The 72,089-nt window shown below is 33.5% G+C and overlaps 2 protein-coding genes and 1 pseudogene across 4 annotated transcripts; 1 reads left to right on the forward strand and 2 right to left on the reverse strand.

Annotated features, from left to right (window-relative positions):
- Nucleotides 1-22,381: 22,381 nt before the first annotated feature.
- On the reverse strand, nucleotides 22,382-27,449 carry LOC105785599 (NADH dehydrogenase [ubiquinone] 1 beta subcomplex subunit 7-like; annotated as a pseudogene).
- Nucleotides 27,450-28,511: 1,062 nt separating this feature from the next.
- LOC105785598 (short-chain dehydrogenase reductase ATA1) lies at nucleotides 28,512-29,471 on the forward strand. Its single transcript, XM_052634863.1, has 2 exons — nucleotides 28,512-28,564; nucleotides 28,679-29,471. Exons 1-2 carry the CDS (start codon nucleotides 28,512-28,514, stop codon nucleotides 29,469-29,471), a joined length of 846 nt encoding a protein of 281 aa, XP_052490823.1.
- A 206-nt stretch (nucleotides 29,472-29,677) lies between these two features.
- Nucleotides 29,678-33,615, reverse strand: LOC105785596 (protein NRT1/ PTR FAMILY 8.3). 3 transcript variants are annotated; one of them, XM_012611707.2, is made up of 6 exons: nucleotides 33,478-33,615; nucleotides 33,266-33,345; nucleotides 32,967-33,072; nucleotides 32,649-32,866; nucleotides 31,565-32,121; nucleotides 29,678-30,707 (listed from the first exon to the last, which is right to left on the reverse strand). In XM_012611707.2, the coding sequence occupies exons 2-6, from the start codon at nucleotides 33,314-33,316 to the stop codon at nucleotides 29,885-29,887; spliced, it is 1,755 nt and encodes a 584-aa protein (XP_012467161.1). In that variant the 5' UTR covers nucleotides 33,317-33,345; nucleotides 33,478-33,615; the 3' UTR covers nucleotides 29,678-29,884. The 3 variants fall into 3 exon arrangements, with proteins under 3 accessions (XP_012467161.1, XP_012467162.1, XP_052489201.1); XM_012611708.2 differs by having other exon boundaries at nucleotides 33,266-33,329; nucleotides 33,478-33,576; XM_052633241.1 differs by lacking the exon at nucleotides 33,478-33,615 and having other exon boundaries at nucleotides 33,266-33,433.
- Between the last annotated feature and the right edge of the window lie 38,474 nt (nucleotides 33,616-72,089).

Raw genomic sequence — 72,089 nt, forward strand, 5'->3', positions numbered from 1 at the left:
CCTCCATACATAGCATAAACAACTCAGGTCCTACAAATACTCAGACCAGCCATAATTATGAATACGCCAAGTTCTGTATACTGATAAGCTACTATGGCAGATTCGCTCTTTAGAAACACTACTGATGACTCTTTCAGGAAATACCCCTAAGGCAATTTCAAATTTCACCTCAAGGCTATCCAAACAGGGATATCTTCAAACTTACCCAGATCCCTACCAAAATCTCAACTAGAAGAAAAGTCTCAAAGTTTACCGAAATCTCGCCACAAAGGCGGTTAACCAGATTTCACCTCGAGGGCGTTACAGAATACCCCACGAAGGACCCATAGAATAGATCTTATCGTATTGATTTTTCCAGAAAGTGTCATGGCCATGGACATTTTATAGATTTATTTCATGATCTATCAGTCTTGTTAGCATTATAGCTATCCCACCAGAGGCTAAACAATAAATCTCCATTTTCACAATAATCTGCCTGTCCGGTTAGCAATTTATATGTCTTACCAGAAGCAACACAAACGAATGCATTACTCATTTGACATAGAACATACTTACCTAGATTTCATTCACACTCCTAACAAATTCACACTCTCCAATACCTAATTTCACATGTATACATGCCACATATCATCTTATTCATGTAGCACATCATGTATCTCATTTGTAAACATGCAGAAGCTTTACAATACTTCACACACACATGCCCTCACCAATTATCTTAGAAAAAATCAACATACGAATAACCACTGTAAATTAACATTAGAGGTGATCATGGGTTGGGCTACCTAGCCCGGCCCGACGGCCTGCTCAAAAAATGGGAGGGTTCGGGTAAAAATATAGGCTCGAAATATGGGTTTGGGAAAAAATAAAGCCCGTTTAGAAAACGGGTTAGGCCTCGAGTAAAACTTTTTTGGCCCGAGCCCGACCCGAATTATATATTAAATATTTATTTTTATTTTTAATCAAATATACTTTTTTATTTTTAATATGCTATTTTCTTTTTAAAATATGTTATTTTTGTGTTGTAAAATTTAATATGGGGCTGGGCCGGGCCGGGCCGGGCGCGGGCATAGCAATTTTCTTTTAGGCTGGGCTTGGACAAATTTTTAGGCCCATATTTTGGGTCGAGTTGGGCTCAAGCCTAAAAAACGTGCCTAAAATTTTATCTGGGTCGGGCCCATACATGAGTCATGATAAAGACTCACATTTATTTCAGCTCGGAGTTCTTCTAGTAGTCCTACCTGAACTAGCAACAACTACTTAAAATATCATGGAACTTCTATTAAAACTCCATTTACAGAAAGTTACCCACATATCCATTTCACGTAACCCCTATGCAGGGCCTCTCACTCACACTTTACTGTTCTTACACCTTATAACATCCTTATTCTTCAAAAATCTCAACATACAGAGTTATAGAACTTACCAGGAGATTGAAAAAAATCACTATTCAAACCAAAAATCTTAGCTTCCAGTCCTAAAGAAGAAGAAAAGAATGACCATCTGAAATGTTCCCTTTCTACTATTTATGATATTGTTTGACCAGTCAAATCCATTTAGTTTACTCTTAACCAATATCATTCTAGGATTTACTTGAATAGTTTTCGAGTAAATCGAGTGTACCGTACCCCTGGCATAACTCATATGTAGCGTGGTCTTAAAGACACTTTAATACCTTATAGCTTTCTCATATACTTAGTAAGCGCTTTAATACTCAGCCAAAAATCTAACGCGTACTCTTCATTTGTCATACTCTTTCTTCAATTGAAGAATATCTTGAGATGAAATCCTTAGATACTTCCACAGGCGGTTATCTTATGCGCCAAACTAGTTAGCTAGAAGTCTGTCAAATGGCGAACTATGCTACCATTATGCACCAAAACATGTAACATGCATGCCTAGTTACCTTTTTCCTCAGATCCATCGATGTTGGGGTGTGACACATTTATGGCGAGTCAGGGGGCAGAAAGCATACAATGACCTAAAAAATCAAGTGATTTATCTGAGGGTAATGTAGCCAAGGAGGAATAGAAAGAAGACAAAGTAAGAGAGGAGGACGATGATGAGGCTAAAGAAGATGACGACTTCAAGCCCTATCATGATTATATATAAGATGTGTTTGAGCTTGCACAACCATCCACGGGGGCCCTTGTCATTCGTAAACTGAGCGATCGACTCAAACTGTCTTACAAAAGGTCGATCGTCAAGGGAAAAGTCAAAGGAATAACAAGATCGAGTGAGAGTCCTGGGGATGCTCAAGGGCAAAGTTAAAACAGGTAACATCATGCCTAGTTACCCTTTTGCTCGGATTCGCTGATGTTGGGGTGTGACACATTTATGGCGAGTCAGGGGGCAGAAAGCATACAATGGCCTGACAAATTGAGTGATTCATCTGAGGACAACGTATCCTAGGAGGAATAGAAAGAATATGAAGCAGGAGAGGAGGATGATGACGAGGCTACGAAGGATGACAACTTTGAGCCCTATCACGATGATCTATAAGATGTGTTCGTGCTCGTACAACCATCCACGGGGGCCTCCATCATCCGTAAACTGAGCGACCGACTCAGATTATCTTACAAAAGGTCGATCGTCAAGGGAAAAGTCAAAGAAATAGCAAGATCGAGTGAGAGTCCCAGGGATGCTCAGGATTAGTTACATGTTTTCACATTTTTTATTTTTATTTGTGCATCATGTAAACTATATAAACTACATTACTTTTGGACTTGTTTTTGTTGTTTTTATCTTTCGTATTTTGTTTGTTTGTGTGTTTTCGGTTTGTGTTTGTTTTATGTGCAACAAATTACCCTGAAAGACTACATGGCAATTGTGAGCTTTGACGAGGAGGTGGACACCCAAGCTAGCCTGACGCTCATTTTAGGGAAGTCTGGTAACCTTCTATCCTTTTTCAGGCACACATTGAAAACAATGTGTAGTCTAAGTGTGGGGGGATACACATGGTGCTTGGACTATAATTAGGCAATAAGACATTAGTAGTAAATATTGAATAGTATGTTGAATTGCCAAGCTTGTAAATTTGAATGACATTAGATAACTTGATACTCTTAATTTTAGACTAATTAGTTCACATAGTTAATTTGTATAATATATTAGAAGCCTTAAACAAAAATGTATAAAGTATTTTGGATGAATGAAGTGTATGGATCCTTGTAGATAAATAATTTGAATTGTTAATTGTTCATTAGAATAGATGTATGCTTAATAGAATTTGTGTTTTGTGAATAATTCGAGAAAGACCTTAAGCATTTTTTGAACTACCTAGGCCTAAATGCATACCTTTTGCTATGTACCTTTAGTTCCCACATTGTTGAGCCTTAAGTACCCTTTCCTTGTAACATTAATATCAAAGCCTTGAGCCTAAACGAATCTAGTACTCAATCCTTCTCTATCCCAATCTTCAAAATGCACTATATAATGGACGTCAGGCCATGGACATTGAGGGTTAGATAGAGACATCATGGTGGCTTAGTGTGTGAAAAAGAAAATGAAGAGATTATGAGATATAGTATGTGTAATAACAGATTTTGCCCGGGTACAAATAACAGGCCACAAGGCCCAAAACCCGAAATACAGCAATGGGGCCCAAAGCTCAGAGGCCCAAAACTGATTCAGGAAACCCTAGGGTTTCCAGGGGGCAACAGCGCTGCAAGCCAAGCCTCGCCCCGAATCTCCGTGATCTTCACCTGCAAACACAAGAAAGGAAAGAAAATCAAATCAAATCACATCCAAATAAGGCAGATTCCTTGTTTCTTTCTTTGATTTATTTTCATTCGACTATAAAAGGACATCAAAGACATTGTATTGAGGATTGAAAAAAAAAGTCAATAGAAAAAGAAACACAATTATTTTACAGCAAAAACACAGTTAGTTTAATACCAGAAGAGAAATCGTTCCAAGGTTGATATTTTTTATTTTTTATTTTTTAATCTACTATTTTTTATATTTTAAGAAAATAAATAGAAAGAAAAGAAAGAAACGACCTGTATTCAAAGCCCGACCGCCGCTGATGGCCGAGGAAGTCGTCACCGAGGATTGACGACCGAAAACTGAAAGGTTTCTCGTAATTTTGGGCCTTCTCTGTTAATATTTTGGCAATTTCGGGGCTAGATTAGGGTTTAAGGGGTTTAAGAGGGTCGGATCTGATATTTTTGGCTTTCTGGCCATCGCATGCGGTGGCGCCGGCACCGGAGATCGGCGGCCGGCGTGGTGGCAGATGACCGGACCTCTGGCTGGACGAATTGAAAGGGGAGAAGGCTTCTGAAAGTTTTTTTGTTTTTTTTTAAATGGGGTTTCAAATGATTTTTTTTGGAAAATTGGGGGTATTTATAGGGCACCAAAACGGTGTCGTTTTGGAGAGCCCCCAGATGCCCAAAACGGCGTCGTTTTGGGGAGACCGACCCAGCTCCGACCCGACCCGGCCTAGGATCCGCGTGTTTTTTTAGCGGAGGGGAAAATTACACTTTCAGCCCCTCCGCTTTTTGATGTTTTCTGCAATTAAAATTTTATTTTATTAATTTACCCGTTAATTTATTGTTATTTTCAATTTCATCCTAAGGTGAACGACGTCGTTTAGAGGAGAAGGGAAAATTTCCCTTCCAGCTCCTCTGCATTGTTTGCGCGTTCAATCTAGTCCTCCAGACTTTATTTATTTACGGATTTACCCTCGAATTTTACTTATGATTCAATTTAGTCTTTTTCTTATATATTTCTCTTAAAATCAATATTTCAATATATATTTTTTATAATTTTTATAAGTAATTATCATTATTTTACACATATAGGTTTTTAGGTATTTATACCCTTTTTTTTAAAAAAAACCAATATTTTTCGTATATTTTGTGTACAGGTTTAATTTATTTAATTAATTTAATTAATTTTGATATTATTTTAATTATTTTTTAACTTATATATTTTTAACTGTATATTTTTTGTTATTTATCATTTGCTTATTAATTTATGTTTGCATATTTTTATCTTGCTTTTTTGATATCTTATGCATGTCATTATTTTGTATTCATTTGTTTATATTATTTCTATGCTATTATTGTATTTGTTATCATTGTTATTACGACATTTTCTCATATAAAATAATGTTATATCATTTTTTTACTCAAACTTAAAAATAGAAATTTTTTAAAATTGAGATAATGTTCGTATTTAGGATTTTCAAGGAAATTGAGCCCTAACGTATTGGGTTCCGATTTTCTTCGTTAAATCTAACAATCGAGCATTTCTCTTTAATCAAAAAATAAGAGCTCATTATTGGGAATTCAACACGTTGTGTCCTAACGTATTGGATGTGACGTATTGATTTCTCGAAATGAAGATTTTTTCTAAAAAATAATAAAGGAAATATTCCGAGTTTGGGATTTTAAAGGAATTGTGCCCTAACGTATTGGGCCACGATTTCTTAAATCTTGGATAAATGGATATTCTTTTAATTTTTTTTCATTATACGAGTATTCTGACCTAATTCATTTTGGAGGAAATTAGAATGTTGTGCCCTAATGCATTGGGTGTGGCATTCTTCTTCTTTGAAATGAGAAGGGTCTTAATACGTAACGTTTTAAGTTTTTAAAGATTATATTTTTAAAATTTTCGACCTTAAGACACTAATTAATTAATTAGGTACCAATTTTGGGCGTTACAAGGGTGCTAATCCTTCCTCGTACGTAACTGACTCTCGGACCCCTTTTTCTAAAATTCATAGACCAAAATCATTTTAGGTGATCCAATCACACCTTAATAAAAGATTGGTGGCGACTCCCGAATTTTCGTTTTTTAGAGTCGATAACCTAAAAAAATTTTGTTTTTCAAAAAATGGTTTCGACAGCTTGGCGACTCCACTGGGGATATTTTTTTAAAAAAAAGAGAGTCGAGCCACAAAGTTGATTAATTTTTGTCTTATGGTCGAGAAAATATTTTTAAAAAACTCATGACATCCTTTTGCATTCATTATCTTCTTGTTTAAATATTGTTTGCATTCTACATTTCATGAGTTGAACATTTTTACCCTTTTAAGTGGGAGTGAGAAGCTATGCCTTCGTGAGGTTTTCACCTCCGTATAGGATAGTGGATCGCTTTCGGGATACATCGGTACCTATGCCTTCGTGAGATTTTCATCTCTGTATAGTCACAGGGAAAATGTGTCCCCCTGAACCAAACTTGATCTATATGAGCCTATAATGGGTGAGGATCAAGGAATCTGCTGGTTTGGGTACCATTACTTTAGAGTCAAACCGCATATAATGAGCCCTAGAAGCTTGCCTTAGGTAGAATTACACTAAACCCTAGTAGATGACCTAATAGACGTTTTACTATTCCTTGATTATATGCTTGTATTGGATACTGACTCTTGTGTTTTGTTTTGTTTGCATGACATGGAATTTCATTTCATCATAAAAGGCGTTAGTTCAGATTTGGTTGCTAGATAGAAAGCTTAACATGGAAAAAGAGTTTCTTGATAAAGTGGAGGATAATGCGGCTGTCCGAACTTGGTCTGAAACAACGCAGCAAGAAAAGGGTGATAGCCTGGCCGATGGGTATGTATCAGAATTATGGGATTTTACTCACATCAGTGTGGCTCAAAACAATTTGCAGGAGTTGAAAGAAATTTGGAATCAGTAGAATAATGAGGTTAGGCAGTTATTCTACGACAATTATGGGGACTTGCCTTATTTGCTTAATGTGAAGATAGATAAACATTTTTTTCGAGCCCTCGCCCAGTTTTGGAATCCTGCTTACAGTTGCTTCACGTTTGGGAATGTTGATTTGGTACCTACGATAGAGGAATATGTGGCTTTACTCCGATGTTCAAAGTTTCAAGTGGATAGGGTCTACTCGAGAGCGTTGAATGTGCCAACCTTTTCAAAGAAGCTGATAGGAATAACAGGGATGAGTGAGCAGTGGGTCGTTGCACGAGTTAAGCAAAAGGGGGACAGCAAGTGCATTCCTTGGAGGAGCTTGAAGGATGCAATTCTCACCCACCCAGACGTAAGAAAGAGGTTAGATATCTTTGCCTTAAGTATATATGGCTTGGTTATCTTCCCTAAAGCCTTGGGGATTGTGGATGAAGCAGTCATTGATTTATTTGATCGGCTTGATAAGAAGGTTACACCGATTCCAGTAATTTTGGCAGAAACCTTCAGGTCATTGAGTGCATGCCAAAAGACGGGTGAGGGTAGATTTATCGGATGTGCGCAGCTTTTACTCGTATGGTTTCACAGTCACTTTTGGAAGGTGGATAAAGTTTCGTATCGGGTCTTGTCTGAAAATTATTCACCACTAAAAGAGATAGTTGCGAAGCCGAGGAGGGATGATATTTCGGAAGAAAAATGAATGGCAATTCTTCGAAACCTTCAAGAGGAAGACGTTGAGTGGAGAGCTCCTTGGTTACTTCCAGATGAGATCCTATATAGATGTGGTAATTTCTATTGGGTACCTTTATTGGGTATTTGGGGAGCTGTCGGATATGCCCCATTATTGGTGCTAAGGCAATATAGGTCAAGGCAGTTTATACCTACGACACAAGGGATAGCTGATTGTGAATTTTCTTACAAAGATGAGGGTTATAGAAAGAAGATTCAAGAAATATCCAATGCGTGGAGACAGACTCGCCGAATAAAAAGGTTGGCCGTGGGGCCAATGACAACTCTTGAGTATTATGGATGGTGGGCTAGGAGGATTAATGATAACACACCTAAGTTAAATCATGAGGACGGTCAGTCAATAGAAGAGCATTTGCGAGTCATCCCTTCGGAATTAGAAATTGTAAGACGAGATTTTGAGAGGAAGAACGTAGATTTGGAGAAAAGGATAGAGCAAATGGAGGTGAAAAATACGAACTTCAGATTGGACATAGATGTTCAGAAACTTGAGAATGAGAAGTTGAAGAAAAAGAAAAACAAAGCTGATGAGGAACTGGGCAGTCTAAAGACGGACTATAAAAAGTTGCGTTTGTCAATAAGAACTGTTGGGTTAGGAAAGACGTCAGAACAGTGGCAAGCAGAAATCCAAGAAGAAAAGGACAAGGTCGATAGGTGGGAACAGAGATTTCAAGAGATGCAAAGGCGAAATGAGACTTTAGAAAAGAGTTTGTCAGAAAGCCAGAAGGAAAAGGGCGAATTAAAGGATAGAGTGATTGTGTTGGAAAGATCTCTTCGTCAATATCGAAGCCGAAACTCTATGATAGAGTTAAAAGCAAGCTTAAGCAAGATTGACGAAATGAAGAAAAGAATCGAAGAGCTAGAAACGGTACTGCAAAATTGTGAGATCCAGATCAAGCACTTGAAAGTAAACGAAAGTCATAATAATGAACAACTCCACCACTTTCAGAGTCAAGTTAGGAGCAGAGATCATCTTATAGAGGAAGCCGTAGTCCAGATTCGAGAAGTAGCTGATTACGTACAGACTTTAGCAGTACAGGCCGACATGCTAAGTATGAAGTATGAATTAGAATCGGATCGGGTGCAAGAATTAGCTTTGTTACTTAGGAAGATTAGAGTTCTGGGTACTAGGGCAAAGTCTTATTTGTAATTCGCTTTATGTAAAGAAATTTGCTTTCTAGTAAGGTTTTCTTATATGGAATTGAATCAAAATTGACGTCCTTTTTGCATTCATGCATTGCATTACTTCACATGCATTTAAAAACATTAAATGATTCTAATTAATTCAAATCACTCCTCAGCTAATCTGGAAACCAACCAATCAACCGAACACCGTTACGGTACTCGATCGAAAACTAGAGACATGGACCAAAGGCTAGAACAGTTCCAGAAGGAAATGCAAGAGCAAATGAATGAGCAACTAGAGAAAATTCAACAAAAGATGATGGATAAAATATTGGAATCTCAGGGGAGTATGATGGCTAAGTTGACTCAGTTATTGGCTGGAGGAGTTGACAAAGGGAAGGGCTTGGTGCTCAACACTGAAGAAGGAGACAACGAGGGACCTGTGTATTCCTCAGGACTTACTTCTCAACAAGCGGGGATATATCCGCGCAAATCTTCCGTCACTATCAAGCTTCAAGACGATACTGAAACACCAATAAACTTCCAAGCTAGAGACAATCTTGCTAATCCTGTTATTCCAGACTTCGACGAGACAATCGAGAAAATGAATGATGAATTGCCGAAACAGCTCGAGGAAAAGTATAAATGGCTGGAAGAAAAACTTAGAGCAATAGAAGGTACTGAGAGCTACCATGGGATTGATGCTAGAGAATTGAGCTTGGTTCCAGGTCTGGTACTTCCTCACAAGTTCAAAATGCCAGAGTTCGAGAAATACAATGAGACTAGTAGCCCTGAAGCTCATATTACTATGTTCTGCAGGAGGATGACTGATATGTTAATATTGACCAGTTGCTGATACATTGCTTCCAGGATAGCCTCGCAGGGGCTGCATCCAAATGGTACAATCAACGATATCTAAATGCTTTGGAAACCCTCATTTTAAAATTATCTATGATGTCACAACATCCATCCCATGGGAATCGCAATATCTACATCATGAGGGGACAAAAAATGGCACAAAAGGGTAGTCTTGGCCCAACTGAAACACCAATCATTAAAGGTCCGTTCAAGGGTATTTTGGGCACAAAATTGAGTCAGAGATAACTGCTTAAATTAGCCAAAATTTAGTTGATACAAGGAAGGCCACATTAGAGTAGTGTTACCTTAGGGTTTCTTTTCTTTTTCTCTTAGTTTTTCTTCCTCTTCTTCTAGGGTTTCTTAGTTCCATCTTTGTACCTATATATTTATATTTTCCTATAACTTTTCTTTTTATTCTTAGTGTTCTTATAGTTAGTTAAGTTAGTTAATATTGTAGCTTAGGTTTATTTACACTTTCAGTCCCTATACCTTCTTGTAATGACATTTTTAATTTTAGTTAATGTATTTCAGTTTCTCCTAAGTTTAATATGTTAAAGCTTGTTCATTTTATGTTTCTTGCTTTAGATTTTTATGTTGTATGCTACTCTTTACATTTCCTTTAAGTTTTATTGTATAAAAGCCTAAACTTTTACATTTTTCTTAAGGTTTTCTTTAATGGCTTTCAAGTTATGCACTTTTATGTTCATTAGCTTTCTTTTTAACATGAGTAACTAAACATTTAAGGGTTTTAGTTCATGAAGATGTGGTGAGTTGATTGTTGGATGAGGGACCAAATCGTAATAAATTGGACTAATTTGAATGAACCTAAAAACTTAGGATTGACGACCCTAAGGGAAGATTTAGGCAAGTGAGACCGAGAGGAGATCTTGTTGAGCATTGATTCATTAGTCCTAGATTAACCAATGAGATCGAAAGATAAACTGAATTAATTTGTCTAAGTTGGTAAAATTGAGACCGAGAGGTAATATGACACCATTTTAGGAGTTTAAGCGATTTGGATCCCCTATTCGAAGATGAGTGAACGACATTAAGATCAATCAACCACCGTTTGTTGTCTATTTGTTAATTTCATAATTCTGCATGTTTTGTAATTTAGTCCTTAGTAGTTAGATCGTAGATTAGTTTAATTCTTTTTTACTATATGATTTTCTGTAATATAATTTTCAGCAATTAGTTTATTAGACTCTTTATTTTACATGCTCGTAAGTAGAAATTATTCAATCTCTAACTCTCTTAGGTTCGATCCTAAGAGCACTTCTATACCTCGTTGTACAAATATATTACACTTGACCTATCTCACTTGCAGCCACTGAACTTAGTATTTTATTCAATCATTTGCTTGTCTTCAACTGTTATTTGAAATCTCCTCCGCCACGTTCACAAAGCGTGAGGCGGAGTGCGATCAATGGGCCACAGATCGTCCCGCTTAAAACTCAATCTCCTAGACAGAACTTTACTCGTGTAATTTAACAAAACATTAGAATTTAGGGAACAAAGAGAAGTTGTTTTTCTCTTGTTGTGTTCTATGAAAATTGAGGAGAATGACCTCCTATTTATACAATTTTTGTAGGGAAAATGGTAAAATAGCGTGTTATTTTCCAAAAATAGGAAAGCATTTTCCTTTACTGAAATTATTCTGAAAATATTTTCTGCAACAATCAGAGGATTTTCCACAACTGAAAATATTCTGAAAATATTTTTTTTTTTTGCATTACCAACATTCCCTCACTTATGCAAAAGAATTGGAAATTTTTATAAACATGAGAAAAGGTAAAACGTGAGAAGAGAAATAGCAAAATGAGTCACTTAAGAACTAATGTATTGTGGATTTGAACTAGTACATAGTAAAATAAGTGATTCTTCTCTTTAACAAGTGAATGAATCTTAAACTTGTTAGGATAGGGGTTAACTCATGACACACAATTAAGCTCAAAAGCAATTGATGTTTCATGATAGATTAACAAGTTTTAGCCAATACACCTCAGAATGCTGGTAAATGCTCTAGAAATATTGTTCAATGTCTTTCATAGAAGGTGGCTAGTTCTTTACACTTTCGTTGGTGATTTCGTTAAGTCTATCTCAATATAGACCTGCCAAGTAAGGACTATGAAATCATTAAGAGCATTTTATTAAGCTCATCCTCCCAAATTTAAGTTCGGTGAATTCATCAAGTCTGTCTCAATAGGACCACCTAAACTCTGGGATATGAACTCATTAAAAGTAATAAACTAAACCTCGTTTGTCAGAGAATTCATCAAGTTCGTCTCAATAGGACCATTCAAATCCTATAATATGAATTCATTAAGAGTGAGAACTCAACCTTATACATGTACATCGTTCGTCATAGAGATAGGTAGAATGTACACTAAGAGTCTTTCCATGGTTTCGTTTGACCACATTAAACTTAGAGAACTAAGTTGGGTATCCACCATGAATTCCTCAACCACTGACTTTAAGACCTATCCCCCTCGAAGAATCAAGAACCATTTTCCTACTTAACCTTTTGGTTAATGAATCAGCTAGGTTCCTTTCAGACCTCAGGCACTCCAAAGCAAGTACTCCATTCTCCCATGAAGAAATTTTTGCAAGTAGATTCCTAAACCATTCGACCTCTTGCACGACTCATTCAAGAGTTATAAACCTTGATTCCATCATAGAGCAAGTAATACACGTTTGTTTAGCAAACTTGCAATAAATAATTGCTCCACCCAAAGTGAAGACATACCCACTTGTAAAGCTAACTTGATCAGTTAACCTATTTATATCGTAGCACCCTCTAGGACTGCATGGTATCCCAAAAATTTCAATGTCTCAAGTCATTGTACTTTAATTTCACTCAGATAATTTGGGTAAAGTTCAACCTTGATAACTAGCATAATTGCGGACCATTACACTCCCCCACTTACTATGTTGATGCCCTCATCGACATGAAGCCACACTTTTAGTAACCTTATCGTATCAAGTTGACATTTCAATCTCAAGTTCATCTTGGGCCTTCAAGGTCTAAGGTTATGATCCATTCAACACGCATCAGACATAGACTCGAACTTGATCTCATCTCAATCGTTGGTGTAGTCTTGCCTATTCCCATTCCTACACTAAACACTCAGGTTCAATGCCAGAACACATAATCATCATGTTACAACATTGAGGAACCCTTAATGGTATGATTTTTTGTCGACTGAATATTACCATGTCTTTGATAATAATAAAAACATCCTCTTGAGTGTGGCACCAACCGCACTCTTGCGGCATCTCGTTAGATGTGTCCCTCTGGATATGGTTTATGCCCACCATCCCTTGCAACACAAACACAAAATTTCTCAACTTAGGCCTTCTCAGCCCCTCCATAGTCACCCCATTGGGTGTGGCCATCTTGGCCAACCACAACACATGTGGCACCACCAAACTAGGTCGAGTTCAATCTCAATTTTAAACTTTAATGTTCATTCACGCAAACTCATAGGTTGTTTGAACAAGACATCCCCCACTAGTTCTCTTGTTCTAGCTCTCAAACTCGATAATCCTTCAGTTTACTTTGGTTGAAAACTCGGTGACACTTGGAGTAGCTCCACAAATCTCATGTATTAGTAGCTTATCATGGATAAGAGTATCGTAAGCCCTATCCCAAACACAAGTATCCAACGGTCTACTCATGCTCCTCTAACCAACTCAAACTCAAGGGTCTTTGGACTCATTCAAACTCAAGAGACCTCCAACCAACACAAACTTAAGGGTCCTTTCAATCCCATCTTGATTGCAATGACCCACTAGCTAACACAGATGGAGCTTGCACGTACTCCAACGCTACTTAGGCACACTCTTGCATTACTCAGTTGCCCTCAAACTGATTACCTGTAAGAGCCTTTATTGGTTCTAGCATCGAGAAACAAAAATGATTCTCATGTTTAAACAGTAGTATAATTTACTTCTAAATTGTTGGCAATATACTACTGCAAAACAAAGTCGTTAGCGTTCACAGAAAACCAAAGTGAGTGTAAATAAATAAAGCAATCACTGTGCCATGAAAGAACCACTACCTTAGAAGCAAATTAGTCCTGATCGATGTAAATTTGTAGTTCAGGTTTTAAGCGGGTGTGGTAAACTTAAGCGAATACGGGTTTTAAGCCAATACACCCAAACTAGCCAGCATCTCGAGGTGCATTGGCTAAAACTTGTTAATCTATCGCGAAACATCAATTGGTTCTGAGATTAGTTGTTTGTCATGAGTTAACCCCTATCTTAACAAGTTCAAGATTCATTCACTTGTTAAAGAGAAGAATCACTCATTTCACTATGTAGTAGTTCAAATCCACAAGATACTAGTGTTTAAGCGGCTAATTTCACTATTGCTCTTTTCACGTTTTACTTTTTTCTCATATTTACAAAAATTACAGAGGATTTTCCTCAATCGAAAATATTCTGAAAATATTTTTGCAACAGTCAGATGATTTTCTGCAACTGAAAATATTCTAAAAATATTTTTTTGCATTACCAACACAAATATGTCTGGACTGTGTTTTCTTTTATTGGTTGAGATCTTTATTAGCCCATCTTTGATATCCAAACTTCACTTAACAAGAGATCTTGGAGATTTTTTTGAATTAGATCAAAGTAATCATCATCCTTTTAACTTATGCATTGGATCGATTTATGCCATTAAATGAAGGATATCCAGTTGATTTAGGTCCTACCTTATTATGTTTAGAAGATATTATTTGTGTTGTTTATCTTATTTAGAGAGATAATTGATTGTAACAGATTTATTATGTTAGCAAATCTCATTCTCTTATATATTGTAAGAATTTATATGGGTTTTGTACTGATTGAGTGAACTTTATTTTGTTCAGTGAGGAACGTTTTTGTGAGTGCATTATTTTGTATTAATCAATTGTGTAACTTGGTTAAAGTCCTATTTAGAGGGAAGATGTTTAGATCTTAGATACAAAAGTGAGAAGTCTAAACTAGTGAGTGTTAGAGCTTGGAAACACTTGTACGACGTGCTAAGATAGTGAATATACTCTTTGGGCAAGGCCTTGTAGATGTAGGAAAATCGTATTGCATAAACATCTATTGTGTTATTTACTTTTTTGCACTTTTCATTACTTGTGCCTAAAGCAATTGGAATTGGTTTTAACACTACTTCTGGCACTACTCGAATTTGCCTTTAGATGTGAATTTGGACTCAACAATCCAGTTGACATGGGTTCAAACTGTGTGACCCCATCCCCACACCCAATATTGTATAAAGAAACCATTAATCAATATGGTATTTTTTAGGTACATGGGTTAACTTTATACGGACAACTAATAAAATAGTGACTCGAGTCTTAAAATTAAAATATATATATAATTTTTTTAAGATTTTTTTTATTTCACTTGTGTAATGAATTTGGATAAATGAATATCCAGATTTAGATGCCGTTGGATGTCCATTCATTCAGATTTATTTTGGAAGTGTATTTTAATCATTATATATTTTATTATTTAAAAATAATATGAAATTATGATTTTTTTAAAAATCCCAAGTGTTTTTAGAATTTCTTTTTAAATTTTATAGTTTTAATATATATATATATATATATATAAATCTAAAAGATAAATTTTAATGGATTGTGTGTATGAAACACTAATCCTATGATTTGACTTAATATATTGATGCCTAAATATTTATTCTAATAATTAATCCGAAAACCAAAAAAAATGGGAAAACGTTAATCACCATTGCATGAACAAAACGACATCTCAATCCCCAAAAAGAAAAGTAACACAATTAGTCAAACTTGTACCTAATTGGAGGTAGCAGAAGTCAATATTGGTGGGAACCCTTCTTCAATCATTGTTCATTCCCCAGGCTTAGGTTAAACCAAAAATATATAATAATATGCAAATATATTCTTTTTTTAGGGATGGTTAATGTATCATTCATACTAATATTATACTATTATACTATATAAGCAACAATCTCATTTATTATTTTTAATAAAGTAATGAATATACTGATGTTTTCCCAACATTCCAACGCACCATGCACATTATATAATATAAAAGAACAATATACAGTCAAAACTAAATTCTAAATTCTAAATTCTGAACTATTATGCGTGAAATAACAATATTTCTGAGTCGACAAGTAGGATTGAAAATAGGCTCTAAAAGAATTGCATAAGTTAAGGGTCAAAACATAAGAAATTAGAGTGGAGAGAGTTGGTCAAACTAATTACTTGCCCCTTTTTCCCTTCCCTTCTTAATTCTCCAAAAGTTATCACTAATTTTTAGTGGAACACAAACTACAATGACAAGGTTGAGACCTTGAGAACTTTGAATTTTTAAGTTTTACCCATGTAAACTATGTGTAGTTGAATTAACTATTATATTGAACTATAAGTTGTAGTCTATTGGTTGGGTGTTCGTTTTCTCCAAAAAATAATTTGGGTTCAAATAATAATTGTACAAAAAAATTCTTCTATTCAATGGTTGCGATGATTGATTATAATGAAAGACATTGATATACTTGTAAGTTATAACTTACAAAAAAAAGAAAAAAAGAATTTATTGTATGTAATGACTAATGTAAATCAAAGAATATAATCATTTAGAAAAGGGACTAAACATGAATCACCTAAAAGGAAAAGGGTAAGATATTAGCATATGTAAAAAGTGAGAGAATTCCCATGGTCACTTTCAAAGGAATATTAAAAAGATTTAGGTAACCTTGAGTCGAGGTAGAAATAGAAATATTGGAGGGGTTGGCTTTGCTTTTAGCAATGTAGATGACCCATCTTTTTGACAAAAATGGGGATTATAGCTAGTGAATGTCAAACCTTAGTAGCGTAGCAGGTCATATTATTTATAAAAGCTCACGTGGGTAAGATATCCAATGCCTTTATACAATAAATAATATATAAAAAGAAAAGTGAGTGAAGAAATCCATTTCGCACAACTTCCTCAAATGGCGGTGCTGTAGGCACCAAAGGGGAAAAAAATTGCCGCCTTCGTCTACTTTTATGTGTTGGTCGTTGGTCCTCAATGTATTATTGTTCGGTTTTTCAAATAATTCCAAGCTTTTATTCACCCGTAATTTGAATGTTTCCTTAATAATGCATAAATTTTTATATTATCGCTCCGTCAGATGTTAACTTGAATTTTGTTTTCTCCTATTTCATATTAAAGTTCATTTCACCTATTTACAGTGTATGTTGAATGTTATAATTAACTAATTTCAAGCATAATTAATCATTATAAACATTCAGACCCATTTTAAATTAACTAACCCACATATACTTTTTACTGTATGAGACTCGAATATGACTTCAACTTCACTTATTTATACCGTCATTCTTCTTTATAACAATTCAATTTGTCTCTCAAGATTTTGATTGTTCTAACCACATTTGAAGTCCAAATCATATTTGACCCCTTTTTTTAAGAATTTTGAATAAAGATATAATATATTATTATTATTATTATTATTAGTTAGTGGAATTTAAATAATATCTTTAATAAAATTTAGCAATATAATTTCATTTATTAAAGATTATTTTAATAATAAAATATGTTAATAGTTTTTACTAAAATTTCAACATATTACTTAAACAATATCTTAAATGAAAATTTTTTATTTCTCTTAACAATAGAACTAATTTCATTAAAATTTGAGAGAAGAAACCAATAAGTGTTCATCGTAGTGGTAAGACACATTGCACTCCTAAAAAGAGAACTTTAGATTCAAACCTTGGAGATAACATGAACCTCAAAAAGTTTAGTATTTATGTATTGTAAAATGGACATAGAAGATATCTTAATTCTACCAAAACAAAAATTGAGAGAATGTGTTGTTATAAATAGGGGTGAGCGTCCGACTGAATCAAGTTGAATTGAGTGAAAACATTGAGTTAATTGAGTTGACGAGTCACATTTTATCATCCCAAGTTGAGTGAAATGAAATTCGAGTTAAGTCTAATTAAGTGAAATTATTCGAGTTAAATGAAAAAATTAAACATGTTATTTGAGTTATTCGAATTGTAAAATTCAACTCAACTCGAAGTTGAAACTCGAATAATTTATTCGAGTTGACTTGAAAAAACCGAATAACTTAATTCGATTAACTCGAAATTTGAAAATTTTATCGATTTTTTTTAGTCGAATCCAGTTTTGTTCACCCTTAGTTATAAATAACTAATTTGGTAAAAAGTGTACTTTATAACTTATCACTATTGTTATTATAGATAGAAAACTATTATTGATAGTAAAAATAAATATAAAAATTGATTCTACAACAAAATTAATAGTTAAAAAGAATAGGCATAATAAAAAATTTAGCCTTCAACATTTACATTTTTGTCAATTTGGTATTTATTCTTTTTTTAGCTAAACTTGGCCCTTAATCTTTTAAAAAAGGGTCAAATCGATTTTTTAATGGGAATATTGACTATAATATTAGTTTTTAACGTTGTTGGCATGGCGACTCACATGACAATCCACGTGCACATTATGTTTACATATTTGTTTTATATTCACATTAACAAATAATTCAAAAGGTATAAAAATAAAAAATAAATCAAATTTAAAATTAAATGATATAAAAAGTTTATAAAAATCCAAAAAAGATTAGCACAAAATACACGCAAATTGTCATGCAGGTGAAGCCGAAAATATTTTTTGGAGGAAATTAAATTGTATATTTTACGACAGAAAAATATAATTTTACCATTTTAATAGCCTATAGTTTTATAATTTTAAAGGATTAAATAAAATGTTTATCGTTTTGGGAGCCAAAGTGCAATTTTATCATTACTAATTTAAAATTTTATAAATTATAAAAGGGCTTAAATGAAAAATTTTTCATTTTAAGGGATCGACTAAATTATCTCTTTCTAAAAATTAAGAGTGAAATATATAAACGTAATTATACCTAAAAGATATTATTATAGAGGGCTATGCTTAATTTATTGTTGTTAATAGTAAATTAGGTGTTGTATTTAATGGTGTTGGACAAGTGTGAAGTAGACAAAGGTTTTTAATAGAGGTAAAGCTGGATTGCATGACATATTTGTTAAAAGGGTTCTAGTTTTTGCCATACAGCTTCTCATCATCCTTCCCTTTTAAACTTTATCACATTCTTAAATGGAAAAAAACGATAACACATTGAGATGTAAGTGATGGAAGGCCTAAAATATGGAATCCGCATATGCATTGTATTATCCATAAATTATATTCATTAAAAATATAATTTTTGTATCTAACACTGTTGAAATGAGATCAGGTTAGGAATTAATCAATATATCAATTTTGGAAATAAAAACTACCTATCTCTATGGTTTCATTAAACCAATTCTTTTTGAAAAATCTCATTAGAACTACCCAACCCATAAATAGGAGGATAATGTACTTCAGCATACTCGAACCCACGTCTTTCTGCATTAGCAACAATGTCCATGTCAATTGAGCTAAGACTCAATCGCAATTCTTATATAATTCTTGAATGTGATTACATAACTATAATATATTTTTTGAAGTTTATAATTACTATATTATAACAAAATGAAGGTTAAAATATGTTATTACTCCATATACTTTTATAAGATTTGAGATTTAGTCCTTGAATCATCTTTTTTTAATTTAAAATTTCAATATCGTTAGTAATTTCTATTGAAATCATCAACTTAACATGTTTATTTTCATCAATCATAAACACATACCAAATTGATAAATTTAATAGAAAAATACTTAATAATTTTAATGATTAGACTAAAAATTTAAATAGATAATAGATTTTAACTTTTAAAATAGATTATAATGAAAAGAGCAAAAGATATTTATAGAATATGGTACTAGTCATTTGTAATTAAAAAGGAAAAGAAAATTCAACTACCATGATAAATGTGTGAAGAAATCAAGGGAAAGGAAAAAAGATAATTATTGTAGCTAGGTGTTTGGTAAATTTCAAGTAAAAGCTTGCAATTTAACAACTTTGGTCATCAAACATTAATTACTTGTACCTCTTATCCAAAAAAGTGGCTATTTTGAACATTATTATTAACTCCCTTCACATATGAATTCTTAGTTTCGATCATAATAAGAACACGAAGAAGTTGTTTCATCACCAAAAAAAAAAAAACCAAACCCCAGTAATAGGATCCTCATTTATAATCACAGAAACACTTTAGAAAGACACCCACAATATGAGAAACACTCACCTACACAATTCTGGACCACCTTGATTTTACTTTTTCTTATAACATTTTTAATCTTTTAATTTTGTTCTCATTATTATTTTAGTTAAATTTAGTCAATTTTCTTTTATTTCAAGTTAAAATTGTTATGAATTTAGCCAAAGTAGTCTAAACCGTTGAGAATTTAGTGCTTGGGATTATTAAAAACTTGTTTTAATTTTTAGATATTTATGTTAAACTGTAGGTAAAAGTATTACGGAGTTAGATTGTATTTTGTTTCTTCTACTCAAAAAATAGGCAAATTGGTCCCTGCACGTTAGATCAAAGAGCAAATTGATCATTCTATTAAAAGATTACATTTATTTTCACAGTTAAAAATTGGTTCTTGTACGTTAGCATGAAGTGCACATGGCACATCATATGTAATTGTTTGATTATTGCGTCAACTATGCTAGTTTTTAACAAAATGACCAGTTTGCTCTTTAATCTAAGTGCATGGATCAATTTGCATTTTTTTAGTAGAAAAAGCTAAAAACAATTTAACTCTTAATACAAGATCTCTACGTATAATATGATTTTTATCAAACTAATAATGATAAATAGGTATGTAGATTAGGTTATTTTATGAATAATGTTTTGGAATATATATACACATATTCCCAAATGGTGTGGGGAACATATGATGATTGAAGAAGAGAGGGGCCATATCTTTTGACTTTCCATCCATGAAGACTGGAATTGGTTTAATTAAATAATAATTAAGACAAGGAAAGATTTAATTTCTCGCCTCCATTCATGCACGTAACCAGCCGTAAAAGCCACCCCAGACAACACACAAACAGACAAAAGTGATTAACTTTGTTGCAAGTTATCAAAGTAGTAGGTTTTTGAAGCTTCCACATTATTCCTCCAAACCTAAAAGCTTCCAAATCAAAACAAATTATTATCACTTTTTATTATGTATTATTGGTGAATGTCCCATACTTGCAAATCATGGAATTTGACTCCTTCACAATCCAACCTTGATGTTTTTATATTCTTACATTCCATCTTTCTCACTTTTTATATTATAATTTATTGTTCAAAGATGTCATCCATTTTTCACATTTGGCTTTTGGGGGTGTCAACTATCATCCAATAATCATGACCTAACCTTGAATTTTTACTCATTTCTTCATCTTCCTTTTCACTCCATGCATATATTGCTTATGATTAATGTTGTTTGATTTTCTTTATAGCTAGACTGATGACTATGCCTCTTCCTAATTATCAATTATATTTTAACATGTAAGTTAATTATGATCTAATCCAAACATAGTTAATAAATGGACAGTTTGGTAATAATGAAATAATCAGTATAATGGAGGCCCTTATATTAATAGTTAGATTGTATTTTGTCCCCTCTACTCAAAAAATGGGCAAATTAGTTCTTAAACATTATATTAAAGAGCAAATTGGTCCTTTTTCTTAAAAATAATTTCTATTTGTATTGTTAAAAACTGGCATGGTTGACGGAATAACTAGACGATGACATGTCCCGTGCCATGTGTACCTCATGCTAATGTACAAGGATTAGTTTTTAACAGCAAAAACAAATGAAATTTTTAATAGACTAACTAGTTTGCTCGTTGATTTAATGTACAAAGACTAATTTACCCATTTTTTGAGTAGAGGGGGCAAAATATAATTGGACTCTTAGTACAAGGGCCTCCATGTTACTTTTGTTGAAATAATCTTAAAACGTGATAATAATAAGTAAAACAAGATGAACTTGAAGATTATCTAAACTCATTAATAAAATTTGTTTCAATAACCTTACAAATTTACGGTTAGAATAATAGAACAATTCGTTGCATCATAAATCAAGATTCGAGTCTTGTATCATTTAGTCTCATACTCTCTCTATATGATGATAAGAAAAGAAAGAATAGACGATCCTATTTAAGAGATTCAAAGTTGAAGTCTCAACCATTACTTTCCAATTTACCGATTACAATCTCATTTAAAAAGAAGTAGACATAAAAGTAGCATTAATGAATGGTAGAATGATGGGTGTATATGTGCAAGCTTTTAGAAAAAAACCGATATCATGGTGGACATATTAAATGTAGAGAAGTGAGTTTACCAAATCTTCACACATGATAGAGAGCAAAAGGATTTAAGATTATAATTGAGTCCAAAAAGTTCAAAAGGGAAAATAAAACCACGTGCGGTGTTTGTGTAGAAAGAAATTGAATGTGAAATTATATGCAATTTGTCGAACAATACACGAATATCAAGAAAGGATGAATTTGAATATTGAAGAAATCAGAAAGTTCCACATTTGGGAGTTCCAAAATCAAATTCAGACGTCGGCTGTCCTAATTATATATCTATCTTTCATGCTCTAACTTGTAGGTATCTCCTACAACTTTGCGTTTTTGAATTATGCATGCATTCAAAACAAATTCCATCATTTTCATATTTTAAATGTTTCTATCCATTGCATGATTTGCATATTTCTCATTTCAAACGTAGATTCCAGCTTATGCAGTTAATTTCATCAATCTCAGGCATACTGTTGATTCCACAAACAAGGCTGATGCATTTGTGGAGATGAAATACAAAAATATAAAAAGTTCCAAATTTGGATTTCTGTAAGATGAAAGCATTTTGGCAGCGATAAATCTCATGATCTTCCATATGAAACTACTGTACTATAGTTTCTTTACTTTGTAAAATCTTTTAGACAAATGATTCTTAATTTTGTATCATCCATTGTGTTAGCACAACATAGCATGCTACAGTTGGCTTAGGTCCTTGAAAGAGAATCCTTAATCTAATGAATGTTAGTAATGGTAACCACTAGGAATTGTTCATGGGTTACTCTCACAAAATGAATATATCACATATTTTCACTTAACATAGCCTGTTTTGGCATTCATAAAAAATGCAAAGCCAGCACTTGTCTCTTTGCTACGAACGAGGAGCAGGTGCAGCTTGAAGCTAAAACCAAAACAGACATGGAAAGGATTCGTAGTATTTAATAACCAAAATTAGCAATGGACCCGAATTTGGAGAAGAATTTGGAAAGCCACGAGTTTAATTTATCACCAAGGCGCACTCATGTATCCCTTGTACAACATGAGAATGATCGAATTCCATACTTCTCTACCAGCCATACAATGATACAACTACTGATTGCATGCCCAACACTATTTTTTTTATATATAAAGAAATTTATTCATTAGAAGAGAAGATTGCAAAACATTATATGTGGACAATCCTAGGAACAGCTAGCTCCGTAGCATTCTCAGGGATCACAGCATCAGGCGAATATGAAAATTTATGCATTCCCAGAGGTAAACCAGTAGCATACTTCGCTAGACCATCTGCAACTCGATTACTTCCCCAGTACACATGGGTTACGGTCACAGCCCAATACCGTTTAAGCATCTCCCAAATAGCTCTAATGATCATATGTGGCTGACTAGGAAACTGATTTAAATCATGAAATTGCTGCACAATCTCCAAACAATCAAGTTCCATCATCCATAATTCCAAAGAATTTTATTAAAACTAATAATTCTGCAATAAGTAAATTAATGTTTATTTTACATAATACTTAAAAAAGAAAGCGTTAAACATGAAAAGCGTCTAGAGCTCCTTATTCAAATGAATCAAGACAAGCACTAAAAAGACCAGAAGGCAGAAAAAAGGAAAACTCTTGATCAGGACCCTAAAATGGATGTCTGTCAAATCTTAATCAACCCAGCACCAGACTCAGAGTAATCTTAGTAGTGGCAGCTCAGCCTCAAAAAGGAATTCTAAATCCTTGACTTCTTCATTCTACAATAAAACCTGACCAAACCCACTTGTGAAACCTTTTTATTCCAATAGTTTCCCGTGGGTTATATTCTCAAAGCCTTAAGCAACCACACTAAAGAGATTACCAGCTTCCCTCTGACACATCCTACTAACCTCGTGCTTATTTAGTGACAACTTTTAGTAGCGATTGGTTTAGGAATTAAGACAACCCAAAGTGGTAGATGTTAAACATTTGATACTCTTCAATGCATGTTTGGCAGTAACTTTCAGCAGATTTTGCACTTAGGAGTACTATAATGAGGGGGAGAGAAAAAACAAAAATAGAAGAATTTCACAAACATCCAGTAATTTAAACCCAAAATTTCACTTCTTTATCTTATTTTGGTACTTCCAAAATTTGAAAGATCATATTTGTTCCTTCCATTAAGTTTACTAACAAATTATTTTATAAAAAGATTCTTGTCAAGAAATGGTTCCATCCTCTAAACTTCTAAATTAACATACTTTCAGTTGTTTACAAAACATTTTCATCCTCTAAACTTCTAAACATTTCCAGTGATTCAATTTAGTAACAAAATGGTACCTAAGTCCAAGCTCTTTACCATGTTCTTTTTCCAACTCAAAACAGATGGCAACAATGTTGTTGTGGAATGGATGCTGAGTAGTTGTTAGGTGGGAATCATTGGTGAAGGTGTTAGGATAGGACTCTTAGAATAAAATTGTTTTACAAATCTTAAAATAGTTGTTTATTTTGATAAGAATTTAGTCAGTTTGATATATATGTTTTTTAATTATTGTAATCTCTATCTAAAGGGATGTATGGAATAATAAAAGCTAAGTGGAATTTATATCAAAACTCTAAAAAGAGATTTGGATGTCTCTTTAACGAGTTCTAAGGTTTCAATCTCTCTTTTATGAGCTGAACTATCAATCTCAAAAACACAGTTGTAACAATTTGGTATTCAGAGCCAACGACCCTCAGCAATGGTAAAACAGTGATCAGCAAAGTGGCAACCAGAACTATGCAAGAAGCTCGAGCTTTTTTGAACAAAGATAGAACAAATATGCAAACAGTATGTGGATGCAATCTTTGCAAAGAACAAAGCCCAAGTGTTAGATCATATGCTTGAAGGAATAGATAACATGATTGTTAGTAAACAGGTTTGTAACCCTAGGGTAGATGCAAAGGTCGACCCTCTAACTGAACAAAACCAAACCATGTCAGTCTTTACTAGTCTCTCTTCCTCATCCTATGCATCCAATCCTTCTAAACCCATCTTCACAAAAACCAAGGTAGTCATAACCAATTTCACTTCTTTACCTTATTCATCAACTCTTTCTGAACTCAGCCAACAACCCGTCTTCTTATTTAAACCCAATCCAAAAAACCTTTGACTCTGCATTGAAAATGTTTAATGGGTCTATATTTGCTGGGGTATTTTTCAAAATTGAGAATGCTGGTAAGAAGTTTGAAAAGATTTATTCAATGGTGCTGTTAAAGGATAATAAATTTATGAAGGTGCAAGACCCTTATCAGTTTCGACTGTTAGTTGTGCCATTCACTCTTGAGAATCTACCTTTAGCCAAGTTTACCCTGACCCTAAGCTTGAGGACAAACTCTTTTTCTAGGAGGGGAGTATTGTTTCGGATGCTGAGTAGTTGTTACGTATGATTCTTAGGAGAAGTTATTAGGATAGGACTCTTAGAATAAAGTTGTTTAACAACTATTAAAATAGAAGTTGTATTTTGATAGGACTTTATTTAGTTTGGTATATTTTTTTATTATTGTAACCTCTAATTAAAGGGCATACGGAAAGATAAAAGCTAAGTCAGGTTTTTATCAAAACCCTAAAAAGAGATCTGGATCTCTCTTTAATGAGTCCTAACGTTTCCGTCTCCCTTTGAGGAGCTGAACTATCAATTTCAAATACACGGTTGTAAGATATCTCACTTAAAACAGGATTCAATTTGCTAGCTCAAGCCTCCTAAAACTTGTATTACATAGATACCACTTGATAGAAAGAACCGAAAACAATCAAGTTAATCAAGACTCATCTTAAATAGCTAACTGGTATCTTACATTTTTATCCATGTACATGTAAAGCCTCAATGCTCTCTTGTTAAACCTCTATTTCTTCGATACTCTGTAATCACACTATCTTATACTGATCACAATCAACATAGTGTAATTGGCTAAGCTTACCAATGCATTGAAATAAAAGAAATGAACCTAAATAAGAAAGGGCATCTAATTTTCAAAGCAAAACCACCTTCACAGGTCAGGATACCCCACAGCAGTGATGTCAAGGCAAGCGCCTAGGCGAGCGCCTAGGCGTGCCTAGGTGCTAAGGCGCAGTGCAAGAAAAAGCACACCTCACTAAAGAGCTGTTCCATTCTCCTGTTTATTATTATTTTTTTAACTTGTAAAAGAAAAAAATATAATAAAATATTTTTTAATTAATTACAGACCTAATTTTATTATATACAAAACTAGTTAACTCTTAAAAGTTAAAACTTTTCAAGAGAAGATGAAGAAAATTTAGAGCTAGTTTTTGATGATGATATTTAATCTCGTTCTTATGGTGTTTTATTTTACAATACATTAAGTAAATTATTAAACTTAAACTATTGAACAATATTTTTAATTTATAAATTGAACTATGTTAAAATTTATCTTTCTTTTACTATTCAATTAATACTTATTAATTATTAGTTACATATGATTTTATATACAATTTACATATAAATATTTATATGCTTGCGCCTTGGTTTACTCGGGAGAGCGCATTTTTTGCGCCTTGCATCTTAGGCTATCTAGAGGTCCTAGTGCCTCGAGCACACCTGGTGCCCTTGACAACATTGCCTTAAGGTAACTTAAAAAGCACCAGGAGTGCAATCAATTGCAAGAAAAAAACATAACCTGCAATCTCATTAATCAAGATCCAAAAAACAGTTGCAAACAATAGCCATCACATGACTGTTCATAGTTTTAATCAAACCCATTTTTTGAGGCTGAACCTCAACATGAACTCCAGAATGTTTGCTGTTCTCAGTCTCCCCATAACAATACATATATAAAATATTCTAAACCATTAGGCAAGAACAACCTAATACCGTTTCCAAAATCTTCAAAATGAACAGAATTTAATGGACTAATGGACCCCAAAACAAAAACACAACAAACGGTACATTCCAGATTCCCTTTACTTTTCAATCAAATACCACAGGAACCATAGACCCAAAGGAATTCCTTAATGTAAGACAAGAAACCAGGTTCCTTAAAAGTACTGATAGTAGAGTGCCAGAAACGCATTAATTTCACAATCAACAAGGAAGCAAAAAGAAACACCTAAACGCGTCAATTCAATACTAAGACCAAGCATGAAATTTCTAGTGAATATTTAGCAGCAAACCCCTGACAAAATCAAAACTTAACCTGCTCAGAACCCCTAAATTTTCAAGCTTTAAAATCCGTAATATAAATTCAAAGAACCCATCAACAAATAATGCAAAAATGGGAAAACAATCGACAAAAAACCATCAAATAGAACCATCCAACCCCACCCAATCATAGAAAATAAGAAAAAGAAACGAAATTTGACTGACCATGGAGATAGTTTAAGCATTAGCAGTTTTGGGAATGAGAGGGATGGATCCGGCTTGTTTCCCAGACTGTTTCAACTTGGCCTCTTCTTCATGGATCTTCTGCATCTGCAGCATCCTCTCCCTGACGAGCTCGTACTCGCACTTCTAGTACGAGTGGCATTCGTTCTCGCATTTCCAAGGCAAGTAAAAACTCGGCTTGCCGTCACTTGTCGAGTACGAAGAGAAGGTGGGCGCATTCGTCTCTGTATGGGATGCGGGCCTTGTTCTCCACCATTTCTGCCTCTGTTGCTATCATCTTCTTCGATGAACCCTTCATTTCCATTTTTCTCTCCTTCGCTCCTAACAGTATTTTGGGTCACGAAGCTGCCTTGTTGCTTATTTTTTACATTTGCAATGCTTTTCTTTTGTTTTGGAGTTTTTTACCGAAAATGATTTCAGATTGAAAACATCGTAAAACAGTAATATTACTGCGGAAACTTTTTTTTTTTCATGTATTTTAAGATAAAATATAGGTCTAACTTTGCTCTTAGTCCTTCTATTCTTTGTACTTTAGAAATTTAATCCTTTTATTTTCACTTTCAAGAATTTAGCCCTTATACTCTTTTAATTTAATGATTGAAATCCAATTGTTAACATCTTCAAAAGGCTTTTATTAAAATAAATTATGTGATATTTATACTAAAAAACTGTCAATCATGTGAAAGTCATGTAACAAAAATATTTGACTTTAATCCTACTTCTTTGAAAGAGTGTTAAAGAAGCTCAATCCCGCATTCATAATTGTAAGTCTTATTAAATTTAATATTTTATTTATTTATTTAACTTTTCAGGCGTGTAATATTGATCACATGTTCAATTTTTTTAATTTTAAAATATTATATAATCTAATTTAATCTGACCTGTTATAATGATTACGACAAAGGAACTTCAATTGTTTTTATTTACAACTATCCATAGTCCCTCCCGTACCTATAAATAGGAAAATAATGCGCTTCAACGCACCCAAACTCACGTCCTCCTGTATAGATAGGAATACCCATGCCAATCGAGCTAAGACTCGATCAACAATGGAACTTCAATTCTTAAATCAAAAGAGTAGAGAAACTAAATTCTTGGGATTAAAAGTAGAGGGTTAAAATTCAAATGTGCAAACAGTACAAGAAGTAGGAGAAGAATTAAACCTAAAATATAATTCTAATAAGTTTTTTCATGTGTTTGAGTGTGTGTTGTGCATTAGGAAATTTTTACATTATGAAGAAATGAGAAGGTATATGGTTGTTAAAAAGTAGATAACAACCACAAAATAAAATGCATATTTACACATGATTTTAAAGAAGAATCTATCAACAGAACATTACCAAGCATCTAGTTTGGATGTAGTTGTTGAGAATGTAAAGAGTGCCCAACTCTTTTATATATAAAAAGAAAGGGGAAAAAAACAGGAAAAAACCTTCGAAAAGCCTCTTTGAGTCGTTCCTATATATACACCATGTTTGCTTTTTTGGTGTATGCAATGGAGCAAGGTGTTGATAAGCATGTTGATTTGCAGAATTCGTCTGCAAAGAGGTTGGTACCAATGGCTACTTCAATAGCCTCTCTTACTAATGATCTTTTCACTGCATCATGTTCGATGAATCTTATATACGTAAATCCAAAATGAATACCTTTTTCTTTTTGTAGGATGATTGGCAAAGTTGCAGTTGTAACTGGTGGTGCAAGAGGGATTGGAGCTGCCACAGCTAAATTATTTGCTGAAAACGGGGCTTATGTTGTCATTGCTGACATATTAGATGAAGCAGGGACCATGCTTGCTGACTCCATCGGAGCTCGCTACATTCATTGTGATGTAGCCAAGGAAAGTGATGTCGAATCAGCTATCCAACTTGCCATCACATGGAAAGGCAAACTAGACATACTGTTTAGCAATGCTGGCATTGGAGGCACTGCAAGCAGCATAACCAGCCTTGACATGGAACAAGTCAAACATCTGGTCTCAATCAATCTGCTTGGCAATGTACATGCGATCAAGCATGCCGCACGAGCCATGCTGAGATGCAATACAAAAGGTTCCATCATATGTACATCAAGTTCTGCAGGCATCATGGGAGGGCTAGCGTCTCACCCTTACTCTTTGTCGAAAGCTGGTATCGTCGGACTGATGAGAACCGCAGCATGCGAGTTAGGTGTGCACGGGATTCGTGTGAACTGCATTTCTCCTCATGGTGTACCTACAGATATGCTCATTAGTGGTTATAGAATGTTCCGGGGGAACGAAACAACACCCGAAGAAGTGAAGAAACTGGTCGGTGATCAAGGGAGTCTATTACGTGGGAAAGCTGCAACTGTTGAAGATGTGGCCCAAGCTGCAGTGTTCCTTGCCTCAGATGACACCGGATTCATAACAGCACATAACCTCATTATCGATGGTGGATATACTTCTGCTATTAGTTCACTGAGTTTCATCTACAAATAGTAAAGAATTGGGAGAAGAAAAAAATAAAACAAAGACAAACTTTACCCAATGTGAATTTTGTAGCTTTTATTGTTAAAAACACCTTCAATCAAACCAAAATAGTTGTGCTAAATCTATAATAGTATCAAATATTGAGAATCAATACAGAAAGCAAAGATTGTTACTTTAAACGAAGCAAGTCTTTTAATCCAACAAGATGCAGACAATTTAATCCGACATTGAAGGATGGCATATAATTGAAAACCATGCAGTATTATGTACAATATGCGAGAATCAGCTAGAAAATGAATATAACCCAATAAGATACAAGATAGTTGGTTTCCGAAGTGGAAGGATGTCCCTGTGTTGAGATGCATACAGTTTTTATCTATAATAACATTTCAGCTTAATTTCTCTCCATATGAGAAGGAACTTTAGGAAGCCTTCTTCTGCTTGTACCTCGAAGCACATAGGGTATACACCAACATGTTTAAGAAGCTGAGACCAGCCAAGAGCCAGAAGAAATAGTCGAGATGACCCTCGTTAAGGTTGTCCGATATCCAACCAATCTGGCCACCCTTTGTTGTGAAGTAAGTTACAAGAGTTAGAATAAAAGAACTCAGGTAATTGCCCAAAGATGTAGTCAGAAGTGAAAGCGCACTACATAAACTCCGCATGGCATCAGGGGACTGATCATAGAAGAACTCAAGCTGTCCGATAAATGTGCAGACCTCTGCGGCACCCAACAAGAAATATTGAGGTATTTGCCAAAGAATACTAATGGGTACGGCGACCTGCTTATCGACCAAATCTAGCTCTTTAGCAAGCTGCAATCTCCTGATCTCCACTACAGCTGCGGCTGACATGCATAGGACTGAAATAAAGAGACCAATTCCCATACGCTGCAACTCTGAGAAGCCCCGCTCCTTACGTGTGAACTTTCTTGCAATTGGGACAATGATCCTATCATAGATGGGAACCCAAAAAATAACACTAATAACATCAAAAGTTGAGAGAGAAGCAGGAGGAATAGTGAAAGAACCAATTTTTGTGTCCATCATCATCCCTTGTTCCACAAACATAGTTGACATTTGAGCATATACAGCAGAGAACACAATTCCAGTAGCCCATATGGGAAACATGCGGATCAAGATTTTCAATTCCTCCACTTGAGTTACAGTGCAAAGCCTCCAAGGATTTGAGAAGCCCCCACTTTTGGTTTCAACATCAGTGACTATGGCAGCTTTATCTAGGCACCTGCAACAAGATGGTCTTAGCAAAACTAACAAAGAAAAAAACAGTCTAGCTGTTACGACTCCAAAACTCATCTATGAAAAAAGGAACCAGGGAATTGAAACTTCAATGAACCTAAATAATTAACAGCACTGCCATAGATGAAAGTTGCCTAAATCAGTTAATTTCAGAAATAAATCAGATGACACTTTGAGTGCGATAAGTGCATCAAGACAGACTACCGGAAGATAATCAGAAAATGCACTACAGAAATATTTTATCTTTTAATTTGGGGCTAGAAGAAATGAAAGTTAGAATTAGAATGAAGACAGAATCAATGCATCAAATGGCAGCCAACCAAAAATTATCCATCAGAATTCCACTTTGTCTACTCCTCTTTCTCTACACAAATATGCATGGGTAAAACCATCTTTCTATGCCATGTTTTTAATATAGTCAATTTGTTCCTTAACAATTCAAGTCATCAATTAACACTATGAATAACATAAGCTTAACATTCAAAGCAAAGCTCCTCATATGTTTCCACTACCATGCAGCTGGGAATAGTAGAAGAGAATGGAAATTATAAACAAGTAGTCAGAGATAACAGGGGACATAAGCTCCCATGAAAATTGAGCTTGGAAGGTGTTTGATAGAGTGGATAAATTGACATCAGCATATTTCTGCAGAGATGAACAGTCAGTGTTTCAATACCTATGTTTTTCCTTACCGTCCATTACCAATTCCTTGTCTAAAGAGATAGAGAATTTCAATTTCATAGGATTTAATGAGAGAGAGAGAGAGTATTTCTTTTAAATCATGAGGAATAGAAAATCGAGATCAATCATTCAAAACTCAGAAAAATAATTAAGAATATTTACTTCAACTCCTCACTGTGCTCTAGTTTCCGACTTCCTTCTATGGCAGAGTGCTTGTCACCAGTTTCATACAGGAGAGTACTGTCTTCAGGTACCTTGAGGCTCCGTTTATGAAATGCTGCAACCAAAACCTGGCACATTCTTGTAAGAGGGCTTCCTCCTGGTCTTTGAAATCTATAGAGTGCCGTGCCCGAGAAAAAACTTCCAATTGCAAGGCCCATAAACAATGCTGGAATGCCAAATCCAATACCCCATCCAGCATTGTCCTGAATCCACACCAGAAGACTGCTTGAGACCAGAGCACCAATGTTGATGGAAAAATAGAACCAGTTGAAAAAGGACCCCTTCTTCACCCTTTCATTGGGATCAGTATCATCAAACTGATCGGCCCCAAAGGATGAAACACACGGTTTGATTCCACCCGTCCCTAATGCAATCAGATAAAGCCCAAAGAAAAATACAGCATACTGAGCTGGAGTAGCTGAGGGACAAATAGAACCCACACATTCAGCAGGTTTCAGTGCAGGAATTGATGCTGAGAGAGTCAATGTACACATTCCCTACATCAAATAGTAAATGTGTTATCCAATGCATCAGAAAGTGAAATCAAAACATATAAATAACTTGCCCACTTTACCTTAATGGAAGTACCAGAATTCATTAGTCAATAATATGATTAAAATGATGAGAAATTGTTGTCCTCACATAGCCAAATATTAACGTGAGTTATAAATTCCAGAAAATATGTTATTACTCTTTAAAACTGCCTTAAAATCTTTACAAAGGAGTCAAAGTGCTTCCTGATTTAAAACTACTAGCAACAGAAGAGGAGAACCATGCGTGAATTTAAATCACATGTGAAGGACCATGCATATCAGGGTTAATGGCATAATGTGAACTGCAAAACACACTCAAAGGAACAGCAGCCAAAGACAACTGCAATTGAATGCAGGATCAACTTCATGATAAGTAGTTCAAAATAATGAAGCAACAATTACATCATATATCAGAAAAATAACCAATTAAAGCATAAAACGATGAGCATCTAAAGCAGGAAAAAGTAGTAGTTAGCAGTAAATTATATTACGAAGAAGTAAATAGTGGAGAAAGCAGCAATTGTCCAATATCTTCCCCAATATGCATCTGCTAAGACAGCTCCAATGAGAGGTGTAAGGTAGCAAGTTCCTTGCCAAGTAGTTACATTTCTTGCAGCTGATACATTTCCTTCATGCAGTTTATTGGTCAGGTAACTTACAAGATTAGCTGCTATCCCATAATAAGCCAATCTCTCACAACATTCATTACCTATAATTCCATATAAAAGAGTTGCAGAAATAAGATAAGCTTTACTCAAATAAAACCCATTTAAAAGGAAGAGAAAATAGATAAATTTACAATAATTCACCCAAAATGAAAGGGCATGCTCTCCAATTTCCAGTACTCTGCTTCAAAACAGGATTCCCATTGAAGTCAACGGAGCCATCCCCAGTGTAAAGCCCATTGCTTTCAGCCTGGAAATACCAAATATTAAAACATTAATATCAACATAAACTCCGAGGTAAAGAATTTTAACAAGAAAAGACAACAAAACCCAGAAATTTCTTCAGTGTTGAAGGTGTCTGTGAGCAAATAATCAAAATCTTATAACCACCAAGAATTAAAGATGAAGGGGAAGCAGAGAAACCTGAAGAAAAAAAAAGATACCTGATCAAGTTCAGCTTCCAAAAGCGATCTCTCTTCATCCACAGATCCCATGATTGTTTTGCAACTGAACCAATCAAAGACTACAGATTCAAAATCCCCAAAACAGATAGGGGAAGATTAGGGACTAAGATAAGATGAGATAAATCTAAATATAATTTGTGATGAAAGTACAGGGCAAATTAGTAGGCTAATAAAAGCGTATACGACTTTACCTTGTTAGATTGGTAATGTCAACAACTTTTGGAATCTTTGAACAAAAAGGAAAAAGAAAAAGAAGTTTTGGGATCCTTAAAATTTGGTTGATTAGATATTAAGACCAGCCGAAGGAGTGGAATGTTAGGGGGACCCAGGCACGCTTCCCTATCTTTTGTAATGGCAGAGATAAGGGCTTTCAATTCACTTACCTGATAGATCAAGGACTAAAGTTGTAATTATACCTACCCGGGTCTCTCTACTTTTTCTTGAAAAATTAACATGAAATAGAAGGATATAATTCGTAATTAAACCTAAATTTTTAAGACTAACATGTTGATTTTTTATTGTATTAAACTTTTAAATGAGTTTGTGTTAAAATTTTATGTGAAATTTGTTTTAACTTTAAATTTGAATATTTTAAAATTCATTAAAATATTTGTTTGATATCTTCATATTTATTTTACAATTCATATTTGAAATTTCTGACTATCCTACTCAATAATTTTTTAAAAAAATTCAAACTTACACCTAATCACTTATCGATAAAAACATTAAAATATTAAAAATAGATAGAATCAATCTAAAACTAACTCCATCCATAAACACTCTTCAATTATAAATTTAATTTTTAAATTTTAAAACTATTTAATCTACTTGACTGATTATTTGTCTTTTGCCTGATTTTAATCTTATCTTTTACAATATAACATTTTATTTCCATTTTGAATTGATAGTGAGTTACTTTATTTAGTAAATTCCAAGATCTTTTAATTTCAATGTTTGTCGTAAGAGTTCAGAAAACCACCAGCTACTTGTTGAGCAAAACTAGGAGGCTCGATTTTATTTTATTTTTTAATTTTAAAATTGAATGTTATTATTTTAGAATATTTAAGTTTAAAAATTTTGAATTTGAGTATATTAAAATTTATTATATATATATATAAAATTAAAATTGCATATGTTATTCAAATAAGTAATGTGGATAGTAATTTTAAAATTTGAATATTATCTAAATTTACAATATCCCAATGTGCAACAAAATAAATAGAATACCCACAAATATTTAAATCCGTAATCTAAATTGTTATCCCTAAATAAAGAAATATATATATATATAAAGAAAAGCATGTACGTGGGTATGAAAAATGTACAATAACATATTGTCATGAAATATCTTGGATTTGTTTTTTTGTTTTACAGAAGGCTCAATTTTGACATTAAAACAATGGTATCTCACAAACATTTTCTCACCACTAAAAAGTTCTAACTTTAGACTGCATAGTTGAGAGTGTTTTTAGATATCACAAAGATTTTGGGTTCAAATCACATTACGTTTTTCTCGCTCTTAACATACGTTTTTAAACCCTTTCTAAAACCAAAGAACAATGTCTTCGACAACATTAAAAAATTGGGTAAGACAACATGATAGTGTAGCAACTTCCAAAATTCAAGTTGCATTTAAGCAACAATACAACTTTTATTCTTGGACTACCCAATGATACTTCAACTTAATTGTAATGTTAAAGCCTTAAAAACTTTGAAATATTATGTTAGAATCTTGCCTATGCAAATCATTTATGAGTGATTTAATTTAATATTTATAATTTTTTATAAATATTGATGTGATTGTTCGTTATAATTTAAAATATATATAGATCTAAAAATATTTTTCCAATTATCTTCGAAAGTAATTGAAAATGTAATAAAATATGTATTTTGAAATCGCACATTTCAAAAGACTAGTTTTTGTATATAACATGTTTTATTATTTAATAAAATATTTTATTTCGTGATAATTATTAAAAATAATTCATATAAATAATATTTAAAAACAGAAGACTTTCCAATTGTAATTAAGTAATTATATAATATTAAAGTAAAAAATAACAAAATTAGATAAAGAACACGCAATCATTAATAATTCAATATAAATATGAAAGATATTTATACTAAATTAATAAACATTTTAATAAATAATTATTAAAAAGAAATGAAGGTTGAAATCTAATTTTCTTTTCAAAACAAATTCACAAAACATTTTTCAACTACACCAAACAAATAACGGATAAAGTTTTTAACTTCATTGAAGAGTGCTTGCTCCTTACAATATATTGAACTTACAAAGAATGATATAACTCTAATACTATTTAAGTGATAATTAATCTAAATAAATCTTTATTTTATACTTAATACTTTTTTCATACTAAATTAAAGGGTAAACTACTAAAATAGTCACTTTTGTTTGCCTCAGGTTACATTTTAGTTACTTATGTTTGAAATGTTATGTTTTAGTCACTTACATTATCGTGTTGTAACATTTTAGTTACTAAGCCGTTAACAATGTAATGGTAAGCTAACATGGCACGTTAAATCATCATTTCAAACGAAAATTTTAGGTTAAATTATACAATTGGTCCTTATATTTTTTTCGTTTTGAGCAATTTAATTATTTTCTTTTATGTTCTTTTAACTTTTTTTCTTTTTTTTTCATTCTCTTCTACTTCTCCCTATGTTTTCCTCTCTTCTCCTTTCTTTTAAGGTAGTTTTTCTATGTTTTCATTTGTTAAAACTAGTCCCTATACTTTTTTTTGAACAATTTAAAATTTTCCTTTTATTTCTTTATTTGTTAAAGCCAAATATCCTTGATTACATTCTCTGTGTATAAACTCAAAGACTGTTTTCAATCACTGCAAGATGAATAAATCGATCCTATTGAATTAATCAATACCAATTCTTCTTCGATATATAATAAAACACCAAGTTAAATTCTACCAAAATCATTGATTTGCTTACTAGATTTGTGCCAAGAACTAGAAACCAAGCTAACCCTAATGGGATCAGAAAGGTTAACCAGTATCATGAGAATCTTCATTGAAATATTAGGTTCAAGCAATTCTATAAAATCACCACAATAATTCATTTTTGTATCCTTTGTATAGCTTCAGCAATCACTATAAAATATCAAAAACCCCAATTCACAAATGTCTATATAAGCAAAAAAAGATTTTAAAAAATCTTTATTCGGTTTTCATTGAAGATCAATACAAAATTGTTACCCTAAACTAAAAACATATTAAAAACTAGTCAAAAGTAAGATAAAACAAAATGTACAAGAAATATCCAATACCAAAATAAAAGTATAGGGACTAGTTTTAACAAATGGAAAACATAAAAAACTATGTTAAGAGAAATGAAGAAGAGAGGAAAATAGAGGGAGAAACAAAAGAGAATGAAAAATAAAGGAAAAAAAGTTAAATAACATAAAAGAAAAATTACATTGCTCAAAACGAAAAAATATAAGGACTAGTTGTATAATTTAACCTAAAATTTTCATTTAAAATGACGATTTAACATGCTACGTCAGCTTACCGTTATACTGTTAATGGAAATTAACAGCTCAGTGACTAAAATGTTAAAAACGATAACGTAAGTGAATAAAACGTAACATTTCAAACATAAGTGACTAAAATGTAACCTGAGATAAACAAAAATGACTATTTTAGTAGTTTACCCTAAAATAAATTAATTTTTTATTATTAAAATATTTTATACTTCAAAGAAAAATTAAGCTCTATTTTATGCATAGATTTCTTTTCGTGTTATGGTTTCATGTAAATAAAATGATCAGAATTAAAAATTTATTATTAAAATATTTTTATATTTAAATTTTAATGTAGATTGCTTTTTTTTATCACAAATAAATATTTATTATTAAAATATTTTATATTTAAATTTTAATGTAGATTTTATTTTCTTTTGATAGAACTACCGTAACACTAATTTTTTGAGGAAACTATCGCATCACTATTAAATATTATTATTAAATTATATTTATAATTAAATTTTAATGTAGATTAGGAACAACATTTCACTACTTTGGATATTAAAATATTTTTGTAACACTTCAAACTCAACCTAAGTCTAATTGGATTTAAAATATCACAGTTAGACCTGTTTATGAGTTGGGCTACCCAGCCCAACCTGAAGGCGCGCCCGAAATGTGAGAGAGTTTAGACAAAAATATAGATTCAAAAATGGGCTTAAATAAAAAAAAAAAGACCCGTTTAAAAAATAGGCCAAGCCTCGGGTAAGGCATTTTTGGCCTGGATCCTGCCCGAATTCACTAAAGGACAAAAAATTGCTCTTTTTTTGTTTTTTAATGTTATTTTCTTATTTGTTTTCTCTCTATTTTGCTACTATTTTACTATTATGTTGCTACTATTTTGTTGTTATTGTTTGGATAATATATAAAACTTATTTTATTGTTAATTTTGTTATTATTTTAAAGGTATTTGTTAATTTTGTTATTATATTAGAGGAATTTACTTGTTAAGTTGCATCTATCTTAGTGTTATTTAAGTGTACATATTTTTTAAAATTTATTTTTAATTTGTTGAGAAACATTTATTTTGATACTTTTAGTATTTTTGATGTATTATATATATTTAAAAATTATATAAAAAATAATGTAAAAAATTAATACAGGCGGGTTGGGTCAAGCTTGTGCAAAATTTTAAGCCCATTTTTTAGGCCGAACTGAGCTCAGGCCTAGCAAATGGGCCTGATTTTTTAGTTGAGCCTAGCCCATGAACACTTCTAATCACAATGATCGTGGACCCGCACATTTTATCATTCAATCATTATACATTAAAACATAAAATTTAAAATTACACATTAAAATACAAATTTTAAAAATTTATAAACATGCTTACAAAAATAAAGTAAAGTAAAATAAAAATAAAATCATTTAATAAAACCAAATCAAATAATCAAAGTAATTGAATTGAGTAATTAATAAATCATATATACATGCCAAATACGAAGACACTAAGACGATACTTCTCTAACATGAACTCACGAACTTTTCGATCCAAGTATCACCTGTACATGAAATTTAAAGCCTAAGCATTGAGCTTTTTATGGCTCAATGGTGTTTTACAAGTCTAACAAAGATATTGCACAATAATTCTAAAATTTCAAGCACACAAATAACATAGTAATATATATTAAATCATCATTATATAACCACATTCAACATATTAATAGTTCAACTCAGTCTTTAACATATGCAAGAAACATGTCGAATGCATACTTATGTAGAAGATTCAAAACTAAATTTAATCAATTAAGAAAAACATTGTTAGACTTTAAAACTTGAATGATCCCAACATATAAAATAATTCTAGAACCACATTCAAATACTAACCAATGTGCCAAACCGTGAGTGACAACAACAAAACTAAGATGGGAACCTTAAACACAACAAAACTCGAGCAAGTCGGCGCATATAAAAAAGAGGCGAGGCAACAAAATTTTATGCAACTGGAATTGAAGCTTAGATAAACATTATATAGCCCTATGAACCTTAGAAAATCAATGAAACAATAGCTTGTTGAAGGACCGAAGGAAACAGTCGACTGAAGCAAAGGACGGGAGAGATGGTGGCAGTGGCTATCAATGGTGTCGATGCAAGGAGAGCAGCGGCTTGAAATGATGAAAGTGGTTGGATGGTGCAAGGGTGTAAAGAAGTTGGGTTTAAGGAGAAGGCTGAAGATGGACGACAGAGGAAAGAAATAAGGGAAATCTTGGTGATTGAGGACTTCAAATTTTACATGGTCTCTTCTTTTTCTTTTTTCTTTTTTCTTTTTAAGAATGACGACACAATCGGGAAAAAAAGCCATCATATAACTCTAATTATTCTTAAAAAAATGAAAGGACAATTTACCAAAAAAAGTCAATTTTTTTTTAAATTTACCAAAATGGGCACGGTATTTTATTATTTATCGGAATGGTCCATTTTCCCCTAAATCGCGTCCACGTCAACGTGATGTCAGGGAACGTGTCAGCAAATCGTGTCCAAGTCAGCGCGCTTTACTGACATGGACGCGATTTGTTGCCACATAGCGTGCCCCTGGGGACACGATTTCACCGTGTTTCCCACGTTAGGATTTTTAGGGTTTTTAGAGAAAAAAGTAAATAAATAAGGGATTAAGGTTTAGGGGTTCGTAATTAAATTAATTAAAATGTATTCAAAATTGGATTACGTTTCATGTTTATGGGTTTTTAAGATAAAATCAAAGCAAGATGATTTATCAGAAGGATTTTTTAAGTCGCGCCCACGTGTACGCGCTTTTGCTACAGTAGGTCCTGGAAAAATAATTTCGAGTTGACGTTTCTGAGCAAATAGTTTAAAAATCGCTTCAAGCAGGATGCTTTATGAGAAGAATTTTTGAAATCGTGCCCTCGTGGAGGCGCTTTTGCTACTGTTGGTCCTGGAAGAAATAATTTCGAGTTGACGTTTTTGAGCAAATAGTATAAAACAACGCTGCAAGCAGGATGCTATTTGAGAAGAATTTGTGAAATCGCTCCCTCGTGGACGCGCTTTTGCTACAGTAGGTCCTCGTAAAATAATTTCGAGTTGACGTTTCTGAGCAAATAGTATAAAACAACGCTGCAAGCAGGATGCTATTTGAGAAGAATTTGTGAAATTACGCCCTCGTGGACACGCTTTTGCTACAATAGGTCCTGGAAAAATAATTTCGAGTTGACGTTTCTGAGTAAATAGTATAAAACAACGCTGCAAGCAGGATGGTATTTGAGAAGAATTTGTGAAATCGCGCCCTCGTGGACGCGCTTTTGCTACAATAGGTCCTGGAAAAATAATTTTGACTTGACGTTTCTGAGCAAACAGTATAAAATCGCTTCTAATAGTATAGTTTTGACTTGCGAAATAGGACTTGCTACTGTAGGATGTTTGATGCACTTAGTTATCCATGCGCTCATGTTATTGCAGCTTGTCAGAATCTCCGTCTAGACCCAATGAGCTATGTGGACGAAGTGTACAAATTGGAAAACATGTACAACGTCTGGAGACACGTTTTCCCACCGGTCCCAGATGAACGTAAGTGGCCACCCATATCTCTTGCTTCTTTTAAGCTGTTACCAGATAGAGAATTGCGTCGCAAACCAAGGGTAAACCTTACTCGACTAGAATACGTAACAATATGGATATCCAAGAAACAGCCAGTCAACAGAAGTTGTGTGGATGGTGTAAGAATCCAGGTCATACAAGTCGATCATGCCCTAATCGCAATAGTTGAATGTTATTGTAAAAAATATATATTTTTTTCAATTATTATTAATTGATACTTGTATTAATTGAACATAAAATTATCAAATTATATCAAATTATTAATTGTTAGTACCAGTCAAAACATTTTTCCAAATCTAACATTATGTGAATGTAAAATTATTAACTGATAATTGTATTAATTGTTAGTAAAATTATCAAATTATATTTAAGTTAAGGGTAAGGGTTTTTAAGTTAAGTGTTAGGGTTTTTTATTTAAGGGTTACGGTTTTAAAGTTAAGGGTTTAGGTTTTTTAATTTAAGGGTTACAGTTTTAAAGTAAAGGGTTTAGGGTTTTTAAGTTAAGGGTTACGGTTTTAAAGTTAAGGGTTAGGATTTTTAGGTTAAGGGGTTAGGGTTTTTAAGTTAAGGGTTAGGGTTAGGGTTTTTAGGTTAAGGGGTTAAGGTTTTTAGGTTAAGGGGTTAGGGTTTTTAAGTTAAGGGTTAGGGTTAGGGTTTTTAGGTTAAGGGGTTAGGGGTTTTAAGTTAACGGTTAGGGTTGGGGTTTTTAGGTTAAGGTGTTAGGGTTTTTAAGTTAAGGGTTAGGGTTAGGGTTTTTAGGTTAAGGTGTTATGGTTTTTAAGTTAAGGGTTAGGGTTTGCCAATTAAATTATGCATTTAATTATAAATTATAAATTTTTAAATTTTTAATAAATTAGTTTAGGGTTTTTAAGTAATAACTCAAAAAAATTCTATTACATCAAATAATATCAAAATATTCAAAATATTTGTACAAATAAATTTAAATACAAAAATCAATGTCTGTGCCTGCCGGATTTAGTGCCACATGACAGCCATCAACGGTTACGCGCTGGATTCCTCCTTTGTCTAGCTTCCGGCGGCGGTTGTGGTTCCTCCGCTGAGGATTCTGGTTCTTCCGGTAGGGCATCTGGTTGTCGAAGTTGGGACGATGAGCCACTTTGATAGAATAGTGAATGTGAAGGTGTTTGCATCACCAACGGCGACGGTGTTTGAAACTGATACGGTGGTGGGGATTGGTAAAAAGAAGAGCTCCCCGACGGCCCCTCTGGCAATCCCTCATGTGTCGCTGGCCTATACATCGACGGTCCACTCGGCATTACAGGAAATGGAGCTGAACCGGGCTATTGGCTCCAACCTGCCATAGGACTCGGAAAAGGAAACATATAAGGGTTAGGATACATAAAAGGGCTAGGAAACGCACCTGTCATCATCTGAAAAGGCGGTTGCGTGGGTATCATCGGTTGAACTGCTGGGTTGGGTGATTGTGTCGATGCTATCATTAGGCCTAGTGATTGAATGGCCACTGATGATGGGCCGGGTGATTGTCTGGGCCTCGTTGAGGGGCAAGCGTCGTCGTCCTGTTGTCTTGGATTTAAAGGCCCGCGTCTTTCCCTTTGGACACGTAATTGCCACTGCCTCTACTCTGGTGACAGTAAATACGACTTGCCATGGATCCTAAACCATGGCATGTATTCCGGCACCCACGCTAACTCCAGAACGATGATCGGTTCCTTAATAGGTATATAATCATATCGATCTTCCCACATTTGGATGTACTCGGACCAGAATCTTGGCCAATCCGTATTCAATTACCGAAGGTCGATTTTGTGGTGATTGTCAAACACCTCAGGTTCCACGGGAATCGGTTGTCTACATCCAAATTGTCGTAACACCCTGTCTGACTGGTGCATCTTCACGGTCGCGTAGTTGATCAACGCGACTTTCGCGTGCCAAGCGTTTGGATTTTGTAAGAACTCATCCAAAATTACTGCCCGAATAATCGGATCCTCGTATGGTGTCCATTGAAACTATATGAATATGATAGAAATATTAGTTATATACATAATACTAAATACTAAATACCAATCGACTAGCGAATGATGGAAATATCAATTTTATTTAATACTTACATGTGCTTCCGACTGTTGGTCTAATAGAAGTCGTATATCTTCAAGAGAGGTAGGTAATCGAGTATGACTTGCCGGATGGTTCCACCTAATTAAATAAATTTTTAGCATACTTTTATTTCTAAAAATCTACATAATAATTGTAAAATATAATATAAAATTTACCTCGTTATGAGTGGAAATGTATATGGGTGGTCCACTCGAGGACGTAGAAATGGAAAGCGAAACTGTGCCCATGACTGCAGTAGTGACAGGCAACCTTCGATTTTTGCTTTACTAAATACCAATCTACTAGCGAATGATGGAAATATCAATTTTATTTAATACTTACATGTGCTTCCGACTGTTGGTCTAATAGAAGTCGTATATCTTCAAGAGAGGTAGGTAATCGAGTATGACTTGCCGGATGGTTCCACCTAATTAAATAAATTTTTAGCATACTTTTATTTCTAAAAATCTACATAATAATTGTAAAATATAATATAAAATTTACCTCGTTATGAGTGGAAATGTATATGGGTGGTCCACTCGAGGACGTAGAAATGGAAAGCGAAACTGTGCCCATGACTGCAGTAGTGACAGGCAACCTTCGATTTTTGCTTTCCTCGGTCGCGTCGCCCAGCACATCTCCTAATATAACGTTGCCAAGACAGCAGACCCCCAACTCAATTCACCAGCTGCTCTAAAATCAACGAGTTTCAGCAACCATCTTAGATGTACGCGGCTCCGTGACAAGTCCGGCATCAGATAACCTCCAATTAACTGAAGAATGTATGCCCGAGCATATCGAATTCTTTCTATTTCGGTTGAATCTTCATCTGGATCTGGGAATGTGTCTCGTAACCAACCCATCTCGATCTTACCTCCGTCCATTTTCTCCGGAATAGCGCCCAAAAGCTCGTAGCACACCGCTCCCCAATCGCTAGATTGGGCAGACTCGGTGACTAGGTACCCGTCCACCGGCAATCCCAATTGCAGACTGACATTTTCCAAAGTGATAGTGCACTCTTCACATGGAAGATAGAATGTGTGTGTCTCGGGTCTCCACCTCTCGATCAACGCACTGATTAGTTTCGGGTCCACCTTGCATCCCCGGCCTACCATCACTACGTGCCAAAAACCCACTTCCCGCAGGTAGTTCTCTACCAACGGTGATGGAGGAGCATGCATATTCCGGATATTGCATTCCAATATCCGATCTACAGACTTTTATAACAAATAATAAATTAATAATTATCTAAAAATGCATAAATAAAAAATTCTTAAATAATATTTAAAAATTAAATTTAACGCTTACCATTTTCATTTGTTCCACCGATATGTGTTGCTTATCAAGACGAGTCAATTCTCTGGCCATTGCTGAAATCGTACAAATTTTTACGGTTAAAAAAAATTAAAATTTTTTTAAAAATATTTAAAAATAGGGATTTAAGAGAAATTTAAGAGGAACTTGAGAGCAAATTGAGATTAAATATGGATTTGAGAGAAATTTGGAAGGAATTTGAGAGCAAATTGAGAGGAAATTGAGAGAAAATTTGAGAGAGGATTAGTTTGTGAAAGAAAAAAAAGGGGTGGGGGTATTTATAGTTTTTTTTACCATTGGGGGGCAACGGTCAAAAAAATGACTGTTGCACTGTTCACGAGCGGGGTAAATCGCGTCCCTAGGGGCGCGCTATGTGGCAGCAAATCGCGTCTACGTCAGCGCGCTTCACTGACGTGGACACAAATCGCTCTGATGTGGACACGATTTGTGTCCACGTCAGCAAATCGCACTGACGTGGACGCGATTTGCTGACATGTCCCCTGACATCGCGCTGACGTGGACGCGATTTAGGGGAAAATGGACCATTCCGGTAAATAATAAAATATCGAGCCCATTTCAGTAAATTTAAAAAAAACTGGCTTTTTTTGGTATTTTGCCCAAAATGAAAAATCTCTAATTAAAAATAATCCAACAAAAATTCTAATAAAGTCCTAATATACTAAATCTCATTCCTATCAATCAAATAACTAATTATAATAATAGTAATAAATAAATTTAATATATAATTTGGTATATGAATTTGGCATTTTTTAATATAGTACTTGTGTTATTTTTGGTTTAATGTGATACATGTATTTGATAAAAGTTATACATTTTGGCACCTGAATGTAGCAATGTTAGGTCTTTAGTATTTAATTTGGGTTTTAGAGTTGATTTTGTGAAAAGTCATAATTAGCTAATAATATTAGCGTTTAAGTTTCATCAAATCAACCTTAAAACTCAAATTAAATCACATCCATAGAATAGTATTTGACAAATTAAACAAATTCACCATTAACACTAAATTTATTCTATTAACAAAATCATAAAAATTCAAACCTATTAATATTAGCAATTAGCTTTCATTAAATCAATCCTAAAACCCGAATTAAATACTAAAAAATTAACATTGTTACTTTTAAGTACAAAATATACATATTTGTCAAATATAAGTACAAGATTGGACAAAAACAACACAAGTACCACATTAGAAAAAAGTCAAATTCAAATACCAATTTATATATTAAGCCTAAATAGAATAATAAAACCAATACACCCTCAACACTATTCATAAAAAATTAATTACAAATTTAGTTCCATTAATAATTGAAAATTCTAATTAATCCAAAATAAACCAAAAATTCTTTTAAATCCATGATCTATAAATTGCACTTTTATATTTAATTTTAATGTAAATTAGGAACAACATTTCAATATATTTTTCTTTTGATATTATCTAACTAATAATTCTTAATTGCCACTACTTTTTTAAAATAGAATTACCTTTTAATATTATTAAATATTAATTTAGTAATATAATTAAAAATAAAATATATTTTAATCGATTCAAAAGTTTTTCCAATCGCATATTTTTATATATATTATAGATTAATTTATTTTGGACCAACAAGTATTTTTTATCAAACATGTTATTATATTTTCTATAAAAGTATTTATCTATTTCATATTACATATCACAATTAAATAATCAATATTTATTTAAATAAAATTAATAATAATTTATGTAATAAATAAATTGATAAGTACAAGAATGAAAACACAAAACATGCATATAAAAAGCTTATAGGATGGTTTTTGAAATTGGACTGGACCAGATTGGCTGGTCGACTTGCGAACCTTGAATCATATGAATCAATATATTTTTGGGTCAAATTTCTTGACTCAAACAAAAAAAAAATATTTTTTCAATCCAAACCTTTTAATTTTTTTCTTAACTCAGCTCAACATATTTCAACTCAAAACAATAAAATAATTTTTTAAATAAGGTAAGAAAATGTCGGGATTTTGTGCCTTTAGTGTAGTTATTTCGTCATTTATGCTTGTAATTTTTCTAAACAAATTGATCAATAAAATTTTGTAGTTAAATTATTATCTTTTGTATATATTGTCCTCATTAATTCTTACACGAAAGCAAAATGAAAAAAACAAACAAATATTGGGTTTGTTTATTACCTAAGGTTTCACTAATACTAAGTCATATCGTAGGGTCTAATTAAGATGCACAAAGAGAACTTATATTAGTAGGTAATCCAAATGATTCGTAGTTTGAGGAATCAAAATTGGGAATTGATTCAAGGGACTATTATGTTGTCAATCAAGTCTAGTTGGAGAGATACATTGTCTTAGGTATCAGAACAAATGACTCCTAAAAAGATAAAGAGATACCGAACATGACCCAAATTGAATTTATCTTGGATTCATTTATGGATTTACTCACTTGTAACATTCATAGTATGGTTTACCTCAATCTTGAGTTAGATATTGATTATATGTATGTAACTAATATACTTTGATATATTGAAAGCATGTACTTAGTTGGTATCAGAGTTGAAAACTGGTATGTTAGGTATATGACTTATGCATGGCATGACTTCACTTACAGTAGTGGAATTCATTGCTTAATTACAAAGTAAATGATATCTTCTCACTAAATTGCATGGATCATGAAAAAAGGAATGTGATCACGAGTCAATTGTTAAAGACTAATGATTGTTATTGCTATTTATTAGAAATAGTCTTTTTCATTGTGGACGATACAATGATAACCGTGAGATAAATATAATCATATTGAGTGAATGAATTTAACCCAAAGATATTAAATGTAACTTTAAGGTCAATGGACAAAGCATAAATCTTTTTCTTTTTTTTTTTACCATAAGATTTTGCATCATCTCCTCCACCACCTTGCTGCCATTTGTCCTAATATGTTTAGCCCTAAATCTGAAATCTTGAACCTCTAAGATTGATTCCTATTGTTGCCAAGAAGTGCCATTGTCGCCCTAATCATATAGCTTGTGTAAGATCTCGTTCTCTCTCAATTTCTTGATAAATCTTGTTAAATAAATACCTAAATTTTTAGTTATGGAATTTGAGGGATTTTAAAATATTTAATGGGCATTTTTATAGTTTTTTAATTAATCTCAAAGGTGGTTTTAAATCAGCCCCAATTTAGCCACCATGGATGTTGGTGCACGCGCCTATGAGCAAGAAAATGGGGCTATTTTTTTTTATTTCTTTCCCATATTTTTCTAGCGTTATCTTTAGTTCTTGAAACCCTCCTAACTAGTCTTTAACCATGTGTTAATTATGGAAATCAATATTGATCAATCGACAATTTATATCTAACAATTCAGGAAGCGTAAGTGTGGTTAATTGTAAACTAGTGAATAGTTTCGGTTTAGATATTAGGAAAATTTGTTAATTGATCAAATAAGGAATCTTTATTCATAGATTAGCTACTGATTTTTCAGTAGTTAAATGTGTTAGGTGCCGATTTAAACGTCCAAAATCAGCAGTAAAGCCAAAAGACGTTCGCGCGTTGGAAACACATAAATTTACACATTTTTACATACCATTTTTAACTTAAAATCATACAGTTTCGATAAAATTCTTGTCGAAAAATTAATTAATTTTTACAAAATAATTAAAGTGCACTTAAAATATGAACATGTTGAATTTTAGTTAATTTTATAATTAATTTTGATGAATTTTGGTTATTTTCGACAGATTTGCACAAACGGCGAAAAATAGCTCGGCAGACACTGCTAGAAGCACAAAACCGAGAAAAAATTTGAAGTATCGAGGCGAACTAAATTTCAGCCTAAGATGGTCCAAAATTATATGTATTAATTCATAATATAATTAATTTTAATTTATATCCAATTTAATTTGGGTTAATAAATTATTATTAATTAATTATGAAAAAGTGGTCTAGTTGAACTGAACCGAGTGAACTGAACCGACCAAGAATTGGACAGCCCAAAAACCATCCCAAGAGCTGACCTAATCAGCTTATTAGCTGATTATTTAAGCTTGCAAAGAGGCCCTTGAAGACTAGTTCAGGTTGCATTCAAACCCCTCCATAATTGGTGGCTTTATAGATTTGCCCCAAGCCTAAATTAGCAAAGTTAAAACTATCAACCTTGCCACATGTGTGGCCGGCCAAGGGAGGGCTCTTTGCTGATAATTTTGGCTATTTTTAGTAGCCCTCCTCAGCTATAAAAACCCCCTTAGGCTTGTCATTTTAGAAACACACCTCAAGCATTCACATCTTTCCTCTCTTCTCTCTACTCTCTCTTCTTTTCCATTCCAAAATTCCCTTGCTCTCTTGCCGATTTCTCCTTTTGGGAAAGTTGCATTCATTAGCTATTTCGAGTAGCAATTAAGTGTTCATAGCAGCATTGGTCGACGAGGACAACGGAGAAGGAAGAACGGAGCAACTAGTCAAGCCACGGAAAAACACCAGATTTGATTCTTGTTCCCTATCTCTTTAATTTCTGTTGTTGTTATGCTGAACATATCTATGAATATTTATGTTGTTGGAATGGTTAATTTAATCAATTTAGCTTGAATTTAATTCGTGTTAGGTTGATTGCATTTCGTTTGTTAAAATTATTGAAATTGTGTTTATGTTGTTATAGGCCTCGATAAGATACTCGATTAAGTAAAATCATGACTAAGTTATTCTTGCATTACAATTGTTAGGTAACTAATGAATTACTTATTTAAACGGATTGAAATTGTAATTAATGGTCACAGTACTTAATCAGTGCATGTTTAATCATCTAAGGTAGTTAAGGGTTAGATTAGCAACAGTATCTGACGATACATTTGCCTTGCATAACTTGCAAGATTATAGTGATTAAACTGTTTCAAGGTAAGCATACTTTGTTATCTTACATAGTCTTTTATGTGCTTAGTAAATCGAGTTAATTGTTTTAATTGACATAGGGATATGTACAAGAGATTATTTCGATTTAATAAGTATGTATATGCGATAACATATTTGCCTATTAAGATTTGTTTAATCGGTTGAATTGACATAGGGATATAGTCAAGAGATAAATATATTTTGGTAGGTGAGTATGTTCATAAGTTAGCAAATTACCGAGTTTTCGTGAACTTACTCGTAACAATATAAACATGAGTTTAATAATTCTAAATTAAGAAATGTAATTAATCTAACACAATTATGTCATCTTGATTAAAATCGTATTTTGAAATCGTGCATTTGAGATTTATTTATTTAGTTCACTTAGTTTAAAATCTTAGTTTTTAATCACCCTCTTCAAACAAAATATTTTTCTTGACCAAAGTGTTTTAAATAGCATTCATAAATAATTCTTTTCACAGTCCCTGTGGGTACGATAACTCGACATTTACTTGTCACTTTATTACTTGTTGCGATTGCGATTGTGCTTCAAACTTGACTTAATAAAGATTGGATCTTAATAATGAATGTTTTTTTCTCAAAATAACCAAGGTAACCATAATTTTACTAAAAGAGAGCGCATTTAAGGTTTTCAACCATCAATAAGATAAAATCGTAGTCTAGGTGTCCCATGTGACTTTCACAATTCAGCCATAATGACTAGGCTGAGTTTTGGAGGTTACATTTAGTGGTATCAAAGCCTAGGTTCAAAACCTCGAACTAAATTTTAAAATCTTTTCAAAACGAGTTTGCATGCATGCATGCATAGATGAAAATGATATTTTTTGGAAAAAAACAAATTATAGTATTTTGAAAAGTACTTTTTACAGGGAACGATGGAGTCCGAAAGTCTGATGCCAAGTTCATAGAGACAATAATGAAACTCTAGTAAGACTATAGAGACTGTTGCATAAAATGTTAATGAAAGTATTATAGATTGAGAGTGCATTAAAAGATTAAATAAAATAATAAAAATATATGTACTCTTAAATTGTAGAGTCATAAAACACAGAAATGAATACTTATGGAATGATCACTCGTGATAGGAGGGGACGTAAAGGGTGACCTTAGAGGGCTCCGGTTGAGTTGGCTGCGTCTCTAGAGCCAGAATAGAATAATGAACAGAATGCGTCTCTAGAGCTTTATTAAGGGCTTTGAATCGAGTTGTTGGGGCTTCGATGGGTGGTGTTAGCCGTGGGACAATTACTGAGAGGCTCAACTCTAGTGGGGCAAAATTGTTTAGGGGTATTTCTGAAACTACTCCTACAGTGGTCGAGTACTAGATGAAGACCACTGAATGAATTTTGGATGATTTGGACTACACTCTTGAGCAGAAACTTAATGGTGTCATGTCCTTGTTAAGGGATGAGGCATATTGGTTGTGACAATCAATGGTTAGAGGTACACTGTTAAAGCGTATTGATTGGGCTTGATCTCACTAGAGGTAACACCATGTGTGTATTCATTGTTATATAATGCCATGGGTCTCTACCACATGGATTTACGCATGTCTTCATATTGTGATCTGCTAATCTATTTACCAATATAACTACCCTACTAGAGGCATCACAAAGGAATGTTTTACTCAGAAGTTACTTACCCAGATTTATTCGCATACTTGATTGATTCTTTCTTTCTCATATCAGACATCACAAACATATTTATCGTTTAACTTCTTACTCAATCGCACAAGTCATCCTTAATCATGCAAAACCTTTACATTACTTTACATATACACTTAGCAGTTGCCCAAAATGTTATCACCATACATATCTTTAATTGAACAGTTCACATGCATCAGTCAAGAAATAGGCTCACCTAAACTATAGTTTGGAGTTCCAAACTCAAACATCCCTTTCGAACCAACAACAACAACAACTTAAAAAATATAGAACCACTATTAAAACTCAATTATAGAAAAATGGTTAATTTCTCAATCACATACGACCCCCTACAGGGTCCTTTATTCACAACTTACTGTTCATATACTTCTTAATATCCTTATTCTTTCAAAAACTTAACATGTAGAGCTATCAAACTTAAGGGGAGGTGGAACTTCCACTCATTAATTCAAAAACCTTAACTTCCAGCTTAATAAAGGAAAAGAAAACATATAAGTTTAAGAACCAGAGAGTAGCATTGAAGGAAGAAAAATCATCCAGACGAACCCTTCTCACCATATATATATCCAGTTCGAATTAGTGGAACTTGACAAGTGTCGATTATATCTAAAATTTTTCTTAATAAATGACCTATAAAATCTGGGAGAAATATAAATGAGATCGTATACAAATATTATTTAACATGTCAATTTAGTTGGCTCCTAACCAGATCATGTTACAAAACTCAATTAGCATAGTACTCATACAAACTGGGCGTACTGTACTTTTGGCGGTAACTCTCACCAAGCTTACTATTCACTTTTCATATTCTGTTATTAAATAACAGAATAACTAGAGGTAAAATCTTAAATTACTTCCACAACGAATACATTACACGATACTTTCATCCACTAGAAGACTGCTAATATGCATACTACACTACGCCAAATAGATAACTTCACATTTACACGTCTTCTAATCAGATTCTCTAGATTTAGGGTGTGACATTTTCATGAAATGTAACGCCCTCAACCTGACTAGTTTCACCGGGTCCGGATCTCGAGTGTTACTATACATAATACTTAGAAAAAATTTCAAAATAGTTATCAAGTACATTTGATTTAAAACATTTTTCTTATTATTTTATCTAAGGTCTTATTATTAGAGGAATAAAGAAAATTACTTAAAAATAAAACAATACATTAGACTTGTTACAACTTATTACAACACAAAAATTTGCTAATGACAGAATCTTTAAGGCATAATCCTACCATACGTTAGTTTTCCAAATAGTCTACTATATGCACAGTAATTTAGATCGCCACTTCCTTGGTGTGTGCCTGACTTGTCCCTCCTGCCACCCACATCCAAACATAAACACCTGAAACAAGAACAAGCATTTGTAAGTTACACGAACTTAGTGAACTTTAATACAAAATACCTTCCAAACTTTCTTATTGAATTCTACATTCTGGATATTTAGATTTCCAAAATTGTCTTTGGTGGATACCTTCAAATCATCGAATAGATGCATACCTATGTGCCACTTACCATACCAAATGTATCATCCTTAACTTAATTTGATAACTTCATATTTTACCACTCAATACTACCTCTTCTCTTCTATTCAGAAAAAATCCATCATTTATTTTATAATAGTGACCACAGGTACTATTCTCTTGTCGGATACTAGTTACTGATCTCACTTTTGGCAGATTTCAATACTGAGTTTGCTAAATCAGATTATCATTCAATTTATACATTTATTCAAACTCCATACATTCATGTACTAATGAGAAACACACCAGATCATTTTGAAGAGTTCTAAGCATCTATATTTGAAAGAATAAGAATACTAGATTTACTAATGACTTAAATTCCAGCTTTCCCCAGAACGAGATATGATACTACTCAAATTTGACAAATATCAGATAACTCAGATTAGCTTAACCAAAATCAAACTAACGAACACTTATACATTTTGTAATATGAATACGCCCTTATACATTTTGTAATATGAATACCCTCATACAAATACACACTTCTTTTTATTCAATTACATCACAAAACTAATTCAATCGAATTATCTTCAGAAGTATCATAACCTTATTATAGACTTATCCATCAAAGAATTCTCAAAACTTATCTAGAACTTACCACAAGGGTAGATAATCACATTCTGTCACACAAATATCATAGTATACTTCAATAAGATGATATAGAACTTTCCAAAAAGGCTTAGCAGATCACGGCATAGAGGCAAACATACAGAATTATGTGTTTATGGTCTCGACGGATTTACACGGAAGGTTCTATGGGTTTCTCCCTCATGGAGTTATACATAACTTCATGTTGTAATCTACCAGTTTGATTTGCATATTGATGAAGGCATGACCATGAATATTCATATCATCATATTACGTCACGGGTCTCCGTCACATGGACTTACACACTTTCATGTTGCGATCTTCCAGTCTAGTCTTCATTTTACTAGAGGCATCACCATGAGTGTTTTCATATCATACAGTACCATGGATCTCAACCACATAATCTTTCCTTTATTTTCATATTGTGATCTATCAGTCTAGTTAGCAACATAACTACCTTATCAGAGGCATCACAAAAGGACATATTACTCAAAATTTACTTACCTAACTTTGTTTATACGCTTGAATGATTCATACTCTAACCTTATCAAACTTTACCTTCATACCTACCTCTCAACTTCATATTTAGACAGTATTTCCAACATATCATCATCGCACATGTAGTAACTAATATGCTTTAATCGCTTACTACATATTTGAGGTGTTAACATTATGTATATCTCTTTACCATAATAATTCACATGTAAGAGTTATGACAATGACGCACCTGATACTCACCTAATTGTAGCTCGAAGCTCCAGACTCTGACATCCATCTTGATCTAGCAGCAAAAACTACTTAAAGAACATAAATTCACCATTAAAACTCATTTTCATACATTCTGCTAACATCTCAATCATAAATAACCCTCATGCAAAGTCGTGTATTCATGACTTACTGTTCATATAACTCTTAACAACCATATTCATTCAGAAACTTAACATGCAGGACTATATTACTTACTAGGAGGTGGAACAACCACTAATTGAACTAAAGACCTTAGCTTCCAACTTAATGAGGGAGAGATACAATTAGATTTAAGAAAAAGAATCAAAGGGTAAAATTCAAGGAAGAAGAAACTTCCCCACGAACCTTTCTCATACATATATGTAACATCGATTCCCTTTAATAGAACTTGACAAGTGTCAACTGTAATCAATAGTTGTCCTTTATTTAGCCTACAATAACTAGAAGAATTATAAATTAGAGTCCTGACAATAAGCTCTTTGACTAGCCAATTTAGTTAACCTCCAACTAGATCATACTACAAAATCCAATTGGCATAATACTCATACAAGTTAGGTGTACTATACATTTGGTTGTAACTCACACAATGTTTACTATTCATCCGACACATTCTTTTCTTGCATAACAGAATAACCTAAAATCTTTATTCACCTCTTAGACGATTACTATACGTCATATTCTAATTTGCCAGAAAATTGTAACATAGAGGATTACACTATGCCAATCAGATATCTTCACAACCATACGTCTTATTATTGGATCTGTTAAACTTGGGGTGTGACATGAAATGCTTTTACGGATATGACCCATCATTTAGTGGATCATCAACACATGGTTCGACGGGAGTTTTTCAATCTGTGTCAATAGGTGGTTTTCAGTCTCTAGGTGTGCTTTAATTTGCTTTTGGTCTACTTCTGTCTCAAGGAGTCCTTCAGTGCACTTACGTTCCTCCTCAAGTTTCCAGCCCATACCCCATTAACGCATCAGCCTATTACGTCAATGCTATTGGGCCGAGCCTACTTATGTTTTGTCATCAAACCATTTTTCTCTTTTTACTAATGTGTCTCCAGTCAATTTTATTTTCCTACTAGAAATACCGTGTGCTAGAATACTGTGTCAACAATATCAGGTTGCCTTTATTTCTACTCCCTAAGTGGTGACAAACCCCACGTGGTACCCTGATAGTGGTGCAACAGACCAATGATCAATGATCATACTCAGCTTCAGTAATCTACTCCCTACTATGGCACAGGTACAGTCAATACTGGTGATAGGATGAATTTATCCATCACTCATACAGGTACGTCTCCTACTAATGTTCACAATACTTTGGTTCTTGATAATGCCTTATGTGTTTCAAACATGCAAAAGAATTTGTTGTTCGTTTCTCAATTTACTAAGGCAAATAAATTTTATTTTGAAATTTACCCCTCGCGTTGCTATGTGATGGACTTGAGAACTTATCGGATAATTCTTCAAGGACTAGGAGTTAATGGGTTGTATTAGCTACAGGCAGCTCCCACTTCTAATTTTCAAGTATCTTTGAATGATTTTGTCAAACCTGATAACATTGATTTTTCTACTACTTTTGTAATGTTTCTACTTTCTCTAATGAAATGTTTACTTTTGATATTTGGCATAAGAGATTGGGTCATCCTTCATCAAATGTACTCATTCATTGCTTGAACTCTTGTAAAGTCACTCTTGCTAAGAATGAAACTTATTCTTTATGTCATGCTTGTGCTCTTGGAAAATCCCACAAACTTTCATTTCAACTTTCACAAACAACTTATACTGAGCCATTGCTATTTATTGTAGTTGATTTTTAAGGACTAGCCTCGTGTCACTCATAAGGATATCAATTTATGTCTCTTTCTTTAACACTTTTTCAAGACATACCTGGATATATTTTCTCAAGAAGAAATATGATGCTCTTCATTCATTTCTTATCTTCAAACAGTAAGCTGGGCTTCAATTGAGATTCAAAGTAAAGCAACTCTAAACTAAAGGTGGAGGCTAATTTTAAAGTTTCTTGCTTATCTTTAGAAATTTGGCACTCAACATCACCTATCTTTCCCACATACATCCAAACAAAATGAATTGGCTGAGCGCAAGCATCGACAAATAGTAGAAATAGGTCTCCCTCTTTTCGATCAGGCCTCTCTTCCTTTAAGCTATTGGATGGATATGTTTTTTTCTACTATGTGTCTTATTAATTTACTAACAAAAAAAGCTTTAAGTGGTTTATATCCATTTCAAAAACTTTTTTATAGGAAGCCAGATTGTAATTTCCTCAAGGTAATTGGATGCCTCTGCTATCCTCTAATTCGCCCCGTCAACCAGTATAAACTGGATTTTTGTTCGACACCCTGCACATTCTTGGGCTATAGTAATAATCACAAGGGATATAAGTGCGTAAATGCTAAAGGTCGAATGTACATAACCAGGTATGTCAAGTTTGATGAAGGTACTTTACCCTTTTCTCAAATAGCAATCTCTCAAGGTGAATCCTCTTCATTGAAACAACCTACGATCACCCCTCCCATTGTGCTCAACCCTCTTACAACAACTTCTATTCCTCTTGACAGCTCTGCTCACATGTTGTCATCACTATCATCCTCACCATCTAACACATGCTCTTCAGATTATGCTTCCAGAGTATCTAGTTACCCAGTTGATGAGGAGATACATGTTCTTTCTATTCCCACTAATACTTATGCTATGATCACGCGTAGTAAGGAAGTGGTGTTTACACCTAAGGCATACTGCTCTACTCTTACTGACAAGGAACCTCTTGACATCCATGAAGCAATGGAAAATCCCTTCCAGAAAAGTGTTGTTCAAATGGAAATGGATGCTTTGATGAGAAATGAAACTTGGTCATTGGTGCCTTCCCCCTGATCAAAAACTGGTGTGTTGCAAATGGATATTTAAGACCAAACTGGAATCAGATGGACCTGTCGAGGAACTCAAAGTTCTCCTGGAGTCGCCAGGGTATGATTTTCAATAATCGTTTAGTCTAGTGGTTAAAGCCAATATTGTTCGCACTATATTAGCTTTGGCAATCTCCCAACAATGGCAATTAAGACAGGTAGATGTAAACAACGTATTATTAAATGGAGATCTAATTGAAGACATTTACATGAAGCAACCTCATGGCTGATCACTAGCGTGTAAATTGAACAAGGCACTGTATGGGCTCAAACAAGCTCCACGAGCCTGGTTTGAAAAATTACTAGGATATCTACTTGATCAGGTACAGTTCCAAATTTCTCAAGCTAATTTTTCGTTGTTCTTCAAGAAGGTAGATAATGGATGTATTTTTTTCTGGTTTATGTTGATGATATTATCATAACCAGTGCTTGTCCACCAAGTGTTAAACAAGTTATTAGAAAGCTTCACAACAAGTTCTCTCTAAAACATTTGGGTAACCTTCACAACTTTCTTAGATTGGAATCAATCATACCTCTACATCTATGCATCTTTCTCAGCAAAAATATATTCGTGAACTTCTTCATCTAACAGATTTATTTGATGCCAAATATGTTCCAACACCAATGGTTAGTTCTCCATTTTTGTCTTTCTTTTTTGGTTCTTCTTTGTGTGATGCTACATATTATAGACAAATTATTCGTGCTCTTCAATATATTTTCCTTACTAGACCTGGCATTGCTTATTCTGTTAACAAAATCAACCAATACATGCAGCATCCTTATGATATACATTGGATTACTATTAAACGAATCCTTCGTTATCTAAAAGGCACACTAAATTTTAGGATAACTTTTCAAGCTACAAACTCTCTTTCTCTTAGTGGTTTTTCAGACATAGACTTGGCTAGCTCGTTAGAAAACTAGAAGCCTACTTCTGGTTATTGTATTTTTCTTGGTGGGAATTTAGTTGGATTGTCATCAAATAAGCAAAGTGTTGCATCACGGTCAACCTCTGAAGCTTAGTATCACAGCTTGGTTAATGTCGCGTCAGAGATGCTATGGTTTCAATCACCATTGGATGAAATTGGTGTTGTGTTATCCTCAATTCTAGTCATATGGTGTGATAACTCTAGTGCAGTCACTTTAGCCATGAACCCAGTTCTTCATGCTCGGGTAAAACATGTCAATGTTAATTTTGTAAGGTAGAAGGTTCTCGCTAAATGATTGCAAGCGAATTTTGTTCCAAGCAAAGAATAAGTGGTAGATGTCTTCACAAAACCTTGAGAGTAGGACTATTTAGCTTACTGTGTGATAAACTTCATGTTTTTTCCTTTACAGCATTGTTTGGAAAAACCAAATGTAAGTGGAAAGTTAGACAAATAAAATGCAAATGAAAGAAAATTTTAATCAAGCTTTAGCCTCTCCAAACAATCGACCCATCACTGGCCATTGAAACAAAAAGAATAAAATGGTTATAACAAATAGGTGAGTTGTTGGGTTTTGATTATGTTTGTTATGATGAGTTTTCGTCCTTTGACAGTACATACTTGTACAGCTGAGGTATTATAAAACCCAGCTTTGTTTTAAATTCTTGTATGCAGAAAATTATCAATGAAATTCCTTTTATCTCTTAACTTCTTTTTCTACTAAACATTCCACAACAAATTATATTCAATTACTACCCATTAACAAGAAAATACAAGTAATATAAGTATATGATACGACATATAATCATCCCCAGGTCTTATATAAGCTTACGAAAGCTCTAATGCTAACCCAAAATAGAATTAGGACTAAATTATAATATTGACAAAACTTCAGGTTGATGTCGCGGTGTGACATACTATTTTAACTATGTCACGAAGACCAAGTTTACCTTCGCATCGTGGAATGATAGCCTGTTCTTGTCATGATGACACTCGCACGACATTACAACGTCACATACTATTTCTAAAAATTATAAATGAACCTCAACCTACAAAATTTTGTTTTCTTCCAATTAATTTCTATGCACACTCATATCATAATCAACCCACATATGCAACCCTCAAGCATCAATGCATGAGTTACTCACCTCATTCAACAATATACTAGTATCATAACACCTACAAGTTAATTATTTAACATAATTCATTCAATTCTTATTCATACATACCTTTCCACCAATATTATTAACATTTGCAACATTTTACACATTTCAAACTATTTGTGTAACTCATATACACATTGCATTCATATAATCAATTTCAAGTATCAAACTTTTAGTTCCAAAGTTTACCTACACATAATTTTAACACCTAAAAGCAACTCAACTAGGTACATGTCACACTTTAACAAATCAAAAATATACAAACTTTGCTAAGTTGGGGATCGATTGCTGGATGTTGAGATAATCGCTCGTTCTATCGAAAATCTAATATACCTGCACAAATACTTTAGTGGAATGACTTAGTGACTAAATGAGTTTATAATTAATAGTCGAAAAGCTGGAACTTAAGTATAAATCATTTAAGCCCTAATTACAAATGTCCAATCGATCCCTCTACTAGTTTATTGAAATCATAAATGAATTGCATTTAGAATCAAATGAACAGAAGTAATGATAAAGTTACAAAATGGGTTACATTTAGAAATGAATGTGATTTCGCACTAAGTATGGAAATAACCTGAGAATTAATTTAAGTTTTTGAATTATTATTTAATTAAATAATTAAAATTTGAAAATGGAATTAAATTATTTGATCATTCTAATTGTTGAATATGAAAATTAAATATATTTTCTCATTGATTATTTTACTGTAAAGTTATCATGACTTTAATCTCAATTAGAATTGGATTGAGAAAATTATTTAATTGAAAATTTAATTAATTAAAATTTATTTAATAAGTAATATTTATTTTGGGAAATTGAAAAACATGTACAAGGTTGGACTAAATTCTAAAGTGTTAAAAATCCAGGAAGAACATATAATTGGACCCAATAAGAGAGAGGCCTGAAACCCCTCACAATAAGGATGAGAGGCGACTAACCCTAGTAACAAGAGCTAATCGCCCCTCACTCCTAGTAGAACTAGGGGGCTTGTTTTTTATCAAATAAGTATTATTTGCATTCTAATAATTCAATCAGGATTCTCCAATCTCTCCCTATAAATAGATAGCACTGGTAGAGTAATTTACATAGAAGTTTTCAAATTTGTTATTATGCCCAAAAATAGTGAGAATTTATTTTAAAATATAAATTCTATTTTTTGAAAATAACAATTTTACCAATTTTTATTGAGAGAGAGATTTACTTTCCTACTGAAAGTAAGAAAATTATTTTTAGTTATGTTTGATTCAAGATTTTTTGAGCCTACACTCGAAGCAATTCGTGGTATGAGAATAATTGAGAAGGTCGTTCGGTTGAAAGCCAAGAATGTCTAGACTTGATCATGGGTCGAGTCATTCATCTAGGTTCGAAGGTTCACCTGAAAGGTGGGAGGGTTTAGGCAAAAATATAGGCTTGAAAAATGGGCTTGCATAAAGAAATAAAGCTCGTTTTCTGAAAGGGTCGAGCTTTGGGTAAGAATTTATTTGCCTAGGCCCTATCTGGCCCGAATTGCCTAAATTTTTTTCTTTCGTTGTTTTGCTATTGTTTACTGTTGTTGCTGTCATTTTGTTATTATATTATTACTATTTTGTTGTTATTGTTTGGATATTGTATAACACTTATTTTATTCTTAATTTTGCTACTATTTTAGAGGCATTTACTTGTTAAGTTGCAACTATACTAGTGTTATTAAGTATAAAAACAATTAACGTATTTTCAATTTATTGAGAAACATTTATTCTAAAGTTTTTAGTGTATTTGATGTATTATATTTTTTAAATTTATTTTTATATAATAATATAAAAAATTTTAATATGGATAAGCTGGGTGGGGCTTAGGTTTAGCATTTTTTTATCTAGGTCAAATTTGGATTAAAATTTAGGCCCAATTTTTAGGTCAGGCTCGAGATTAGAAAATAGGCTTAAAATTTGGCGTCAGCCCAGTCAGAACTCGACTTGACCTATGATCAAGTCTAAGAATGTCTAAGATCCATCTCGCACAAAACATAAGTATTTTTCAAAAAAAAAAAGTTTATTGCTATAAATATCACAAATTGACTTAATTTTTTTGAGTGAGAAAACAGACTCAATTTTAAATTTTGATTTTTATGATTTGACAAAAAATTGTTTTCAAGCCAGGTTTTTTTCAATAGCTCCGGCAACGAATGTGGCATCCCGTAGCTTGGACCTAACAATGGGGTTGGGTATGGAGTGTTACACCTACCTTTGGAAGCACTGCTCTAATCATGTAATTAGAATATGTGTATTCGAGACCAAGGTAAAATCTATTCTAACCTTTAGTCACTCTTGTGTTTGTAGAGGTCACTTTGGCCCCAAACGAATTGTCCATAAGGTTTTAAAGTAGGGATTGTTTTGGCCAACCTTGTTTCGTGACACATATACTTTTTGTAAAATATGTGATCAATGCCAAAAGGTAGGTAATTTAAGTCATCGAAACCAATATATGTATGTGAAATCTTTGCTACGTGGGCTGACCGCCTCCTTCGCTGCTCTCGCGAACAATGAAAGAGAGATAAATCAACACTAAATCAAATATAACTATCTTGGGTTACTGCAAGTGTGATAAGTCAATTGTAATATTTTTTGTGTTACAAAGAACACTAGAGTATTCCAAGGATCGAACCAAAGAGAGTTAAAGATTTAGTGATTTCCATCAAGAATGCAAGCAAGAAAAGAGTCTAGCTAGCTACTCATTAATTTCTATATTACGGTGGAGCATAAATCGAAGTTGAAGTAAACTAATTGTAAATAAAGCAAAATATAAAACTACCAAACACGATAACAAATAATGGTTGGTTGACTTTCATGTTGTTAACCGTCGAATTAAGGATCTAAATCGTTAACACTTCTAAATTGGCTCCATTTTACCTTTCGATCTCAACTGTACCAACTTAGACAAATTAGTTCAATTTATCTCTCGACCTCATCCAACTAACTCGAGACTAATGAATTTGTGCCTAATAAGATTGCCTCTCGGTCTCACTTATCTTGGTTTTTCCTTAGGGGCGTTAATCCTAAATTTTAAAGTTTATTCGATTTAGTCCAGTTTTACAATTTAGTCCCCAAACCCAAAAACTAACCAAACAATATTTCTATCAACCAACTACCTAGGGTTTAGTTACCTATTACCATATTAAAGCTACAAACATAAAAGAAACAACCATGGAAGCCATTAACATAAACTTGAACAAAAAGATGAAAGCTTTGATTTTTAACGTAATAAGCTTAAAAAAAAGTAACTAATACAAATATAAAGAAACAAGAAAACTAAAGATTAGAGCTTTAACAAATGAAAAGAAAGAAAAATGAAATAACATTAAACTAAAGGTTAAAATGTGATTACAACCCCGTTTAAAGTACTAAACATGTAAATAAACTAGCTATAGTAATAACTAAACTAACTAACTACCATTAATACTAAGAAGAACAAGAAAATGTGTAGGAAAAGTAAACCCTAAGCTATAGAAAAGAAAACTACCCTAAATCTAAACTAAAAGATAAAAGAAACCCTAAAACTAAGGAGCTTTCTAACCTAAGTTACAACCTCCCTTTCTTCAGCCAACTTTTAGCTTTCTCAAGCTAATTACAACCCAAGTTTTAGTGACCAAAATGCCCATGGACGTTGTATTTTGATTGGCGTTGGTGTTGGAGAAAAAAATACCCCTGTAGACATGTAAAACCCTCGACCTGATCTGATTCACCAGATCTAAATCTCGTGTGTTACCACAGGAATACAAACATAAATTTAAACGATTATTACAAACCACAATTATTTATAAATTCTATTGGTCACATAGACAACAATGGCATATAAAAAGATAAGTAGAGTAATTTAATTACAAAAATTATCATATAATATTATAACTTATTAGATTTATCCTAATTATAGACTTCTACGTAGTACTATTGAATCTTAATAGCTACCAAGCATGCTCTATATGCTTAATAACCCGATATGCCACTCCATTGGAGTAGTCTTAGCATCTCCCCTTCTAGCGCAGACTTACATCATTCAACTTGAAACATAATACACATAGATAAGTTTATAAGAACCTAGTGAGATAAACACCATTTACCTTAGTGATACTTGCACAACGTAACTGGTGATTCATTATAACGATCTTTTAGTTCATAGACACTTGATCATACTTTGGGCTAGTACTTTCCAATATCAGACCTTTACATGCAAGTTAACTACCTTGCCATGATTTGTACCCATTTCCATTTCTCAACTGTTAACTTCAACTTTCACTTATATCCTTTCATCTTAACATTCATATATCTACGCCAATTTTATTTCGAAGACCAATGCAACCAGAATATCATTTCTTACACGTACTTAACCCAAAATCATTGTACAATCACTCTTCATAATTAGCATATACACAATTGGCCAATACCTTCTTTGATTAGTCAGATTCGAACCTTTATTCAGGACCACTTCCAATACTAACTTATTACTTTTCTATATGTCTTCAATTCGTTATCCTCAATCGAATTTTAGCTTCAAGTAGTACTTACCATGTAACTGATAGACCCTTTACACTATTCTAACTTTACTGCGTATTTTAAATAATCATAAGAATGCGCCCCAAAACTCTTTACAGAACACACCAAAAGAGCATTCCAATAGAACACGCCACAAGAGTCGTTCTTTTAGAGTTCTTTTAGAGTTCGTGACAAAGGCTATTCTTTTAGAGTTCGCCATAGAGTTTATTCTTTTAGAATTTACCGCAAAAGTTATTCTTTCAGAGTTATTCTTTCAGAGTTCGCCACAAAGAATATTCTTTGTTGCCTTTTTTATGATATGGATTTCCTAAACTCACATTACGTGAGATTTGCCCATCATCATCTTGGGACACGCAGAGAACCCTATTAGGTAATCACCATTCATTAGTTCCTTTTTAGAGGGTGTCATGGCCATGGGCTTTTCCTTCAGAGTTCATATTTTCTATCCCGACGGGCTACATCATTTAACACAACAGTTACTCAACTCACTTAACAACTCCTAGAACATATACACAGCTCATACTTCACATTTCATATCATTCATCATGCATCCAATAGAACTCACATTCCAGCAAACTACTTATTTCTTAACTTAATCATGTTCAATACACATCTCATCACGAATGGGAATTACCAAACCTCATACCTTATACACATACCATCGTCAACAATCATTCATGTACTCAATAAATTTTAACATAACTTCATTCATATTATATTCATTCTATACTATCCATGATTTCAAACTCATAGTTGGATCACTTTCATGTAAATGTACTAATGAATGAACAATATACATACAAGAGTCAGAGTAGAGACCCACTTGATCCTCACCTACTATAGTTCAAACTCTAGATCTAGATATCCTTCTCAAACCAGAGGCAATCACTGCTTAAAAACATAATTTTATTATTACTTCTTTTGTTAATTCAAATTACTTATCATTTCAATCGTTGACAATCCCATGCAGAAACCTTATACTTACAGTCCTAACATTCAATTACCAGATACAAATTTACTCATTCAGAACTTAACATGCTGAGCTGAAATACTTACCTTAATACGAAGTAACTACTAATCGTAAAAGAACCATAGACTCTAGATTATCAATGTAGGATACATAGAGGCTTAAGGAAGGTTTCAATAATACCACTTAAGGATGAGGAAGAAAAAAAAGAACACTTTTAGAACTCATGTCTCAGTCATATATATAACCTAATTACTTAGTGGAATTTAACAAGTCATATGTTCAGTACTTACTTTCTTAATGGCCTACAGTCTCCGAGAAAAATATTAATAAATACTTTGAAATCACAATTATCCAACTTGGTTATCTCATTGATTTTTAACCAAGTTACTTAAAATCTAACTAGCACAATATTCCAGACAAATCAGACATGCTATACCTTTGGCAAATACTCATTCCATACAAACCCTTTATCTCTTAACGCGGACTTCTCATTAATATATCAGTATATCAGAAAACCAAATTCTTATTTTCTTATGTGGCGGATATTATACGCCAACACGTATACGCCAAAATAATTATTTGAGCAGTTAACACTACGCTAGACAAACTTTTTACAGCTATACGTTGAAATTTCAAACCTGCCAGATCTAGGGTGTTACAAGTCATTTTTCTCCACGTCAGGTAGTGGTATCGCGATACCTATGACAATCTTAAAATTGGGGTTATTTTGGGGGTTGGATATCACGATATCACTGTAAATGGCCTCGATCCTCTTCAATTTAGCACTGTATGCGATATCATGATTTTCAGGCTTCGATATCGCAATACCCCTCTCCTATGCGACATTTTCGCTCAAGTTTAGGCATTTGATGACTCCCTAAAGCACTCAACCAACCATTGTGTCCTCGATGACGCATTTGGCCATTTCGGGTCTCAAAAGTGTTAAAATATAATATGTTATTTATTAAAGCTAAAAATGAAAACTTAGTAAAAATATAATAAAAACATATAATTGCTCGAAAACAAACTCGTAAAGTGTAATGAGAAGCCTAATTTGACCCGTCAAATTACAACAGATCATGGGCTATAGAATTCATAGGGCCTTTCATTTTGTCATTTTGTAATCTCTACATATTTTTAGTTCTCGATTATATTTCTAAATGCGTAGAAGCTAAAGCCACTTGTACTGATAATGTTAAAATAGTTGTAGACTTTGTTAAAACTTTTATCGTATTTAGTTTGGCACACTAATGGCACTGATTAGTGATCAAGTAACTCATTTTTTCAATAAATTTGTTGAGGTTCTCATGAAGAAATGTGGGGTGAAACAAAAAATTACCACTGCATACCATCCACAAACCAACGAAACAGACAAAAGCTCCAATCAAGAGATTAAATTCATTTTAGTGAAAACTGTCAAACTATATAAGCCGAAGTCTTTGATTGAACGATGCATTATAAGCTTATCGCATAGCTTTCAAGGGACCTATAGGAATGTTGCCCGACCAACTTGTTTTTGGTAAGTCATGTTACCTTCTAATCAAACTCGAGCACAAAGCATACAAGGTTTTCAAATAGTGCAACATGGAATTAGAAGCAGCGAGTGAATATCAAAAGTTACACGTATAAGAGTTAGAAGAAATTCGAAGGGACGTGTATGAGAAAGCACAAATTTATAAGGACAAAAAATTTGACTCTACGACTCTAAACTGAAAATTTTTTCTGGTACGCTATGAATTAAAAGGTTAGATCCCTTTGTTATCACTCAAATATTTCCTCATGGTGCAATAGAGATCAAAAAGTGAACAAATTGAAAATAACTTCAAGGTCAACGACTAGAGGTTGAAACCCTTATATGATGGATTTTAAGTACACAATATGGACAAATTCACCTTAGAAGAATCAGGATACTAATCTCGAAAGGTGCTCGAACTAACGACGTTAACCAAAAGCACTTATTGCGCGACAACTCAATTTTAATTTATTTTGTTTTATTTTATTAGTAACCATTATTCATATTTTATTTTTATTTTTAGCTGTCCCTAATTTAGTTTATTTATTTTGGTTAGGTTTTAGATCGTTTGAGAAAAGATTGGCTTGGTGGAAACAAAAGTTAAACAAGGCATGGTCGTGCCTATGTAGGAACCAAAGAAGGGGAACTTGCACTCTAATACCCAAAAGATAAATTTGTCTGGTACACGCCCATGCTCTAAACAATACACTTGAAGGAAACAATTAAGCTTAGCAAACAACAAACAATTTTTCATAAGGCATGCCCACACCTTAAGATAAGTCCCATGTTGACTTTTAATATTGAAAATGGGTCTTTTAGGCTAAAAAAACAGAAATAGAAACATTAAAGGAATAACAAGAAAAAAATGAACCCTATAATTTTTCTCATCCCCTATTCACCCTCCTATAGGTGCCCTCACCAACCACATCACTAGCACCAAACACGTCACCCACCTAATAGTAGCATCATTGTTAGCCTCCTCACCCTGAAATCGCGCTTAGTAGCCTTTTTCATGTGATTAGCCTCGCTTCCCCTAGTACTAAATCTTGTCGCTTTAGTCGTCACTCCTCCCTCGCCGCTCCAACCACTATACATCCCAATCAAGTTCCCTTCATGCAACCTGATAACTCTAGAATATAGAGTTATCTTTAGCACTTCTAGATTAATAACTCGTACAAATTTTGAGTGATCGATAACAAATTTGGAGTTTTTGTTATATTTTTTTCATGTTGGATGATAATAAGATAAATTTGTTATTTTAATTATTTTATATGCTAAACACATGAATTTTTCAGTTTTGAGATAACTGGTACATTGAAAAAGAAGGCGATCATGAAGTTCACCTTTTGATGCTCAATGTTGTAGCATTTTTACAACATAAGCCATGAAAAAGTAGGCAATTGAATGATCACCCTTGGACGTCCCAAATAGACTTATTTGAATTCATCAACATTCTTGACCCAACTCAAGAACTGGGTTAGCAAAAATGGACAACTTGCTAAAGAGGACGAAGCCCAAACCATCCACTAGGGAGGAAGAGGCCCAACCGTCCATAGAGGTGCCCAAACCATCATTAAAAGACTTGGTAAACATAAAAAAATCAGCAAAGAAACTCCCTCAAGTGACCGTCTACCTTCCCTCCACAATTCAAGCATTCTCTCCCTTGAATCAAACATGAATCAAGCAACTCCCTCAACAAACCTCCATGTTGTCTACTCATTTTCCTTAAAGAAAGAATGACCACATGCTTAGAGAAATTCAAGGCATGTATTTGCTAAAAATAGTCGGCCTCAAAATGTATAAATAAGGGATAGCTATTCATCATTCGCTCATCCATCATCATCATCATCATCTCTTCTCCCATTTCCCATTCTTTCACTTCCAATTTGAGAAAGAAACACACATTTTTGAGAGGATCATTTTAGTAGTTCTTGTGAGTAGCAAAATTCGACACCTTAAGGGGCAATTGAGCATAGGAGAAAAGGAGAATAAAGGAGGAAAGGAAACACAACCTATGCTACGGAGAAACATTGAATTTGTCTTCTAGTTTCTTTCCCTTTAATCTTTTTATTGTGTTCTAAGTTGATGAGCATGATTTCTAATTATTTTTCTACTTTCAATTTAATTAAAATGACTTAATTTTGTTGATGTTAGATTGATTGTATTCTCTTAGCTTAAATTGTTAATATTATGTTAATGATGTTATGTATTTTGGTTGCTTATTCATTCAAATAAAAACATGAACATGCTACTCATGCATTATGAATGTAGGGATGTAATTGAATTAATTATTTAATCCAAACAAGATTGTAATTAATTGGCTCAATATTTGAATGATGCATGTTTGATCATTTAATGGTTGAATTGTAATAATATTAAACAATATCGTTACCTTACATAACCCTTATATGATGTCTCTTATGAAATTGTAAAGTTGATTGAACATAGAAGTATGCTAGAGAAACGTAATAATTACATAAGTATGACTTCATAACTTAATCATTATGGGTTAGTAAACAGCCAAATTGTCATGGTTTTCCTTTGTAATATCATTGACATGTTTTAATAATTTTAAGTTGAAGAAAGCAATTAATCTAAGTCTTTCATGTCATAGTAATTAAATCTTGTGAATTGTTGCTTACTATTATGTGATTACATTTCCATTTATTTTGCATACCTAGTGATTTACTCAGGCTAATTAGTAAACTAAAAGTCACATTTAATTATTTTTAATCACCAACTTGTCAAGTGATAAATTTCACAAAATTTGTTTATACAGTCCCTGTGGAGACGATACTCTTACTCACTACTTTATTACTTGTTAATGATTGTGTACACTTGCACATCATTCGAATATTTCGTGACACGGTCCAAACAGTAGCGATCGCCCCTTGTGCGACTTATCAGTCCTAATTATATATGTTCAATCAGTCCATCTGCTAGATCAACACAACCCTGTATAGATATGATGAATGCATGAAAGTGAAGAAAGAGAAATAGACTACATGAATTCTATTCGTAGTAAATGCATTTTCTCGAAAGGAATAAGAGATGACTTAGAAATTAATTTAATTTCATTGAATTATTATTTAATTGATTACAATTAAATAATTGAAATTAAAAGTGGAAATTAAATTAATTAGTTATTACGCTTTTACTAAATAAGACTATTAAATTTATGTACTCATAGGTTCTAAGATGGCTAAGTCGTTATGATTTTAACAAAATAACAAAATAAGTTTTTTTTGTTGTTGGGATCCAGTGCTCGTAGTATAGTTTTTCATCATAATCTACTTGAAATTTTCCAAATAGATTAGTCTAGATAAAATTACATCATTCACATTAATATCGTTTGTATTTGTCAATGATTTTTGCATAAAGCAAAATGAATAAGCAAATATTAACTTATTGATTATCTAATGTTTAACTAATATTAAGTTGCATTATATGGTTGGATCATAATGCACTGAAATTGAGTAGACGGATTCAAGAATTATTATGCAATCTATTAAGTCCAAATGGGAGATACCTTATCTTGGGTATTGAAGCTAATGCATCTCTAAAAATATAGACATAAATGTAATTGTTTAGACTAACAATACATTGGACATGACCTAATTATAATTAATCTTAGATCCATTTATGGATTTATTTAGTTGTGACATTCATAGTGTAGCTTGCCTTAATCCCAAATAAGTGATAGCCTATGTCTGTGTGACTCATATACTTTAATGTATTGATAGTCTGAGTTCCAAGACACAAAAGCTAAAAATTTCTAGAACTAAAGAAAATAAGCAAAGATGAAATAATGGATTGATGAAACTGAAAATAGAAGATGATAGGTGAAGGGTGGAAAAATAGATAGATATATGTAGTCTAGCCTCCTTTGATGAACAAGCACCAACAAAGAATTATAATGGCTTTTAATCAACCATTCTAATTGACAAGATTTAGGCAAGCTGAAGTTATGATAAACCTTCTCTACAATCTTTAAAAATTGAAGCAAAAAAACTATCAAGAAAGAAACAAGAAACTAACCTTGTAAGAAATATCCCTTGAAGTATTTCATTGATAAAAAAATTAAGCAAAATACATACTATGGTGGTTGGCTATGCTTAGTTATTTATAAGCATGTCTAAGTTCTACTTGAACCCTAAGTAATTACTAAACCTACTAAAACTTAGTCTACTATCTTGCAAAGTAAGTAGCATAAACCTTCTTTGACTTAGTCAAGCTCTTATTAATTTAAAATATTAAAAAATAGAAATAAATAAATCTAAAAAATATAATACTTAAAAAAATACATTATTGGGCTTATATATGACCAAAATTAAGCCTTAAAATAGACTCCAATACGACTTAAAAGCTAAACAAACTCTAAAACTAATAATTCCCATAATAAACAAGTCCAAAATTTTTACTTGCACAGTCTTCACTAAAATGGTCATATCTTGAGCTTCCGAAGTCAAAATGAGGTGATTCAAAGTGTGTTCGATTATAAAATACAAATATTTTATTTGTTAGAAGACATCTTAACCCAAAAATGTCTATATCACCTTCAAAAATATGTTTGAAGCGACTAATCTTCTAAACTTGAAATTTGGAAATTTTGGTGAAATTAATTTAATAAATTCCACCTCATTCGTGTATGCATCACTATAAATTTTTTTTATTATCATAAATTTTAATGGTAAAATTAGTCGAAATCTTTTGAACATAGTTGACATGCCATAGAGTATAAGGGTCCACATATTATTGGCTGTATTGTGCGGACTACCTTGAGCATTTGGAAATATCGATATTGTTGTGCATTGTGCATTTGGTGTGTTGGTTGGCTAAGTTGTAAACATTCACACACTAGAGTATCACTATTGCTATAACAAGTGTCTTGTGTCACGGACTTAGAGCTTTCCCACGCGATCCGTGCGGCCTTAGGCAGTTTCTCTGCTTAAAACGCCTAAGTCAGCCTAACTTGCAAAGAAAAAGGATTCAACAGCAAAAACGCCCAAGTCAACTTAACTCACAACAATAAAGGATTCAATAGAATTCCCTTAAGATTTTTGCTAAGAACAGCAGAAGAATGAAGTAAGAACGAGCCTTGAAAGATGAACAAAAGCAAGAACACTTGAGAGAAAAGTTTGAGAGAATACTCTCAAAATTCTTATTAATAACTGAGTGAATTACAATGAGTAAAGAGGTCTCTATTTATAGTTGAGCCTCAAAGTACATCAAAGGCTATAATTAAAAGTCAGATACAATTAGAACTCTAAGACATAATTAGAAGTCAGATACAATTAAAACTCTAAGATTAAATAATCATATCTTCTTGGGTTTCTTCCCTTATTTATCAGACTCTTGGGATGGGCTTTTAATCTCTTCAGGCAACGGGCCAGTTTGGTTGGGCCAAATGACCTCCTTCAAATACGATGGATCGCACAAGTTCGTCATGGTTGCGTGTTCCCATGCGCAACCCATGACATTCTCCCCCACTTGTTCTAGCGACGCCCTCGTCGTATCTTCTTTGTGGAACTGGTCAATCTTCTCTTGGAACTGCCATAATGCCTCGGCAGGTTCCCAACTTGCTTCACTATCAGGAAGTCCCTTCCATCGAACTAAGTACTCATGCCGTGGTCGGTGGTACTTTTGTCTAATATCCGATCTGCCTCAAAGTTTTCAACTTTACGATCGTACCACACCTTTACCCCCATCGGTGCTCGTTCAGACTTGCCTCGATTTGGATCCTCTTGATCTCCATGAAACAGCTTAAGCATGCTTACATGGAAGACTGGGTGTACTTTAAGTTTTGGTGGCAACTCCAGCTTGTAGGCCATCTTGCCCACTCTCTTCACAACTTTAAACGGCCCTTCATACCTTCGCACAAGACCCTTATGCAAGCCAGTATATCGTAAAATCAAGTGTAGTTTAGCAAGGACTGAGTCACCCACTTGAAATTGTACATCCCTTCGGTTCTGATCGGCCCACTTCTTGCTACGCTTACTTGCCTTATGTAAACAAGCTCTAGCCAAGTCATTCTTCTCTTGCCAATCTTTTGCGAATCGATAAACTGCCGGATTTGATCCTGTATAATGGGTCACAACAGCGTTGGGTGTGAGTGGCTGTTGACCCGTCACTATTTCAAATGGACTTTGATTCGTGGCCCCACTTCGCTGCAAGTTGTATGAAAATTGGGCCACATCCAGCAACTTTGGCCAATCCCTTTGTGTGGCACTCACATAGTGTCGAAGATACGTCTCCAACAGTGCATTTACTCGTTCAGTTTGCCCATCGGTTTGTGGATACATGCTTGTGGAGAAGTTCAAATCTGAGCCCATTGACTTGAACAACTCTGTCCAGAACCGGCCAGTGAATCGCCCATCTCGATCGCTGATAATAGACAGTGGCACTCCCCAATATTTCACCACGTGTCTAAGGAACAACCGAGCTGCCTCCTCAGCAGGGCACTCTTTGGTCGCCGAAATAAAAGTCGCATACTTTGAAAACCTGTCCACCACAACAAGAATACTAGCAAACCCGTCAGACTTAGGCAAACCAACAATAAAATCCATGGATAAACTCTCCCATGGCCTTTCTGGAACTGGCAGGGGTTGAAGCAAGCCGGCTGGAGTCTTTAACTCAACCTTGTCTTGTTGGCACACTAGACAAGTTTTCACATAGGTTTCTACATCAGCACCCATGTGAGGCCAGTAATAACGATCCTCCAAAAGGGCCAAAGTGCGATGCATCCCTGGATGGCCTGCCCATTTCGAGTCATGACACTCTTTCATTACTTCCTTACGGAGTTTCCCATAATGGGGCACATAGAGGCGG

This window comes from Gossypium raimondii, chromosome 1, assembly GCF_025698545.1.
Source record: "Gossypium raimondii isolate GPD5lz chromosome 1, ASM2569854v1, whole genome shotgun sequence".
Taxonomy (NCBI): domain Eukaryota; kingdom Viridiplantae; phylum Streptophyta; class Magnoliopsida; order Malvales; family Malvaceae; genus Gossypium; species Gossypium raimondii.

Coding starts and splice junctions, on each gene's coding strand:
- LOC105785598 (XM_052634863.1), top strand. CDS start 28,512: ATGGAGCAAGGTGTTGATAAGCATGTTGATTTGCAGAATTCGTCTGCA. Junction 28,565..28,678: donor CAGAATTCGTCTGCAAAGAG/GTTGGTACCAAT, acceptor TTCTTTTTGTAG/GATGATTGGCAAAGTTGCAG.
- LOC105785596 (XM_012611707.2), bottom strand. CDS start 33,316: ATGGGATCTGTGGATGAAGAGAGATCGCTTTTGGAAGCTGAACTTGAT. Junction 32,867..32,966: donor AGCATGCCCTTTCATTTTGG/GTGAATTATTGT, acceptor ATGGAATTATAG/GTAATGAATGTTGTGAGAGA. Junction 30,708..31,564: donor GAGCACAGTGAGGAGTTGAA/GTAAATATTCTT, acceptor ATCTTGTTGCAG/GTGCCTAGATAAAGCTGCCA.